Here is a 72089-nt window from a genome sequence, read left to right as displayed (position 1 = left end):
ATTATTTTTGTACCTCGCTTTTGTAGTTGTTAATTTCACAGACATAGAAGAGTTTTCATGGAAAATATTGTTTGGACTGTTAAAAGGATCTACTAATTTTGAAATTTTGTTGAGATTGCATACAATAATGCGTTTGCCCAAAGTAACACATTTAAATGAAAAGCAATCCTTATAAAAAAAAAATTAATGAATAAGTTTAGATGAGCAGAATGATTAATTTGGAGATAAAAACCAGGAATCAAATCCTTCATCAGTCACTTATAATTTGATGCTGTGCACGTTGTCGCTCTCTGAACTATGATCTTTAATTTCGATAATAGGAATTATGCTACCAATCTAATCTGCTGTTTTACAAGGAGTTCATTTGATAATATGTGGAATTGCTTCGTGTGTATGTTATAGTACACACTAAAATTATTATCAATTATATGAAAACTTCTCAGAGGTAGATTATGTAAATTTATTGTGTTTTCCTAGAAGGTATATTACCTCTTCTCTGGTAGAAGTTATTTGGTTTCAACCAGCTACTGGAATCATATTGAGGTGATATAATTTAAGAAAAAAAGGGTTATAAATCCCTCTCCTTTGAACCATTTTTTATTTCCTTTTTTTTTTTTTTTTTTTTTTTTTTTTTTTTTTTTTTTTTTTTTTTTTTTTTGAGGGAGAGAGATAGAAAGATTGAGTGCAGGTGCACAAGCCTGAGAGGAGCAGAGGGAGAGAGACGGAGAGGATCTCAAGCAGGCTCCACAACGAATGTGAACCTGATGTAGGACTTGCTCTCACAAATCACAGATCATGACCTGAGCCAAAATCAAGAGTCAGATGCTTAGCTGACTGACCTACCCATGCTGCCTGAGGCATTTGTATGTTTCATAAAATAATTTGGCTTTTAGGTAATAAGTGATTTATGAAAATCTCTTTCACTTTGTGTATAATTTTCATAATTACAATTCTTATCTATTTTCTCTGTAATGTTAGTTTTCTCCTGGCTTCTTTCAACAATTTTTAAATTTGGATAGTAGTACTTTGTATATAATATGCAGTCATGTGTGTTTGCATGCTTTCTATTGGTATTAGTCAACTTGGTGTTCTCTGACCTTTTTGAATTTGTGTCTTTAGCATTTTCTTTTATTTTTCTTTCTTTCTTTCCCCTCCCTTCCTCCTTTCCTCCTTTTCTTTCTTTCTTTCTTTCTTTCTTTCTTTCTTTCTTTCTTTCTTCTTTTTCTTTCTTTCTTTCTAAAAGTTTTGGCCATTGCTTTCCAATATTTTTTCTGCCCATTCTCTGTCTCTTTTTTCTAGAATTTCCTCTGTCCTTCTGGGATTCCAAAAACAAGTTTGCTAGATCATTAGAATTTGCCCCTCAGTGCTTTATTTTCTGTGTTTAACTTTTATTTCTCTTTTTTAGTTTGGGTAATGTTTTTATCTTTAAATTCAAAAATTCTTTCCTTAGCTGCTTCAGGTCTACTTATAAATACATCAAAGATTTTCTTTTCTGTTAATGCATTTTTTTTAACATTTCACTTTGATTATCATAAATTTTCCATTCCTCTGCTTGAAAATCACCATCAGTTCATGCAAAGCTTTTAGTACATTATGTGTTAATCGTATGTTTAAATTTTCTCTCATATTTACATGTGAATTTGGTTCTATGGATGTTTTGTCTTTTGAGCGTGTATGTGTTATTGTTTTCTAATTTCTGTTAGAAAGGCAGACATCATGTATAGGGCATTTGAGACAAAGGTAGTGTTTTTCCTGGAGAGTGTTATAACTTTTCTGCTAAGCTTTTTTTTTTTTTTTAATTTATTTATCTATTTTGGGAGAGATAAAGAGAGCACAAGCAGAGGAGGGGCAGAAAGAAAGGAAGAGAGAGACGCCCAAGCATGCTACATGCTTCTAACACAGAGCCAGATGTGGGACTTGAACTCACGAAACAGTGAGATCATGACCTGAGCCAAAACCAAGAGTTGGATGCTCAACCACCTGAGCCACCCAGGTGCCCCTTTGCTAAGCTCTTAGTATGCGAGAGTCCAACTGTGTTTCATGTTTATTGTGGCTGTTGTTATCTTCCATGCTTGCAACTGATCACGACATTCCTAGCATTCTCTTGTGTTCAGGGCAAGGCAATTATTTGCCAATAAGTGTTTCTCAATATCTTCTTCTCTATCAGCTTTACACTTTCCTATGCGTCTCTGCCTCAGAAATAATTTCCCTCCACACTCTCGTCCCTACCCCAATGTGACTTTTCGCTCTTTACCTGGTGCTTGCTAGCTTTGTGAAGGCTGGTGGGAGGGGATGCTCTATTGTTACTTTTGTAACCTCAGTCTGAAGCAAACATTAGGTCGCAAGGATGAGGGGCTATTCAGTCATCCTATCCCTTCCCCAGAAATGGGAAATCTCTGTGTGTCTGGACCCAGTATGGTTCCCTAATACCTCCTGAATTTAGAGAGTAGCTTTCCTTTTCTCTTCATGGTGGTATTCTCCTCGCTCTATGTGTGGCCTTTTGCTGCCCTCCCACAGCTCCTCAAGTCTTTAGTTTCATGGAGGAAAAGGCTCAGGTAGGACTTCGAGCTTTTCCTACAGCAGCTACTGCACCCTGCGGCAGGATGGCGTCACATTCCTTTGTGTATACTCCACAGATGACAGTGATTTTCTATTCCTCGTCCTGCCCTCAGTCTTTCCCTGGATGACCTTGAAAACAAGCCTACAGGTAGATGGATACTCCCCTTATGTCTGTGGCTACCTGGGCTTTTGTACTTTCATTCTAATGTACACTCAGCCCTTAGCAATTTGTCAAAAATCTTAGCAGCATTTCACTTAAATACTTATCTAGCAGCCTGTCTTCTTTTTATGATTTCTTTTATGGTCTTAATTCCTCTCTCTCATCTTAAGCATGTTTTTCATGTATTTCGCCTAACTGACCAGTGACCTCAGTGCATTGATGGATTCAAGAAAAGTTATAATTTATGGATTTTTTTCTTTCTTGTCAGGGTGGGGGGATGTTCATTCCAGCTATTTCCTTATTAAGTTGAAGCTGAAAGTCCCTGTGTGTATATAATAAAGTACCGGTATTGACTATTGGCATTATGTGTAAATGAACATACATTATCAATAAAGAGGTTTACAGCTAATTTTAGTCTGACCATTGTTTTTCATTTTATTCTAACACTGAAAAGAGAATAAAGGAGTTCAAGTATTATTTAACAAGTGCAAAATGAATTTTTTTTTAGAAAAAACACAACCTTAATTAAAACAAGAATAAAACAAAATGTGAGTAAATCTGCTGAAGGTGTTAGTAAAATAAAGTCATGGGTTATTCATTGTTCTCCTAACTCATAGGCATTCTTTATGCTATTAAGGAGAAAAATCAGCACATATTATGTAATTGTTGATGCTAATCAAATGTGTTTTTGTGCATAAACTGATAGAACTTCAGCAACACCATCTTGAATATAAAATAAAGAAATATAATTGTTGACATTGGTATTACAGTTGTTACTACTGTTAGAATTATTAACACTGGGATGCCTGGGTGGCTCAGTCAGTTAAGTGTCTGTCTGGCTCAGGTGATGATCTTACAGTTTGCAAGTTCCAGCTCCATGTTGGGGTCTCTGCTGTCAGCGTGGAGCCTGTTTCAGATCTTCTGTTCCCCCCTCTCTCTGTCCCTCCCCTGCTTATGCTCTCTCTCCATCCCAAAAATAAATAAAAATTAAAAAAAAAAATTGTAGTTCTTTTTTTTTTTTTTAATTTTTTTTTTTCAACATTTATTTATTTTTGGGACAGAGAGAGACAGAGCATGAACGGGGGAGGGGCAGAGAGAGAGGGAGACACAGAATCGGAAACAGGCTCCAGGCTCTGAGCCATCAGCCCAGAGCCTGACGCGGGGCTCGAACTCCCGGACCGCGAGATCGTGACCTGGCTGAAGTCGGACGCTTAACCGAGTGCGCCACCGAGGCGCCCCAAAAAATTGTAGTTCTTTAAGTTATTATGTTAATAATTTATTTCTATGAAACAAATGCTACAAACTTAGGGACTTTAAGCAAACCCCACTTATTTTCTCCCATTTCTATGGATCGTGAAATTGGATCTAAATGTATCAGCTGGGTTCTCTACTCAGGGTCTCACAAGGATGCAGGCAAGGTATTAGCCAGACTGCAGTCTCATCCGAGGCTAAGCATCCTCTTGCACATTCACATATTGTTGACAAAATTAAGTTCCTTGTGGTCATAGGACTGAGATCCCCACTTTCTTTCTGGCTATCAACCAACAGCTCTTATCAACTTCTATAGTCTACCCCCGTCCCTGGTTTGTGGCCCTCTGCATAGCAGAGCAGTTTGCTGCTTCAAGGCCAGCAGTATAATTTCTTTTCCTTCAAATCTCTCCAGTCTCTTTTAAGGGGTAATTTTATTAGATCAGGCCTATCCAAGATAATGTCTTTTGGATTAATTCAAATTCAACTAATTGGAGACCTTAAATACATCCAAAAAAAAATCACTTCTGCCATGTGAAATATCATCATCGCAGGAATGACATTTCATCATATTCAAAAAATTCAATCATATATCCAGAGTTGGGAATCATACAGGGCTTATACAGTAGAGAGAGGGGAGCAGGAAATCTTAGAGCTGTCTTAAAATGCTACCTACTACAACTATGTTATTTTTCCATGGGATAGCAATTATATACAAGTCAAAACATTCTTTACAATGTATTACATTTATTATATAAGGACTTTGTTGATGTGATATTGTGATTGTTCAAATATTTGTTGTCCTTCTGTGGGAGAGGATAATGAAATATGAGCCAAAGTGACCTGTGTGTCTTCTGAGCAGACTATTTAAGAGCCATTGTGGAGTTTACCATGATTTTTTTCGTAGGGCCAGCTTCATCAAAAACATTGCTGATTTCTTTAGACTGCTTTATAGTTACCGTTGCAACTTCAATTTCTTTTTATACATGTTTCAAATGCCCTGTGTGCATTCTCTGATAACATGATTATCCTGTATCTTAGCATATCGTTTTAATTAATCATTCATTGTTCTGTAGTCTGTGTTTGAATTATTTGTTCAAGAATGGGTACACAGGTGCCCTTTCTTCTGATGGTTTGAATACATGACAATAATTTTCTATGCATTCACCCATAAATCATATTTCTGGGTGTATTATTGGTATATTGCTTTGTGCAACGATTTGAGAATGAAGTACATGACATTTTTTCATCTTCTGATTTTGGCCATTACATTAAGAACCTTCTCATTTTTTTTTCCTCTTATGGACACAAGTTCATATTTGCTTTCTGGTTATATGTTTATTTCTATATTACAAAACAGAACAAAACAAAATCCTCAGACTACATATAATAGACATTGTGTTATATACCCTCACACCAATTTATAGGGTATTCCCAAATATAAAAGAAGGTCTACATTGGTCCAAGGTGATCTGATAACCGTGGGCTTAATTTCTTATTGCATGATAATCACCTAATTACATAAGGTGTTCAATAACGGCTGTGAGCTCTTTTGTGTTTTCTTGCTCCATTCTTAGGTCTTACTTGAGAGTTGACTGATAGCAGTTTAAATATCAGTTTCAGTTCCTAATTTTGACATAAAAAATATCTTGAATGCCCTAAATGACCAAATATCGAGATATTTTTAAACATTTTTTAATGTTTATTCATTTTTGAGAAACAGAGAGACATAGAGTGAGCAGGGGAGGGACAGAGAGAGAGGGAGACACAGAATCTGAAGCAGGCTTCAGGCTCTGAGCTGTCAACACAGAGCCCGGACCCACAGAGCTGCATATCATGACCTGAGCCGAATTTGGAAACTTAACCAACTGAGCCACCCAGGTGCCTTATCCAAATATCAAAATAATTTTAGATGGATATCTGAGCCTTCAAGAAATTAAAGTTACTCTCCAGCGACAAAATAAAACTAGAAAAAAAAAGTGTATACATGCTGGAGCACTATGTTAGTCTGATCTTGAAATTAGCCCTTAGAATTTCTAAGTATAAACCTAAAAATTGCAATTCACATTTAAACAACCCACATGGGTCAGAGACTTTCCAGTCAAAAAAGTAACACAGAATGTGGCCCTGGGCCGGTGAGGTGGCTGGAATGCAGGCAGTAGCTAAAGCAAATTGGCTCTGGAGGGACTGGTTTCCCACAGATAAGATTAGCTCAAAATGTGAAATTATAAAAAACAAAGACAAAACCAAGGTAATAAACCTATGGTAAGAGAAAATGAGTGAGCATAACAAACAGCAGTATTCGATCTTCTGAGCTTTCCATAATATAAATATTGAATAAAGATTAAAGAATAAATATATTTAACTTAGTTAACATATTATTGACCATACAGAGCATATTCGTATTTGGTAAGTGACCTACAGGGCTACCAGTTTATGGTCCTTGCATTGGCAAATGTTTTATTGTGTGAGAATAGTGGTATATAAAACTTTTTAAGTAACTATGAATTAACAGCTTCACACCTAAATCCTTGATTTAGATCCTTGATCCTTTCCTGCAGTATAATTACAGGCCTATCAGGTGAAACATAGTTGTTTTTGGATTCTTCAATTTTAAGAATTACTGAAAATGTTTTTACATAATTTACATCATAGCACATAACTCAAATTTGCTCCCTCAGTGTGGGCATACATCTCAGTTTGTCTGGAAAGCCAAATATAAGCCTTATGTCTCAACAAAATTAATAGTAGCAACACCTTTATTATCTCCTTTTAATTTAATTTATTTATTTGAGAGAGAGAGAAAGAGTGCACATGAGTGGCAGAGGGGCAGAGAAAGAGGAAGAGAGAGAATCCCAGGCAGGCTCTATGCTATCAGCAGAGACTGATGTGGGTCTCGATGTCATGAACCATGAGATCATTACCTGAGCTGAAATCAAGAGTTGGACACTTGACCGACTTAGCCACCCAGGCACCCCATACTTTCGTTCTTAAAACTTTTCTAGTTTTGAATGATATATCATCATACGGCCACCATTTTTAAATTATAATGGGAGTATTTTCTCCCATTCATTTGAAAATGTCTAGAAGCAAGGTGAGTTTCGGGCAATGATGTGCTGGAGCCAGGTCCTATCAGATAGTGAGAGCCATTTGTTAGTATCTCTTTCTAACTCTATATTCAGGAACATCAAGATGGTATCTCGAGATTAGCAATGAGGAGAGTATTTACACTTTGGATAATGGAAAAATCTACAAACTAGGGTGTTTTTCTTTTCCATCCTTCCAGACAAGTATACCACTGGCTTTTAAATGTTTTTTGTTTTGTTTTGTTTTGTTTTGTTTTTTGTTGTGTTTTTGTTTTATTTTGTTTTGTTTGTTTGTTTGTTTTCCTTTTTCAGGGCCTTTGCTTTAGGAATGTTTTCCTGACACTAGAAATGCCACTGACTTTAGGAATATTTTTTGTTTGTTTTACTTTGTTTTGTTTTGTTTGTTTTTCAGGGCCTCTCCTTCCTTTTCTATTATTCTCTTATACTTTTTTCATATTTTTAGCCTCATTCTCAGACTGCTTTTATTGATGGGGCAAAATGGCTGTAGCTCTTCCAGGCCTACGATACTCAGATATTTTCTCTTTGATCTACACTCATTTTATAACTACTCTTGCCTCTCCCTGAAGTTTCTTTTAGGTGCTTTATGTCCATATCTGGGGGCTTTGACAACCCAAAATCACAGTTCAAGTACTACGCACTGGTTTTCAAGAGATTCTTGACCCCTTCAAGAATGTGAACTTGTGATTTGCTTTTTTCAGGTCTGAATTATTCTCTTCAGGCACGGTTCTATTGGCATTCTGCTCCAATTGTTCCTAGTGCTTCCTTGGGTAACTAATTTATTTAGCAGTCTAAACTTTGAGGTATATAAACTCGAAGCAGTTTTATATCTCTCCAATGACTGCTTGCAAGCATGCTCTCCAGAATGTTAATTGCTGACCCCTAGAGCAATTTTTTGGCAGATGGCATACTTATTAATTACATTTTATGCCAAAATATCCATTCATTTTCAAATGCTAAATTTATGTCCTATTCAAAACTAATCCCTCTCTTCTCCTTTCAACCCCCAGCTATACACATAATCTTGGAATCTTGGAGTTATGAATGGGTATTGTCCTTACCTTTTCAATCCCTCTTATAGTTCCATTTCTTTGAGTGTTAGATGGAGGTGTATAAGGGCTGCTTCAGGAATACTTCTTTTTCCTCCTTTCTCAATATCTTAAGCATGTGAGCTAATTCTCTTTCACTTCCTGTTCGTGTTTTTGGTTTATCTTTGATTGCTATTGTTGCATCTCTAGCCAACACTGATTGGCAGTACTGTCTTCTGAGCAGTAAACATTTAAACTCTACCTCTCTCACGTGAAACCAGAGGGTGGTGTAACTACTATTTCCTGAAAAAAAAAAAATATGGTTCCAATTCTACCACCTATTCTTCCTTTGTACCCAGCAGACCATTCTCTTGAATTGGGTAACCATCAGGACGATTCAATTAGTAACTTTAGATCCGAGGGGAAATGATGCATCTTTGCTGTGGCAAAAAAGCAGAACACTCCAATGCTAGTAATTCTCTTTATCCTTCTATCTCTCTTCAATAATCTTTCCAACTTTTTAGATAGGTATAGAACAGCTAATCAATGCTATCGGGTAAGTAGACTTCCAACTGTTAAATGAAATGTCATGCTTTCATTCCTCAAGTGTCAACTTCCATCTCTTTAAATGATTCTTTTGGAGAGTAGTCAGCCTCCCTTGACTAGAAGTTGTATCCGAAACACAAGCTCTCTTTGTAGAAACCACAACTTCCCAACTAGGCCAATGACACATTCCAAATACACCCTTTCACTGCCCTGCATTGCAGTGTCTTGTATGTATTGAAGATGGTGGTGATGGCATGAGAAGTCAATGGAAGACTGTGATAGATCCTGACAGAGTTCTTTACACATGATTTATACATGGCTCATTGGCAGCTTTCTCATAGATAAAAGAAAAATAATGAGATTTTATCTTTGGCTTTGGATCCTCGTTTCCAATTTCACAATAATTAGGACAATTTTATGTAGCAATTTATAAACACTCACAAATTATGATTCATATTTCTAGTTTCTACCTTCAACATTTGTTGTTCTCTTCCATCCTTTCCACCTCTTTGCCTTTTTTCCTCCAAGATTTTTAAAACAGTACAAAAATGTGTCTTCTAGATCCTTGCTCTAATATTTTACATTATCAGTTCTGTTCTGTACTGCTTTTGTAAGATTTCAGTTCTTCTGTAATTATCTCTTTTCTTAACCTAGATGTGTTACATCATTATGTTCTTTTGTTTTTATTACAACTCATTATCTTCTCATCTGCATTTTTCTTGATAATTTTTGATAGAAATTAATGAAAATATTTATCATATTTCTGAATAAGGAAGATATTCACATGGTCAAAAATTGAGAAGTACAGAAAAAATACAGTAAATGTTTTCCTCTCACCCCTGCTTCTTTCACTGAGTTCTCTCTGGTGATAACAGTTTCCATTTTATATAAAAAAGGATAATGACTGAATAAATTCCAAATTCATAGAAAGCAAAGGGTATGTACATTTGTTATCTTATTAGATACTACTAAGTCATCTTTAATTGGAGTTGCAAATATACTATTCATAATTCTTGTGTTTTATAATGTTGATAATTAGCAATATTATATACCAAAATTCTATTTCGGTACATATTCACTTAATGATACATACGTATACACATGCAGACTGAATACAGCAACAAACAGAAACCTTAGTATTTTTAAAATATCCATAAAATTTATATGATAGAGAAAAAATTTAAGAAAGTGAGATATAAGAACTATATCATGAGTATATATATTTTCCCTCCCTATTACAAGTGATTTAAAAAGTCTTAAAGAGGGGCGCCTGGGTGGCTCAGTCGGTTAAGCATACAACTTTGGCTCAGGTCATGATCTCACCGTCCATGAGTTCGAGCCCCGCGTCGGGCTCTGTGCTGACTGCTCAGAGCTTGGAGCCTGCTTCGGATTCTGTGTCTCCCTCTCTCTCTGACCCTCCCCCATTCATGCTCTGTCTCTCTCTGTCTCAAAAATAAATAAACATTAAAAAAAAATTTTTTTAAGTCTTAAAGAAATATAACTAAATAGGTATTTCTAGGAAAACTAACATCATCATTATATTAGTGTTTCTCAAACATATCTGCAGATCAATACAATTTCAAACAAAATCACGGAATTTGGGGGAGAGATAAGATTACTCTAATTTATTCTAAAAAAAGCAAAGACTAAGATACCCCAAGAAATTAAGGTGATGAAGATGATATAGTGGGGGCATCTCTGGGGTAATATTATATTGCTTGGCCTGGATTCTAAATAAATATATGTTAAATGTATTATTCTGCTTTAAATCTTCCAGATATTGGTCATGCTTACTTTATATTTCAGTTCTGTTTAAAGTTCTTTTCTCATTTACAACTGAAAAAAACATTGCAGTGAATAATTTCCAATACCTGACAAAATTTCTGTAGAGTCATGCTCCAGTTTTTTCCTTCACCTTCTCAATTGGTCAAGGGTTTGTAAATCCCTAACATTAGAATGCATTCCTCTGTGGGTTCAGGACTGTTTGTCTCAAAACATTATTCATACAATTTCATCTCCAAAGATGATATCTCCACATTTTAAATCATTGCTTTCTGTGAATTTTGAATAGATATAATAATAGTAATATTGATTAGGCATGGGAAGAGGGCGATGTAAAATTTACAATAAGTCGGTCTAACCCAAAAGAGTGTCCACGTGGAGATTTGAAATATTACATTTTTGATACAATGCAGCCAACAGTGAGAGAATTAGCATCTCATTGTACTCCTTCTGGAAAAAAAGTCACAAACTGTAAGCAAAGTATCTATTGAGTCATTTTATACTATGAATTATTTTAACACTATTGAGTTATTTATTTTAGACTATGAAGATTATATCTGCATAGTCTAAAACATTCCTCTTAGGTCTTGGGTGTATTTATATTATGACTTTTAATTTTCAAGATTTTTATGGATAGACATCTTGGCCTACTTTTATTAATATTTTACTGAAAAGTTATAATAACAATATTGAAGGCAATTAAAAGATATTTTAATCCAGACCCTTCATGAAAATTCTAAAGTTACTTTTTCATGTTTCTGCACCATATTTTGTAAACCATATCATCTAAACTAAAATGTTTTAAGTTGAATTTGAATCTCATGGGTAAATCTTTTAATATCATGGATTTATTATGTATATAATATCTTTTTTTTCCATTGCAACTACTCATTTCTATAATTCTCCACATTTGAACCTCTTTTCTTTAAAAAAAAAATCTTGTTTTTCTTATATATTATCTTTGGTCATTTTCTATTGTGGATATATATTTAAAACCCGCCAGTTTTAATATTTTACATTTTTATTATCATAAATGGAATACAACTGATAAGAGTTCTTACATGTATGTATGTATGTATGTATGTATGTATAACCATGAATTTCCTCTCCCCCAACTATCTTTTGATTCTTATTTGGTGATACAGAATAAATTCAGTATGAAGTAATGCAGGCAGTTCTCATGTAACATAGTCACACCCCAAATGTCATACAATAGAAAAAATGGTGATACGTTTTTGTATTTAAAGGGCAAAGTTTGAAAGCAGAGCATTTGCCTAGATTTTTGTTAATTGTTAAAACCAGTGGTTAAATCCCTTTCACATTCCACATTACTTTAAAATAGAGACAATATACAAAACGAGTGTGTGTATACACTAGTTAATTTTATATAAAAGAAAATAGATTTTATCACTCTAATATTTTTAAAGTAAAACAGATATTAAAAACTATGTGTATTTTAATCTTATTTGAAGAAAAATTATCCAAAGAAAGAACATATGGCTGCTTCATAATGTAGACTACTTGGAATAACTTGAAAGGAATTCTCAAAATGCAAAATGAATTCAAGCAATAATTTAAGTTTAGTAGCTATGAATACTCTTGGTAATTCTATAATGTCAGATGCCAAGATAAAATTAACTCATTAGTCCTTTAAAACATTCACTTAGTACTAATTTTAGTGGAAATTTACATCTGAGTAACTAACTTCCAGACACAATGAAAACATTAGAAAGGAAAGAGTAAGACATAAGTGAGGTGAGTATATAAAACTGAAAACACCATTAATAACTTTATTTTGAAGTATTTCTTCTTTATAATTTATATTTAAGTTTACTTATAAGAAATTTAAAGCGAAGATATAGTTTTTGGTGTACTTCACCATATTTTCCAATACTCATCTAATAACATGTATTCACCAATATAATATTTTTTATTTAATTAGGGCTCAAGCTAATGCATGTAACCTGTTTTCCTAATGAAGGTACATTTTTACAAGTATATTAAAGGCCTCGATGTCATTTTTAAATAACTTTATAACCTGAACCATGTGAGCAACATTGAGATTGCCTTACAGTTTAATGCATTAATATTCATCCTTGAATTTTATTTTTGAATAGCTGCCATTTTTTTAAATTTCATACACATAATAGTATTATATTTTTATAGTCTTCTATACAAGTCTCATGTTTCAGATATGTTTTATAAAATTCTATATATTCTGTTTTCATTCAGTGATCGTTTCTTTAAGTAAAGACTCAGTTTTGGTGCCCACAATTTTAGAGTTAGTATGGCACTTTTCTTTGAACTAATTTCCAAATCATTCATTAAAATTATTGGTATTGCAGGGGTGCCTGGGTGGCTCAGTCAGTTAAGCGTCAGACTCCTGATTTCAACTCTCCTCATGATCCCAGGGTCATGGGAAGGAGCTCAGTATCAGGCTCCACACTGAGCATGAAGTCTGTTTGGGATTCTGTCTCTCTCTCCCTCTGCCCCTCCCCAGCTCTCTGACTCTGTCCTTCTTTAAAAAAAAAAGTATTCCCCAAATAATTAATTGATTAAAATAAAAACTATCAGTATTTCGCATCTAGAATTGAAGTTCTTCCAATTAACTATTAAAATCTGCCTATAATGAGGCTTGCATTTTTTTATGCTTCTTTCTCAGAAGATGTTTAAATTGTACCTTGAATTTTGTTGACCACCACCACTAAGTCTCAGGGCTTTATTAATATTACAGATATTTTGTTTGCATATTCTTTGAGGGGAGGGGAGGTGTCATTTTCTTTTTAAAGTTCCTTCAGTTGAATATGACTTTGGTAACCCACTGGTGTTATACACAGTCTGTCTTGTTTCTGTTATATTTGTAGATATTCCTCAACTCTAAAAAATACAGAAAAATATAAATAAATAAATACATACATACATACATACATACATACATACAATAATAGAAAGCACCATTAACGTTAGTTTCTTGGCTGACATTTTGGACTATCCATAAATAAATGCACAGTCAACAATGAAAAGAAAAAAAAAAAACACACTATGTACTACCAGAGAATTAAAACTAAATTTTAAAAAATTCATTATACAGATGGAATTGATGAGGATCCAAACAAAAATGGTGAAGCGATCCAGAGATTAGAACAGCCACTATCATCCTTAAAGACAGTGGAGTCACCCCAAGAAATTGTCTCCCAGGGTGTATGTGGACTGTGTACTTTTCGTATATGATGTGTTTCAGGGACCTGGGTCCATGTCACCACAATTTTTGGTATCAAAAGACCTTTGTATTATTGGTCCATTTATTCTCAAAAACATACTGGATCTCAAAAGTTTTTCCTCACTTCAACCCACGTTCCCCCCAGCATTCCCAACTTAATCCTTTTATACTTAGGTTTAACAATAGATGGAACTTCACCTGTTTTGGCTTTTTCTCCTTCACAAACATTGGAGAAAATAAATTAGAAGCCTTGGCTATTGGCATGTAATGAGACCCAGGGCAATATGGGAAGACAAATTACTTAATAGTATCATGCATTATTTTCCCATATGCTCCTCACAAAAAAAGTGGCATCGTCAAAGAAAGAATTTATTTTCCAGTCCAGGCAGGACAGCAAGTCTCCCACACAGGGCAGGCTAAGTGTGTTTTATTTCCTTAGTATCTTCGAGACTAAGGAGATAAGAAGTTTAGTGAATTTCCTACTTCCCAATCCCATCCTAACCCATACCACTCTGGAAACTCAACCTCATGTACAACACCCCCTACTCTGAATAAGCCCCTGAGCATTCTACCAGCTTCAGTTTGTCACAAGGTTAACTTCATCATCCCCTTCTAGGCTTTGCTTATATGTGATTTTCACAGTAAAGCTTATCTTTTAAGAACTTAAACCTTCTCTAAAGTGTTTTTTTTTTTTTCTTTAGACTTTATTCATTTCTAACCCTTGGTACCTGCGTCTATTTTTAATTTTCTGTACCCACCCACTAGAATGTAAATTCCACAAGTATGGGAATCTTGGTCTCTTTTCTTCCATAGATTATCTCAAGCACCTAAAATAATACTAAGTACATGGAAGTACCCTGGTAAATATTTATTGAATAAACAAATAAAAGAAAGTGAAAGGGGCGCCTGGGTGGCTCAGTTGGTTGGGCGGCCGACTTCGGCTCAGGTCATGATCTCGCGGTCCGTGAGTTCCAGCCCCGCGTCGTGCTCTGTGCTGACAGCTCAGAGCCTGGAGCCTGTTTCGGATTCTGTGTCTCCCTCTCTCTGACCCTCCCCTGTTCATGCTCTGTCTCTCTCTGTCTCAAAAATAAATAAACGTTAATTTAAAAAAAAAATAAAAGAAAGTGAAAAAAGGAAGAAAAGGAAGGAAGGAAGGAAAGAAAGAAGGAAGGGGGAAGGAAAGGAAAGGAAAGGAAAGGAAAGGAAAGGAAAGGAAAGGAAAGGAAAGGAAAGGAAGATAGATGGGGAGGGAAAGAAGGGAGGGACAAGTCTGATTCTACTGTAGTATTCCTATCACCAAAAAAGAAACTCACTTTGGGTACATTACTATTTCAACATGAGCAATATATATGTCTGACAGTCTGTTTGAGTATGATCACCCAGCCGCCAGAAGTATGGTCAGATTTAGGCTGTTGAATAATTGATCAATTTTTTTGTTGTTAGAAAATTGGAGGAAAGCATAAGAATGTTAAATGTCCATTCAGTAAAAGTAAATGACCTTTCAGGAATTTCAGAAAAATGACTCTTGCAAGCAAATTCAAACAATGCTGTACCTCTAACTTCTTCCTGCTGATTACCTTCAAGGCAATCTGCGATTACATTTAAATTAAGTATTTTCATAGTCCACTGAGATATTTCACATCAGCAGTGACTTCTGAGGTGTCACAATCATATGATGTTGTTTTCTTCCCCTCTCTAGAGCTTCCTTGGTGCAGTCTGAAACCAACTCCCTTATGAAGAAAGAAGGAAGCTACTTCAGATTGGTAGGTAACAGATTTAATAAACAAAGGGAATTTACATACGAGATTTGTCTTGGGTGGCAGCAAGACAAATGGATGACTGCACCTGCCTGCCGAATCATAAAAGCTTATATAAAGACCTTACCTGGGTTTAGTCACATATACTGTCAATACCACATTACTATCTCAAGGCTATGTCCTTGGAGCAGCTTCTGGGAGTAGGAAAGGCAAGCAGAACCCACAGACTCAGGATAGCGGAGGAGTTGAAGAATCTTGCAGTGTCTGGGTCCAGCTCATAGTCAACTGGCAGTCATTTTTTTTTTTTTTTTTATGGCATTCCCCAACATATGGTTTCTGCAGGTGTCCTTCTGATGACTTTAGGAATTACATTATCCAATACCACATAAACATCCCATAGTAGAGAATTTCTAGCATGCGTAGATAAGTTACCCATTCTCTAGCTATGTGTTGATATCAGCACATTAGAGCAAGCTCTAATCCTTTGGGAGGATCCCTGCTGTCATGACTTAGACGTCTACATTGGCCATTCTTCCAACATGGTGTGGTTAGATTGCTTGGCTATTCCCTGAATCTCTCCTTTATTCAAAGGTACTTGACATATTACAGTACTAATTGCACCAGGGTCTTTGTCAAGTTGCTTAGCTGTTCTTTTCCATATTTCCTCATCTATGAAGTAGGATATAATAATAATATTTATCCATAAGATTCTTATGAGTATTAAGGGATATATTGTGTATATGACTTCTTAAAAATGCACTGAAGGCTGATAGTGTTCTATAAATTTGCATTATTGTTATTACCAAACTCAGACTATGTAAATCTTTGTTGAAAGTCTTCTTGGTAATCCAGGATCTAAACATGAAACAGGATTATACTGCAAGACAAAATACAAGACACGCAGGTGTATTTGAATTTTACTAAACAGTAAATAATGCGTTAGTAAAGGATGTGCCAGTATGGTCTGGGACATCCTTACACTAACAGATTATCTGTTGTTTATTTGGGATCCAAACCTAATGGGGTGTCCTGAATTTTATTTGCTAAATATGGCAATCCTAACATAATGCCATTCCTTTTGGATCTCTTGCTACCTCTAAGTCCCTGATCTTCTTGGGATTCTTAGATCTCTTTCCCTCCCAAGTTCCTGAATTGTTCTGTGTATGTCCAAGTCACTGGGAAGTCTAAGAGAAACCATCTTTCCATTTGGTCTGTAACTATTACTTACATTTGAAGAAATTCTCGCTTCAGGAAGTTTAGGATTTCTGTTTTCACTAAATCCCAAAGGATGAAATTACAAAGACTGGATAGAGCATGAAATCACAAGGGGAAAATAATCAGAGAAAAAATATTTTAATGTATTTTTATTTTTCTCTGCATCGATGCCTCTTAGTTATCACATTTCTATTATTTTCTTTCACTGGAAATAGTTAAAAATTTCATATGTGTTTTGCAAATAATCTGGATAAAATATGCAAACTCCTCATTTTTTTATTATTCAGAATTAAGAGAACAAAAACTGTACCTTTAGTAAATAACTGGTCATTAAAAAGACACAGTACAGAAGAATGCATCTGTTTTTGATATTTTTTAAATGTTCATAACATACCAAATAAATCTACAGTGGATGCATCTCAAGTTTGTTTGTAACCTCTTAATGGACTACAGTTTATGACACAGACTGATTATTTAACATTAATTAGCTAAATAAATACATATTTTACACTATTCAGTTATCTACAGTGAAAAACATCATGATTCTTATTCAAATTGATCATTAAATATTAATAATATCTTATTGATATTAGAAATCAAATATGCAAATAATTAAATATTTACAAACACTTCTTGAAATATAATGCAAAAACAAATTATAATGAACCCTCTTGTCACTCCTACTTAATGTAGATTAAGTGTAAAACCTACCACACAGTTTAGCACATGGATAATTAAATCCTTTTCCTCTTTTTCTTGCCATTTGTAGCAAGGATAAGTAGTTGGGCTTGTTATATTTTTATTTTGCATATAACAAGTTAGAAGAATGTTTTCACTTAGGTTTATTTAGATAAAATAACTCACAGTGTCTTTAAAATATGGAAGAGCCTCTGCTCCTAAGGTTTTAATGAATAGGTACATTGGAACAATATGTGGGCATGAACATCTTACTCATATAAAGAAAAAATTATCCATCATGTCATTATTCCAGGCAATTTGCTGGTCATTGGTGATACAGCGCGTGTGCATGAGTCCTGAGATACACTGGATGAGCTACAGTCTTTGCCTTCCTTGACAATGGGCTTTCATGGGGGGACAATCTATTGAGGCTGGAGCAGAGAGAGACAAGGGAGCTGGAGGGTTAGAAATCAGCATTTCAAGGATTTTTTATGTCATTATCAGACCTTCTGAAATTCATCCTAAATACACTGGGGAGCTGTTGAGTCATTTAAAAAAGAAAAGTACTAGATATATATTTCTGAAGGTCCTTGCCTGGCTGTAATTTGGGCACTGGGTTCGTTTAGAGCAGTTCTGTACGCATGAGGATCAGTTATGGCTATTCTAGAAATCTGGGTCAGAAGTCAGTTTGCTAGCAGTGAAAATGGAAGTAAGTTGATGTATTTAAAATAAATATTGGAAGTAGAAAATTCTTTTCCCTGAATACCTTAGCCTCAAGACACTCTGGATTTTGTTCAGCTGTTAGGATTTATAGTTCTTTTGCTGTCATCTACACAAGAATTTATAAGTTTTCTTGCGTGTGTGTGTGTGTATTATACACACACACATATATATGTAGATATATATGTGTGTGTGTATATGTATATATGTGTGTGTGTGTGTATATATATATATATATATATATATATATATATCTTGTTGCCTAGAGAATTTTTAGTTATCCTCCAGGACTGAGCTTATAATAATTTCCTTTGTGAAGCATTCTCTGGTGTCTGAAACTAAGTTAGGTCTCCCTGATGTGCAATTCATATGTTTCCTGTAATTCTCACAAATCTTTTCGTGGGCACTAACTTAGTTCACAAACTGAAGGATGGATGAAATAGATCTTATTTTTATATTGAACTAAATTATTTCAATTCCCCATTCCATGAAAATTGCAGAAATTTTACCTAGTTTGATGTGGGACTTACCTCCTCTTTCACTTGGGGTTATATCTTTATTTCCAAGAGTAGGGATGGGCACTAGACATCTTCTACCAAAAGTTATCTGTCTGTGAATTATCTTCTGAGCTATTTATTTTTACTATATTACCTATTGTCAGATCACAAAGTTCACTGTTAGATAATAATTGCTCATACTTACAGAATATTTAATAAGTGATAAATTCTAAGTTCTAAGCTGTTTTTATTTTTAATCTCAAATACTAAATCACTGAAATCCTCACAATGTCCCCGTAAGGTAGGTACCATTTAGTGGTCTCATTGTAAAGTGAAAATACTGGGGTGCCTGGGTGGTTCAGTCAGTTAAGCATCTGACTTTGGTTTTGGTTTCGAGGTGGGTTTATACATATCCCTGCTTTCTTTCATTGTCACCTTTCAGACTCAGTCCAAATGCTCTCGTTTTCAAAATGGTTCTTTATTTTAACAATGGAATTTTATCTCTCATAGCACTTTATCAGTATTTACTTTTGTAACAAAGGATGTCAAAAGAACCAAACTATTTCCATAATATTAGACTTAGCCATTGCAATTTATTATAAGAATACACATACATTCTGTATTTAAAATGACATCAGGGCACTTGGGTGGCTCCATCTGTTGAGTGCCTGAATGTTGATTTTGGCTCTGGTCATGACCCTGGGGTCGTGGTATCAAGCCCCATGTTAGGTCACATGCTGACTGTGGAGCCTACTTAAGATACTATCTTTCTGCTCCTCCCCCTTACTCACATGCTTTCTGTCTCTAAAATTAAAAAAATAAATAAATAAATAAAATGAAGTAAAATTACATGTTATATAAAATATAATTTCTGGGGCTCCTGGGTGGCTCAGTCAGTTAAGCATCCGACTTCGCTCCAGTCACAAACTAGCAGTTCCTGCAGTTCGTGAGTTCGAGCCCTGCATAGGGCTCTGTGCTGACAGCTTGGAGCCTGGAGCCTGCTTCAGATTCTGTGTCTCCCTCTCTGTTCCTCTCTTTCTCGCTCTCTCAAAAATAAACATTAAAAAAATTAAAAAAAAATATATATATATATAATCTCTTTCCTCACAATGACGAAGATGAATAAAATGATGAAGATGATAGTGTGAAAGAGACAGCGTAACTTTCTGATTGAATCTCTGTTTTAAAATTTTATTTAAATCCAGGTTAATTAACATATATGTAATAATGGTTTCAGGAGTATAATTTAGTGATTCATCATTTACATATAAGTGCTCACCCCAACAAGTGCCCTCCATAATGCCCTTCACCCATTTAGCCGATCTCAAAAACCCTCCTGCAACCCTGTTTGTTTTCTGTATTTAAGAGGCTCTTATGGTTTGCCTCCCTCTCTTTTTATCTTATTTTTTCTTCCCGTCCCCTATGTTTATCTGTTTTGCTTCTTAAATTCTACGTATGAGTGAAATTATACTTATCTTTCTCCAACTGACTTATTTTTTTAGCATAATACATTCTAGTTCCATCCACACTATTACAAATGGTGACATTTCGTTCTTTTTGATTACTGACTAACTTTCCATTGTATATATATTCCATATCTTCTTCATCTATTTGTTAGTCGATATACATTGGGCTCTTTCCATAATTTGGCTATTGTTGACAGTGCTGCTATAAACATTGGGGTGCATGTTCCCCTTCAAATCAGCATTTAGAAAGTAGAGCGACCCTATGGCCAGCAATTGCACTACTAGGTATTTGCCCAAAGGATACAAAAATGCTGAGTGAATCTCACAAGATTTCTAATTCTGAGTTTTCTCAATTTTGAATAGGGAAGGTAAATCATATTGGACTGTGGTGGAAATTAAATAAAATTATCATGTAGAACATTTAATATACAATCTAGAATTTTAAATCATTATTAAATGTTTTTACTATTTAATACAAAGCTTATATTTGCCTATAAAACAAAGTGATAGTATACTAATTCAAGACCACAAAGACCTGCATGCTCGTTTTGGAAAAGGGAAATGAAATTGAGTTTCCATCCTTTTGTGGAAAGGTCGTAAGACCAAAATGACTAAAAAGCAATTAATGCATGCAATTTTTACCATGTAACAGACTTCATATGGAATTCCTTTCCTTCTTCCGAATTCTGAGTTTTAATCCAATTGTGTTAACTATACAATCTGAAGAAAGGGGGAAATATTGCAAACTCAATAAATAAACCTAACTCCTGTTGTTTAGGGAGTGATGAATGCAGACTAATGGAAATTTAATAATTTGGTCTGACCACTCATTTGGTTTGAACACTCATCCATAAATAATATATATTTTATTATTCCAATGAATAATATCTCATGAGCAGATATTCATAATGTATTCTCATTTTATTTTTTTTAAATTTTTTTAAAAGTTTATTTATTTTGAGAGACAGAGAGAGAACACGAGCAGGAGAGGGGCCGAGACAGAGAGAATCCCAAGCAGTCTCTGTGCTGTCAGTGCAGAGCCCAACACAGGGCTCAATCTTACAAACTGTGAGATCATGACCTGAGCTCAAATCAAAAGTGGAACACTTAACCTATAGAGCCACCCAGCCACCCCTAGAATATACTTGCGTTTTAAGTAATTCTGAAATTCACAAAATTTTATTCTTATGTATTTCCTCATGAAAAATAAATGGCTTTGCTTTATACATACATGTGTGAGTGTGTGTGTGTGTGTGTGTGTGTGTGTGTATACACACACACACACACACACACAGACACATACCTGCTATATATATATTTTACATTGTTAGGGTCTTCTATCTGCCTGCATATGTCTCATCTTCATTATATGTACAATATTACTTAGCACAGTTTAATATAGATAGTAGGTTCAGAGTGAATATTTTTGAAAACATAAATAATAACTTAGATACTTCTCCATGACACTTATATAGATATGACCAGAACCACTATACCTATTTCTGTGACAACTAAGGATAAACAGTAAAATAAAAGTTAGAGTTTTAGTCTCTTTTTGAGTTTGTGTATGATATCTCTCTATACCTCCAGCACTTTGAAGTTTATTACTAAATCCAGTGATAAACTTTTATAACTTTGAGAAAACCTATACTAAAACCAAATTTATGTACTCTTTCTTTTATTATTATTTGATCAATAAAATGCATAGTAGAAATGGGAAAATATACTGGCTTAGTTTACAACTTACATTCAAAAATTTAAGAAACACATTTCTTGCAAAAGTCTGGATAGACAATTTATGTTTAAAATTAGGGATTCTAACTAATATTCAATTAATCATATGTGATAGTTTGATCAATTACATACATCTTGTGCCACTATGTTATAGAGTTAAAATACATTTTGGGTTTGCATGTATTTATTTTACTGATAAAATGCTCAAGATAATTTTACCTAAGAAAAAAGAATGTACCTATTATGTGCATTAAGATATGTAATTTTATTAAAAATTATATTTTGATGTTGAATTCTAGCATTCAAATTATAGTACAATATATTGACAGAAAATAATAAAAATTATTTGTATTCAAATATTCACCAACATATGAAATTTTAAAGTTTACATATAAGGAAATTGTACTACTGTATTCACTTCTATACATTTATATATGAAATTAAAATGTATGCTATAACGTGTTTAAGATTTTTACTAATATATTCAAGATGTTATAAAGACCAGGGCATTTTTGGAGCAACATAAATTTAATGTTCATAAATTTAAATATATATATATATATGTTCTATATTCTTATTTATATAAAAAAGCATGAGCAAGTGTATTATTTTAGATTCATAAGACTTAACCTGTATATTATTAACCATTCTATTTTTGAAAACTTGAGTTAGTATTTGATGCTTATTTTGTCTTCCTTATTTTAAATAGAAAAAATATTTTTTGATTCTTCACTTTATCATTTGGTACTTATTAGGTTTTGAATCTTTACAATTGAATGTATCTAATTTTAGTGTGACATAAAATTTTTCATTTCCCAAAAAATACTCCAGAGTACAGATGAAACATACTTTTAATATGCTGGACACAAAGGCTTTGCAAATTTGATGGTTTAATATTATTTCTTAACTTTATACCAGTGGGGTGCACTTTTTCTCACTATAATATATTTGATATAGTTATAACAATCAAACTGTTTCACTAAACTAATGGGTACAATCAAACTATATTTGTATCTAGAGATTTGAAACTGGAAAAGATGCTTTGACTTAATCCTCAGATCTCTAGCAGACGGAGAAACTAAAGCTATTTCTACACAGGCAAATTGAAGAGATGAAACAATTACATGAATGAGTCAAGTTAAAGAAATCACCCTGTCATTTTACAAGAAGAGTTTGAAGTCTAAATTTGTATATTCTAATTATTTATTTTTAACAAATACATTAATATCTGGCTAAACGAAAATCACTTTTTAAAATTAAACATTCTTAATTAAAAATACATATCATCAAGCAAAATTTATTTACAATTCAGAATATGTTTGCTATATACCCACACTGTATTTTTAGGGTAACTTGGTAAAGTTATCTTAATAAATTGTGAGATATAAGCCTATCAGTAGTGGCATACAATAAAAATGTGTTTAAATTCATGCTTAAATTTCAACAGTGTCTTATTTTCACAATTAATTTTCAAACATATTTTACAGGAAAATTAAATACAAATATTGGTGCTATATGAATTATATTCTAAATCCTATTCTCTCATTCTTTATGGAACCCTTGCAGAAATATACCTACATCCATTACTTAATTACCTTTTTTTTTAATATGAAATTTATTGTCAAATTGGTTTACCATTTGTTTGTTGATAAGTCCCACATTTTTTCCCCACTTCAATTTTCTACCAGGAAGAAATACCTGAGCACCTATAATCAACTCAATATGTATTATCACAAAATCCTTCATCTTAGTACATACAAAAACTTAAGTTAACATGTTCCTTAAATGATCTTCCTTCTAATTTATCCATCTCAATAAATGGCACCAATCTGAAGCACCCAATGGCTCTAACAGGATTCCCATGCATTATTCATGACCTTCCCTTGTTTTTTTCCCCTACATTCTCTGTGTGACTCTGGCTTATCTCCGGCAGGGACCACCCATTCTTTCTGCTTCATCCGGGCAAATTTTGAGTTCCTTTATTATCCTTGCCTTTGTTGTAAACTTTTGCTCTGACTATTCTGCTAGGAATAGTCTCCTCATCTCCTCCTAACCTATGAGCTAACCCTACTCATCTTAGATTGATCTTATTTTAGACGCTACTTCCTCCCAGATGCCATTATTAACCACCAAATGGGCTTCTCGGGAAATATGAGCCACTGTAGTGTCCCGTATTGTAATTGCCTTTTTACTTCAGAGTTAGAAGCAATTCCCCCAGTAGTTGCTAAGTTCTTTTATGGCAGGCAACACATCTAGTGTGTTCAACATAGAAATTCCCAGTAGTAGGCCCAGAACTCAACAAAATAAGTCTTTGTTGAGTAAATGAATTTCAAATCTACAAAAAGTTCAGACTACAGAGCAACACTTAAAAATTATATGTGAAACATGCATTGTATATAAGAACTATTGGCTCATGAAATGCTCTGGTGATAATATCTTTATAAGAAAAATGTCACTTAGATTTTACAATTAAGAATGGCTAGATATAAAGTAAGCATAGTAGATACTCCGTTCCTTTTTCTAGATATGTGTCTAGAGGCCCTATTGAATTACAGCTATGAATTCAAGTAGTATGAGGTTCTTAAAAAACAACAACAAAAAAAAAACCTTAAAATATATTGTCAAAGGAGTGAGATGATTTTTCATAAAGTTATAGTAATCCCTTGTAAGTCATCTTTAATTGGCTACAATGTAACCAAAGAATCAGCAAAATGGTCCCTCAAATCTGCAATCAAATTTATAATATATTTTTTACTAAAAACTTTTAAGGCTTCTCTTTTTTTCAGCTAATTTGTCTTACTTTTGTTGAATCCTTAATGCTATTTGTTTCTTCCTTAAAACAAATGTTGTGATTAGTAGAGATCAACCCTGTGATTTAGGCCTCCCCTGAGCCCATCATCTTACACCTACAGCTCTCATGTAGAAACTGTCCACTCTCAGGCTGATGGAGGCTTCCTTCATGTCGGCTGTTTCAGAAGTACGTGGGTGAGTTCTCCATTTTTTTCTTTTTTCACTTTCCTTGCTGTTTCCTTGGATTTATTACAATAATATGTTCCTGTCCAGCCTTGTGATTTTGTCTCTTTCCCCTACCTTTCAGGTCTTTCTTTTCCTTTTTTAACTTAAATTCCAGTTAGTTAACATAGAGTGTAATATTAGTTTCAGGTGTACAATTTAGTGATTCAGCACTATGTTCAACACCCTGTGCTCATCACAAAAAGTGCACTCCTTAATCCCCATCAAATATTTAACCTACCCTCCACCACCTCCCCTCTGGTAACCATCAGTTTGTTCTCTATAGTTAAGTGTCTGTTTCTTGGTTTTCCTCTCTTTTCCCCCCATTATGTTCACTTGTTTTACTTCTTAAGTTGCACATACGAATGAAATCATATATTTGTCTTTCTCTGACTGACTTATTTCACTTAGCATTATACCCGCTGGATCTATCCAAACTATCACAAATAGCAAGATTTCAGTCTTTTTATGGCTGTAGCTCTTTCTTTTTCTAATAACACTTCTGAGGAGTGATTTGCAAACTCTAGGCAGAATTTAGATATTGCAGCCGAAATTCTCAATGTTGTGAGGTTGGTCTATATAGGTAAAAATTGCCATTAAAAAATATTACAAAGATAAAATCATAGTTGTGAAGGCAAAATTTTCCACATAAAATTATCATGTGGCTCATTTCATTTGTAACAATAGATTCAGCATGATTTCTTCTCTTAAGGAAAATACATAATAATAATAATAATAATGTAATATATTTTTACTGTATCCCTGACACATATAAACTTTCATTAGGTATTTACTTAAAAAAATGGAAGTTATTCTTTTTAAAAATTTTTTTAATGTTTTATTTTTATTTTTGAGGAGAGACAGAGTGTGATTGGGGGAGGGGCAAAGAGAGAGAGGGAGACACAGAATCCGAAGCAGGTTCCAGACTCCAAGAGGTCAGCACAGAGCCCAATACAGGGCTCAAACCCATGAGTGGTGAGATCACAACCTGAGCTAAAGTCTGACGCTTAACTAACTGAGCCACCCAGGCGCCCCTGGATGTCATTCTTAGCCAGAATATGTTGACAGAATGGAATTTGTTCTTGCCATGGATGTTTAGTACATACAGAAAAATGAAATGATTTGATTAAGGAAGATCTGAGGAGATACAACCACTACACAGAAAAGCAATAGAGAAAGAGTTTGCAATGGTAAGAGGGGCCCGTATTTTGGGCAATCATGTTTCAGGAACAGTCCTCAGGGTGACTTGAGAGAAGAGTTCTTCAGGCAGGTATATTGACAGTTGCAAATCCAGGCTTAATATGTATTATACTATCTGCTTTATATTAAACTAAACACCATTAGATGCAAAGGTGATTTTAAAGATTATTTTTTTAAATTTTTTTTTAACGTTTATTTATTTTAGAGACAGAGAGAGACAGAGCATGAACAGGGAAGGGGCAGAAAGAGAGGGAGACACAGATTCTGAAACAGGCTCCAATGTCTGAGCTGTCAGAACAGAGCCCGATGCGGGGCTCGAACTCACAGACCAGTGAGATCATGACCTGAGCCGAAGTCGGACACTTAACCGACCAAGCCACCCAGGTGCCCCTAAGGATTCTTGTAAATATACTTTGGGGTGGAGATGACAATAATGTAAGGCCAGGAAAAGACAATGATAGAGCTCACACTTTTACACATAACTATGTGTTCACAATCAGTCTCTCTGCAAGGTGAAAGCACTGCTCTACTGGGATCTGAAACTCAAAGAATTAAGATGATTTAATATAAGGATTTGCATCCATTATTGTTAATGAACCTCATTTCAAATGTGTTTTGCACTGAGAAAAATTAGTTTATGATAACATCAAAATTCACAATCTCTATGATTGTGAAAATTTAAATATTTTTAAAAGAATTCCAGCTCTGTCTTTGAAAATGATGATTTGTGTTTGCAGCACTCCTGTGTGTATTTAATTTATAACAAACGTATACATGCTAGGTGGTTGTATTCAAATTTTATTGTGCTGATAGGAAAACAGGTTCAAAGAAATTTGAAGACCTGTACATTGAAGGCATATGTACTTTGGCACAAATAATTAGGGACCTTTGGGACAAAAGGGAAATGCAATCTTAAAAGGGAGCCTGAGACACTGCCCAAAAGGCAGCCATGTAAGAATTGGTGAAAAGTGTCTTGTTGGGGGGACAATGAGGATTTGCCCTTGTGGGACAATGACGATTTGCCCTGTTTCCCTCTCTACTATTCCCTGGCTTTCTAAAGGAGCAAGTCACTGAACTTACTTTACTTCAGACTGTGTAGAATGAGGGTGATAGTAGCATACAAATCACAGCCGTGTTATGGTGATGCTTGAATTACTATAAGCAAAGCACTTACCAAAATGCCTGCTATTTTCTAATTGCTGGCTAAAGCTATTTTATCATAGACTCTACGCTTTTCAGTAAGAGCTTGTCTATTTTTACTCAGTATTGGATTTCCAGCACCCAGCATCTTGTTTGAATATGGCAGCAATTGCTGAAAGAATAAACAACTAAATAAATAAAATAATCAAGAACCTGCACTATTTGCAGGAGATGGCTGGAGTGGCAGGTCTAGGAAATTAGTCATAACCTGGCTTGCCTATTTCTTAAAGGTAATCTAGTCGTCCCATGAAGACAGTCAGGGAACAGGATGCGTGTGTGCACATATATAAATATTTATTTATCTTATGTTTATATATCTATCATATCATATAAAATATATAATATATAAATATGTATATTGCCTGCTGAGACATTTAACTTTATGTGAAGCTAAATATTTGTACAAATCGTCTAACATGGAGGCATACAGAGCTGCATTAGCAAACATATCATACAAGCATAAAATTCAGGATCCAATATTTTGTCCTCTGGCTGGAACATATAAATATTTACATAATTAATATTATTTCTTCAGATATAGTGGTTACGTTTGTTTATTTTTAAGCATTCTGTTTTTGTAATTTGACAAACAATTTATTGGAAAATTATGCATCAATTCATCCATCAATATTTTAAATTTTTTTTAATTAATTAATTTTTTGAGAGACAGCATGATCAGGAGAGGAGCAGAGAGAGAGAGGGAGAGAGAGAATCCAAAGCAGTATCTGCATTGTCAGCACACAGCCCAACTCGGGGGTTCCATCTCAGGAACTGCGAGATCATGACCTGAGCGGAGATCAAGAGTTGGGCCCTTAACCGACCCAGCCACCCAGGTGCCCCCATCCATCAAGATTTTATAGTGTTGACCATTTTCAAATATCTGTATGTGATGCTTAATAACAACTTTATGTGATGATGTTAAGGGTATTCTACAAGTAGTTTATAATCTGATATTTTATGTTTTCTTTCCTGACACATGTTTTAAGGCATAATAAATCTCAATTAATGTTAAATACCTTTACTTTGAACTCTCACACTCAATATTTTGAATTTCCTAGACATAATTTTGCTTCAGGTTAACATGCATTAATTAAGCTTTCCTGAAGGCTTTTCTTTAAATATATCAGTAGTTAAAAGCATATTTATTTAATTTTCAAAATATATTTTTTTCAAAAAGAGATTTATAAAGAAAAAATGAATTAAATAGCCCTTTCCTTTTAATATTTCCATAAAATATATATCAAAAAGTAAATCTATTTCCTTACTAAAACCAAACACATTATTATGAAGCTAAAATTCCAACTACTTTACTCTGGAAGATCAATTTTTAATTCCACTTTATTAAAATATGTTACCGAACATAGGAAACTAAGATGTATTTAGTTTAAATAATAATATGGCAGAATGTACAGACTGAATAATGGAGTAAATGAGGAGACACCATGTAAGATAAAAATCATATCATTTTCATAAAACCTACAAATTACTGAAAATCACATCCTCTTTGTTTAATACATGGAGTGTATTTTTGGTTTTTCACTGAATATTCTTACAAGATAAACGCTGCAATAATATGAATGAATGCTAGCAAAAATAACAAAACCAGCCTGATTGATTCCATTACATATTCATGCTATTCAATCCACAGCTTTTATTCTCAACAAATGACAATAATCTCTAATTGGCTCCCACAGATATTTTTTTCAAATTTTAGGTATGAACCTTCTCCTCAACCTTGTCACCCTCACTCTCTGCAGACAAATTCACTGTCCATTTTGTGGAGAAGATAGCAGCCATCTCCTGTGAATATCTTTAGTTTTTCTTCTCAGAGTTCATGACTGCATAAATCTCTTACCCCCTTTTCTTCTCTCAAGATTCATTCCTTCTCTTCCACAAAGCTAATTGCCCCACTTAGACTTGTGGTCCCATCTCCTAATCTATACCCCAGATCTTACTTCAATGTTCTCCTGGACCTTCTGTTTTTGTTTTTGTTTTTTTTTTTCGTTTTTGTTTTTGTTTTTGTTTTTGTTTTTGTTTTCAATAATTTCTCTAATCTACTATGACCAAAAATAAATACCCCCTCAGAAAAACAAATAAAGACAAAATTCATTTCAATCTGTTAGTAGAATTTAAAATGCCTCCGATGCAATTCATGACTCAGTCTCTCCTTATCTCAGTTGGAATTTGAATTTTTCAATATAACTTAGTGATAAAAACAATGACTTTGTAGTTGGCTTCCAGCACCAGCACTAACTAGCTCTGAAACCGAGGGAGGTACCTTCATCTAACTCTACCTTTGTTTCTTCATATCTAAAATAACAGTACCAACCTCCTATAGTTATTGTGAGCATTAAATATATATGAACCAAAGGCTACACAGAAAATTATGTATGGACAGTTCAAGTAACCTTACCTATTAAAACAACCAGAGTGCTTTTACTGACTCTGCTATCTCACTTCTCACCTGCTATTTATAATACTAGTCATCTGGGGTGTCTGGATGTCTCAGTCGGTTGAGCATCTGACTCTTGATGTCAGCTCAGGACATGATCCCAGACTCATGGGATCAAGCCCTGAGCTGGGCTCCACTGAACTTGGAGCTTGCTTGAGATTCTCTCTCTCTCTCTCTCTCTCTCTCTCTTTTTTCCTCTCTCTCTTTCTCTGCCCCTCTGCCCCCTCGCACTCTTTCTCTGTCTCTCTCAAATAAAAATAAATAAGTAAAAATAAAATAAAATGCCAATAATCTGACTTGCCATCGCTATTCCAACTGTTTGCCTTGGTTTCCTAGATCTTCTATTCTCAAAGACTTCATTCTTTAAAACATATGTCACTGTTGACCACACGTTGAACCTTACAGCTTTCATCCTTAGACATTGGATTGACATTGCTCTGCTATATCTCAGATACTTCTGTTTCCCACTCTATGTTCTCTTCCAGCTTTCTCTTTATACACTCCGACTTTCCCTAGGATTCTATAACTCACCTTCTCTTCCTGTGTACAGGTTCTTCTTGTGTTCCACTTATAATCCTTAAGTTAATATTACATATTAAAAACAATAAAATTACTAATTTAATTAACTGGTTAATTGTTTCTTTTAATTTTTAAAAATATTTTACTTAATATTGAGAGAGACAGAGAAAAAGTGAGAGTGGGGGGAAGGGCGGAGAGAGGGAAACACAGAATCTGAAGCAGGCTCCAGGCTCTGAGCTGTCAGCACAGAGCTCGATGCAGGGCTCGAACTCACAAACCGTGAGATCATGACTTGAGCAGCCGAAGTTGCACACTTAACCAACTGAGCCACCCAGCCACCCCTAGTTGGTTACTTTTTAATGGATACTAATGCAACTAATACATTTTTGCTCTTCCAAAAATACTGTATAACCAATGACCTACCTACACAGGTTATATAGTACTCTTATTGCTTTGAATGAAAATTGTATCATATTGTACATCTTCTGCACCTGACTTTAAATTCAAAATCATTTTGAGGATTATCTATATTAGTTGAATACATCTAGTACATTCAGTTTTAGTCATGAGCAATATCCTACCTATATCCAATATCCTACCTATCTATATCACATTTTACTTTTGTCCTATAAGTAGGTACTCTGATTTACTTCATCTCCTCGCATTAGTCGAGTGTCTGTAAATTTATTTCTCTACTATAAGAAAAACTAAAATATATATTCGTATGCTTTTCTTCTAGAATTTTTATGACATAGTCTCAACTGGCCGCCCATGTAGTTTTCAGCCTACAACTGTGTTTTATTAGTCCACAGGGTATTACACTATCACTGTTTCAACTTAGAACTGAGCTTTCTTTTTTCTAGATTATGGTTTTGGAAATGGCTAGGTGAGACCTCTTCTTGTAGTGGACATCTGTGGCTTGCCTGGCATATATATTAATTACATATATATGTATATATATTTATGTATATATATATATGTACATGTATATACATATATATGTGCATACATGTATATACACATGTATATGTATACATGCATATATATGTAATTTATATGTAGTTTAGAATATTTTTGAACAAACGTCTTTTTCTTCATTGGCATGGTTTTTAATCCTATGAATCTCAAGGAGCACTGGGGGTGGGCATGTGACTTAGCCCTCATAAGTAAGAGTATTTTATTCATTGGCTATAATTATTTGTTCAGAGATGAGCATATGACCTAATCCACATTAATGAAACTCAATTTGGAGAATTTTAATCAATTGGATGAAAAGAAAATGCACAGTTTTTTAACTCCCAGGAAAGTATAAGCCTGAGTCAGAAAACAGCTATGAAGTTGACAGCCTGCCTAAGGGTGATGAAAACCTAGAGGGAAGCCAAACCTAGAAGAGAGAGGGAGAGAGACTCCTAATCTCCCAATGCTGTGGTATTGTGTGAACACAGGCACCATTATGTTTTACATAAGGCTACACATATGCTTTTTTCATCTAAGCCAGTTTGAATTGGGGTTCTTATCACTTGCTGCAGTGGAAGCAGTTTCAATGCAATGCCTATTTCAATACAGAGCAGCTGTTTTCTAGGCCATAAATAAAACACAGTAAAAAGATTACAAGTTAAATCCAAAGTTCTGTCCTGTTTCTTGTTAACTCTTTCCTACATAAGCCTACCTTCTGGCTCCCTCTTATTTTTTTTTGCCGTTGCTTTAAGTATTAGAATAATTGGTATAATAAAATATATGATATAATGAATAATTTAAAAGAAGGTATTGATTCTTTTTTTTTAATTTTTTTTTCAACGTTTTTTATTTATTTTGGGACAGAGAGAGACAGAGCATGAACGGGGGAGGGGCAGAGAGAGAGGGAGACACGGAATCGGAAACAGGCTCCAGGCTCTGAGCCATCAGCCCAGAGCCTGACGCGGGGCTTGAACTCACGGAGCGCGAGATCGTGACCTGGCTGAAGTCGGACTCTTAACCGACTGCGCCACCCAGGCGCCCCTAGGTATTGATTCTTTAAAAATGAAGTAGTGACTGCACCTGGGTGGCTCAGTTGATTAAGCATCCGACTTCAGCTCAGGTCATGATATCCTCCGTGGGTTCGAGCCTCGCATGAGGCTCGGTGCTGACAGCTCAGAGCTGGGAGCCTGCTTTGGATTCTGTGTCTCTGTCTCTCTCTGCCCCTCCCCCATTCGCGCTCTGTCTCTCTCTCTCTTTCTCTCTCTCAAAACTAAATAAACATAAAGAATTTTTTTAAACTGACATAAATATGATTATTTTGTAGAATAGACTTTATTTTAAAACAACTTTTAAATGTAAATTCATAAATATTGTTACTGATTCATAAATATTCAGAAAATTATGTTACTATTGTGTTATTTCACATATAAATAATAAACGTTCATTTGACTAAACTTCATACTTGCCTTGTAATTGCAAAGAATTTTGAGACATTAACATTTAAGTAGTAGTCTATGGCAAATCAATTTCATAGCAATTAATTCTTAAACTGCTAATTGACATTTGATAAGTGTGTTAATTAATATAAATAGCATGGTAGCTTATATGTTAAATGTCAAATATGTGCTTCTTACAATTAAATTTTATTAATAATAAATTAATTACATATATAGGCTCTGTTATGTGTATTAATTATATTAAACTCTTTTTTAAGAAACTTATTCAGTAAATTTTAAATAAATTATTAAATTTGAGTAATTTTGCAGGTTATTTGTTTGATTATAAATATTTAGGTATACATATACAATAGAAAAATTGTACAGTATTTCTTCTTTTTCAGAAGATTATAGACTTTTTAAAACTTCTATTTTCCATAATGCCTGTATTGACTGTATGTATTTTTTTTTTTTTTTTTGAAGTAAAAATAAGTAACAAGAATGAAAGTGCAGAAGGGCACCTGGGTGGCTCAGTAGGTTGAGCGTCCAACTCTTGATTTCAGCTCAGGTCATGATCTCACAGTCCATGAGGTCAAGGCCATAGTTAGGCTTTAGGCTGAAAGTATAGAGCCTGCTTGGGATTCTGTCTCTCTCTCTCTCTCTCTCTCTCTGCCCTCCTCTGCACTCTCTAACTCTCTTTTTTCTCTCTCAAAATAAAATCAAAAAGAGTGAAAGTACAGAGGATAGACCTAGAAACCCTCAAGCATCAATTATTCTTTATGTATGAATATAGAGTTGAGTAGATTATTAATTAATTGTAAATAAGAAGATAGTGCATATTGATGTATATTGGTATACTTCATGGTATCCCATCTGTGTCTTGCATTCTGTTTTTCTTCAGTTTTTCTTCTTTCTGCTTTTCAGAGTGGGTGATTTCAACTGCCCTATCATTAGTTTTGCTATTTTGTGTGTGTGTGTGTGTGTGCTTGCTCAACTCCGTTGTCAGTCCTATCTACTGATAATTTTCCTGTCTGCTGTTGAGTTTTCAATTCAATAGTATTCATTTGGTTTACTCTTTATAATTTCTTTCTCTTTTTTGATATTCCCTGTAATTATCCTGGTTTCCTTTAGCTCTTTGTCTATGATTAACTATGCTCTTTAAGCATGTTTAAACGAGTATGTTAAATGTTAAATTCTTTTACTAGTAAGTCTAATGCCTTGGTTTTTTCTTTTGTTTAAATTTTCTTTTTGTATTTTTTAAAACTTACATCCAAATTAGTTAGAATATAGTGAAACAATGATTTCAGAAGTAGATTCCTTAAGGCCCCTTACCCATTTAGCCCATCCCCCCTCCCACAACCCTTCCAGCAACCCTCAATTTGTTCTCCATATTTATGAGTCTCTTCTGTTTTGTCCCCCTCCCTGTTTTTATATTATTTTTGTTTCCCTTCCCTTATGTTCATCTGTTTTGTCTCTTAAAGTCCTCATGTGAGTGAAGTCATATTTTTGTCTTTCTCTGATTGACTAATTTCACTTAGCATAATACCCTCCAGTTCCATCCACACAGTTGCAAATGGCAAGATTTCATTCTTTTTGATTGCTGAGTAATATTCCATTGTATATATATACCACATCTTCTTTATCTATTCATCCATCGAGGGACATTTGGGCTCTTTCCATACTTTGGCTATTGTTGATAGCACTGCTACAAATATAGGGGTGCATGTGCCCCTTTGAAACAGCATCCCTATATCCCTTGGATAAATTCCTAGTAGTGCAATTGCTGGGTCATAGGGTAGTTCTATTTTTTTAGTTTTTTGAGGAACCTCCATACTGTTTTCCAGAGTGGCTGCACCAGCTTGCATTGCCACCAACAATGCAAAAGAGATCCTCTTTCTCCGCATCCTCACCAACATCTCTTGTTGCCTGAGTTGTTCATGTTAGCCGTTCTGACAAGTATAAGGTGGTATCTCATTGTGGTTTTGATTTGTATTTCCCTGATGATGAGTGATGTTGAGCATTTTTTCATGTGTCAGTGGCCATTTGAATATCTTCCTTGGAGAAGTTTCTATTCATGTCTTTGCCCATTTCTTCACTGGATTATTTGTTTTTTGGGTGTTGAGTTTGAGAAGTTCTTTATAGATTTTGTATACTAACCCTTTATCTGATATGTCCTTTGCAAATATCCTCTCCCATTCTGTCGGTTGCCTTTACTTTTGCTGATTGTTTCTTTGCTGTGCAGAAGCTTTTTATTTTGATGAGGTCCCAGTAGTTTATTTTTGGTTTTGTATCCCTTGCCTCTGGAGACGTGTTGAGTAAGTTGCTCTGGCCAAGATCAAAGAGGTTTTTGTCTGCTTTCTCCTCAAGGATTTTGATGGCTTCCTGTCTTACATTGAGGTTTTTCATCCATGTAGAGTTTATTTTTGTGTATGGTGTAAGAAAGTGGTCTAATTTCATTCTTCTCCCTGTAGCTGTCCAGTTTTCCCAGCACCACTTGCTGAAGAGAGTGTCTTATTCCATTGGATAGTCTTTCCTGCTTTGTCAAAGATTCTTTGGCCATATGCTTGTGGGTCCATTTCTGGGTTCTCTATTCTGGTCCATTGATCTGAGTGTTCTTGTGCCAGTACCATACTGTCTTGATGATTACAGCTTTGAAGTATAGTTTGAAATCTGGGATTGTGATGCCTCCTGCTTTGGTTTTCTTTTACAAGATTGCTTTGGCTATTTGAGGTCTTTTCTTGTTCCATACAGATTTTGAGATTATTTGTTCTAGCTTTGTGAAGATGCTGGTGTTAGTTTGATAGGGATTTCATTGAACATGTAGATTGCTTTGGGTAGTATCGACATTTTAACAATATTTGTTCTTCCTATCCAGGAGCATGCAATCTTTTTCCATTTTTTTTTTTTTTTTTTTTTTTTGGTGTGTCTTCTTCAATTTCTTTCATAAGCTTTCTATAGTTTTCAGTGTATAGATTTTTCACCTCATTGGTTAGATTTATTCCTAGGTATTTTGTGCTTTTTTGTGCATCTGTAAATGGGATCAATTCCTTGATTTGTCTTTGTGTTGCTTCATTTCTGGTGTATAGGAATGCAACCGATTTCTGTGCATTGATTTTATATCCTTCAACTTTGCTAAATTCATGAATCAGTTCTAGCAGTTTTTTGTCTTGGCCTTTTCAAGGATAGTCTCTGACAGTTAAAATCAATGGGGGAAAAAGAGTGAAGAAGTGAATAACTAAAATCAGAAATAAGATACAAAAATATTGGCATTATGGAAAAAATGGAATAACAAGAGAATATTAAAAAACTTGTATGCCAACAAATTTGATAATCCAGAAGAAAGGAACGATTTGTAGAAACACAAAAATTATCAAACTGAACCAAGAAGAAATATGTAGTCTCAACAGACATATAATAAGAAGCATAATCAGTAATCAAACTTCCCAACCAGCTGGCTTCACTGGCGAATTCTGACAAACATGTAAGAAGAATTAAACCAACTCCACTTAAGTTCTTTAACAGTTTTTTTTTTTTCAACGTTTTTATTTATTTTTGGGACAGAGAGAGACAGAGCATGAATGGGGGAGGGGCAGAGAGAGAGGGAGACACAGAATCGGAAACAGGCTCCAGGCTCTGAGCCATCAGCCCAGAGCCTGACGCGGGGCTCGAACTCATGGACCGCGAGATCGTGACCTGGCTGAAGTCGGACGCTTAACCGACTGCGCCACCCAGGCGCCCCTCCACTTAAGTTCTTTAAATAATAATAATAAAAGATGAAGGAACATTTCCAAACACATTTTATGAAGCCAACATTACCTTGATAACACAGGAAAAGAAAACTAGGGACTAATATGCTTTATGAATATAGATGCAATTACAAATAACACCATCAAATCCACCAAGTCCAATATAATAATACATTATACATCTTAATCAAGTGAGATTTATTTCAGAAGAATGGTGATTTTCAATTAAAAAAATGTTAATAAACCACATTAATAAGATGGAGGAATAAAAACACATAATTATCCTAATAGATACAGAAAAAAAAATTATTCTAATAGATACAGAAAAAAAATATTTTTTATTTAAAAAAATAGCACTTACAAAACTAACAATAAAGGGAACTTCTTTAATATGATATATAACATTTTTGCAAAACCCAATCCACCATCATGCTCAATGGTGAAAGAGGAAAAACTTTTCTCCTACAATCAAGAACAAGTCAATAATGTCTGTTTTTACCACTACTTTTCAATATTGCGTTGGAGGTTCTGGAAAGAGCAGTTAGGCAAGTAAAATAAATAAAACTCACCCCAATTGCAAAACACACACACACACACACACACACACACACATATACATATATATACATATATACATATATACACACACACACACACATATATATATATAACTATTTCTACTTACAAAGGACATAATTTTATATATAGAAAATCTGATGCAATCCACAAAAAAGCTACTAGAGCTAATAAATGAATTCAGCAAAGTTGTAGGGTACAAAATCAACTCACACAAATCAGTTGTGCTTTTATACAAAAGCATTGAACTATCTGTAAAAGAAGTTAAGAAAAAATTTTGAATTACAATAGTATTTCAAATAATAAAATACCTAGTAATAAATTTAACCAAGAAGATGAAAGACATGTATATTAGAAACTACAAAATTAAAGAATACTGAAACGAAAAGCCATGCCATGTTTATGGATTGAAAGACTTAATATAGTTAAGATTGTAATACTCCCTAAAGTGATCTGCCCATTCAGTGCAATTATACCAAATTTCCAATAGCTTTTTTTTAATTTTTTTAAATTTTTTTTTTCAACGTTTATTTATTTTTTTTGGGACAGAGAGAGACAGAGCATGAACGGGGGAGGGGCAGAGAGAGAGGGAGACACAGAATCGGAAACAGGCTCCAGGCTCTGAGCCATCAGCCCAGAGCCTGACGCGGGGCTCGAACTCACGGACCACGAGATCGTGACCTGGCTGAAGTCGGACGCTTAACCGACTGCGCCACCCAGGCGCCCCAATAGCTTTTTTTTTTAAATGAAATAGAAAAAATGAACCTCACATTTATATGGAATTAGAAGATATCCTGGATAGTCAAACAATATTGAAAAAGAAAAGCTAAGTTGAACGACTCACACTCTTGATGTCAAAACTTACCACAAAGCTACAGTAATCAAAACAGTATGGTGTGAGCATAAGAATAGACATACAGAGCAATAAAACAGAATTGAGAGTTTAGAAATAAACCCAAATATTTATGGTCAAATTACCTAGGAAAATGTGTCAAGATCATTCACTGGAGGAAAAGAATAATCTCTGCAACAAATGGTGCTGTGACAATAGGATAGGACCATGCAAACAAAATCAAGTCGGAATCACTACCTCACTCCATATGCAAAAATTCACTGAAAATGGACGAACAACTGTAATATAACTGCTAAAATTATAAAAAGCATTAGAAGAAAAAGTAGGTGTAAATCTTCATGATCCCATATTTTGACAGTGGATTCTTCTTTTGGACACCAAAAGCACAAGCAACAACAACAAATAGATACATTAGATGTTATAAAATTAAAGACTTGTGCCTCAAAGGATATTGTCTTAAACCATTTGGCTGCTATAAAAAAATACAATAGATGAAATGATTTCTAGAAAGCAGAAATTTATTTTTCACAGTTCTAGAGGGTGAGAGTCAAAGATCAAGGTGCCAGCAGATTAAGTGTTTGATGAGGGTCTTGGTTTATATATGGCTAACTTCTTGCTGTGTCATCATAGGGCAGAAGGGGTAAGGAAAACGGTGATGTCTCCTTTGTAAAAATCTAATCTCATCATGAGGGCTCTACTCTCATTACCTAATCCCCTCCCAAAGTTCCCACCCCAAATACCATTACATTGGAGATTCAATTTCAACACACAAATTTATTTCAGGGTGGATGGGTGGCATACAGCATTCAGTCTATAATAGATATTATCAAAAAAGTAAAACTATAACCTATAGAATGGAATATATATATGTATATATATTTGCAATAATGAATCTGATAAAGACTCAGTACCTAGAATATATAAAGAACTCTTACAACTCACCAACAGAAAAGAAAAATAAAACAATTTTAAAAATTAACAAAGGACTTTGAGATTACTCCAAAGAAAATGTGCAAATAACCAAATTGCACAAAAAAAAAGATGACTATTACAGAAATGCAAATCAAACCCACAATAAGATAAGACTTCAGACTAACAAGGAAAACTTTAATAATAATAATAAAAATATAACAATATTGCTAAGGGTGTCGAAAAATAGGAATCCTCTGGGGCGCCTGGGTGGCTTAGTCGGTTAAGCGTCCGACTTCAGCTCAGGTCACGATCTCGTGGTCCGTGAGTTCGAGCCCCGCGTCGGGCTCTGGGCTGATGGCTCAGAGCCTGGAGCCTGCTTCCGGTTCTGTGTCTCCCTCTCTCTCTGCCCCTCCCCCGTTCATGTTCTGTCTCTCTCCGTCTCAAAAATAAATAAATGTTAAAAAAAAATTAAAAAAAAATAGGAATCCTCAAACACTGATGATGACCCCCACAAACACTATACTAAGTGAAAGAAGTCAGACACAAAAAGTGCAAAAATTGTATGGTTACTTTGTATGAAATACCCAGAATAGGCAAATCCATAGAGACACAAAGCAGATGAGTGATTTCAGGATATAGGGAAAAGGATGAAGAATGATAGTGGTTTTTGTGCAGTGGTGAAAAGTTTTGAGAACAGACATAGTAGTTGCACAACATCACAAAAGCATGAAATGTCACTAAATTATGCATTGTACACTAAATTGTAAATTAAAACAGTTATTTTAAGTTATATGAATTTTAAGTTATATGAACATCTGCTAAATAAGAAAAGCAAATAAAATAAGAAAATTTGGATTAAAACTCTTAAGGTGTGAAGTCATGTAAAATGTACATTCTGGATCCAGGTAGATACATATACTCACTATGGTAAATTCATATTGTGACTTTAAAAGAGATTGAAAAATATGAAGAAAATATGTTTGTGTTTTTGTTTTTGAGAGAGAGAGAGAGAGACAAAGAGAGAGAGAGAGAGACAGACAGAGAGACTGCATGGGGGAGGGTCAGAGGGAAAGGGAGAACGAGAATCTTAAGAATCTTAAGCAGGCTCCACACCCAGCACAAAGCCCTGTTGGGGGCTCACTTTCAGGACCATGAGATCATGACCTGAGCAAAAACCTATAGTCAGACTCGAACCCTTCGCTGACTGAGCTACCCAGGTGCCCCAGAAGTCTCCAATAAAGGCAATGTAGATATCCACAATACACAGATTTTACTATTGAATTTAGAAAAGAGCTGTTAAGAGGAATATGCAAACGATTAGAAAACTGGCAAAAATAAATTCCTTTTTCAAAAAATTCTAACTTTATCAGGAGCTCAAACGGCAATACGGTAAGATTTATTGAGTTTTTTATAAATCAATATATGAGGGTCTCATCTGCTTGATCTACTTTGCTCCAGGAAGTAAAAATGCAATATAATCCACTGGAGTTTTCACATTAGAATTTTTGAGGGTTATTGTTTCTGTAATTATTTGACCTATAATTTTAATTCAGTAATAAGGTACTTCCGTGTTAATTCTAGAGAAATGCTTTATGCATATAATTACAATCTGGATTTAATACAGTTAAACATTTTCACTATTAGAACCACTAAACAAAATTTAATAATTCAGAATGTAGGAAAGTACTTTGTTTTTCCATGACAGTGTTGATTTTGAAAATGTCATACACTCTATGCAAATAATTTGAGGAAGTACGACTTGATACGTCTTTTTTGCTTCCTTTTCAAATAGCATTAGATTATCTTTAAGAGGCATTTGTAAATAGCTCACTATATATTCAGTTTATTTCCACAATAACTTATTGTCTCACTTCCATGTATCAGGTGCAGAAATAAAAGACATAAAACAGACTGCAAAAAGTACTTTATTTTCACTAGGTTACCTTTCAGAATGTTGATGTATATCAAGTTAATAACAGACAAACAAACAAAGAGACCTTTATATCAAATCCTGCTTTTCTCTAGTTTCATGTCTCTAAATGATGCTAATTACATAAAATAAAATTCACTTAAATACGAAATGCTATTATGTTTTCTACTGAGTGTATTTGGGCTCAACATAGAGTAGCGAAACTAAAATATAAAAATCCCAGTAACTGCAAATAACAAGTTATACCTCTTAAAGTAGAGAGAATTTTAGAATAATACATCATGTCTTAAAAAAAAAAAAAAAACAAAAAAACCTGTACGTTTCATCAAGATGGGTCCTATACATGAATGCAAACTGTTTTATAAAACAAAATGAACCCATTTACAGGTTTTCCCACTTGAGCTTCTTTGTATCTTTATATATTGCTCATACTAAACATTGGCTTTTTGGGATGCCATCCAAAACAATCTCGACATTGAAACATAATTTGGACTTTTTGTGCTAAATAAATAATTGTAACCTAAACTCAAGTGACATACCAAATCTATAACTATACCATAATAAATAGATAATGGATAAAAGAAAAGCCAGCAGCAGTATACTATTCCTACCTTTTTTTGTTTAGAAAAAAGGCAGTGTCATAGACATCACTCACTGACTGTTACTGTTTGTGTCATTTTCCCTTTTACTTTACCTGTCATTTATTTGCATTTAAAAACACATTAGTACTTCTACTCTTGGCAAAATGTCAGATTAAATATTCTGAAACTCTCCTATTGCAAATACTTAGAAATGCTGAATATGATATAACAAACACAGTTTTATATTTCTGACTGTATTCATAATTAAGCAAGAATAATATTAACCAAGGAGAAATGTAGAAAGAGCTACGAAGAATTAAACAATCAAACAAAAATAAATAGCCAAACACAAAGGTAATCCTGCAAATTGCTAGTGATGTCAGTAACTTGGAACCTTGGAGTTTATGATGGCTTATTAGATAAAATTTTTAGTGATCACTTTTTGGGGTGTTGCAATAGTGAATGTTACAAAAAACAACAACAACAACATGACAAACAAACAAAAAGAACACTAGTAGACTCCAACCTAAATGGAAAAAAAGATGAGTAAAAGAAAAATCTATTGACAAAAGAAGTCTGCAAAGTAACTTGTATATCTTAGGCCTAAAAACCTGTGAAGGTCAATAATTTTCCTTGAGGATTTGCAGGTACAAGTCTGACCTCACATGGGTTTGGTACTTCAATTTTCTTGGTATGTTTGGTCTAGGAAGCCGAAGACCAAACAAACAAAAGAAGTTTTGCCATGGGGCACATGGAAAAAACAAACACAAATTTTCTGTGGTAGAACACATCTGAAAGACATATTCTCTAAGATTCTCATAAGATTGGGCAAATGTGAACCCTCAATCAAAAAGGAAACTAGTTATACAACTACAGGCCAATAAAATATCAAGCAACAGAATAAAATATCAAAACATATGACTACTACAACATCAGATAATAGAGGAAACAGATACACTTAAAAATATATGTATATAAAGACAGAATGAAAAACATAAATACAAACTACAAGATTATGAAAATGTGGCAGTGTATTTGTAAAAAGGGCCAAGTTCAATCTTTAAATTAAAAATGAAATAAATAATAATAGTATATAGGTAATTCATCAGATTATTTTTGGAAATAAATTTATTTAACAGAAAGACATTTCTAAATGTATTATTCAGAACTCAGCATAGGGGCGCCTGGGTGGCTCAGTTGGTTGGGTGTCCAAATTTGGCTCAGGTCATGATCTCATGTGTTGTGGGTTCGAGCCCCGTGTTGGGCTGTGCGCTGACAGCTCAGAGCCTGGAATGTGCTTCAGACTCTGTGTCTCCCTCTCTGTCTGCCCCACTCCGGCTTGTGCTCTCCCTGTCTCTAAAATAAATAAACATTAAAAAAAAATGCAGCATAGAGGAAGATTCACAGAAGGGAGGAACATGGAAAACATGGCTGAGAGCATGAGAAGTTCTGATATACACTAACTGAAGTTCCAGGATGGGACAGAAATAAAAATGCAGAGAAATATCAAGGATTTTCCAAAATTGATGGAATTCATGAAGTCTCAGAGTCAGTAAATAAATGGCCACACTACAGGATGAACTAAAGAAAAGCAATGGTGTGCTGGAGCCAGTTCACATTGTGCCATGAGAGTCATTTGTTAAATATTCAGGAATTTATCAGCCAATCTTTGAAAATATTGGTAGCTTGAATTCACCATGGTGGAAATATTTACACAATGGAAAGCAACAAACAGTATAGGTCAAGGGATTTTCTCTGCTGAGTTATTTTACCAGTATGGCACTGAGAGAGGCATACCTTCATACAACCTAGAAAAATTTCTCAGCACAGAAGGGAAAGAATATTTTAAAAGAAGCCGGATAGAAAGGACAGATGATTGCAAAGAAGTGTCAGTTTAACTGACACCAGCCAGCTGAGCAGCAGCATTGAAACACACAAGACAGTGAAGTGTCTTCAAATGCTGTGTGAAATGGAATTTATTTCTGGTAAATTATCATTCAAAAATAGGTCAAAATGCAGAGAATGCTCCAATAACAGAACCTCACTACGTTAACTTCTAGGATATACTTCAGAAACATAGAAGATGATCTAACAAGGATGTTCTGAGATGTACGAGGAAATGGTGAGAAAATAAATCAGCATACACTGGGGAGTTTTTTTTAAATCACTGCATCAAAAAATAACAATAACGTGCAACTGTGGTACATTTAGAAAACACAAGTAAGAACTAAAGTAATGCACAATAATGATACACTATTTGGGAACATATGATTGGTTTAAATATTTAATAAATTTCTTTAGAAAAGACATACTAAGCTTATGGAAAGGAAGACTCAATATTGTAAATGTATCATATGTTCTCAAGGAATTGATATCGATAAAGATAAGGTAGATAAAGATATACAGCATATAACAAAATGACAGTAGAAATTTTCCTTGAGATTAACAATGGATATTTAAATTTGTGGGGACGAGCGGTTACAAGAAAAGGTAAAATTCTCTTGAAGTACTAACAGTAAGAGCTTGTTGTACCAGATACAATGTAAAGTATAAAGCTACTGTAATTTTAAAAAGTATATTGTTGTTGCAGTGATAGACAAATAGAGTAATTAATATTAATAGCACACATAGTCTACAATGCCAACACTAACAGGGAAAAAGTTGAAAATTGCATATGTGTTACTGAGATCACCATTTATCCATATTCAAAAGCAATGGAAATTGATCTTTGCTTCACCAAAAAAGTTCATATTCAGATATAAAAATGTACTGGCTGTAAAACAAATTTTAAATCTTTTATAAAAATACATTGAAGAGTGTATGACTTTAGGATAGAGATAATCTTTCTGCAGTAAAGCACGTGATCATTACAAGGGAAGATATAAATACATTTTATTATGTTAAAATAAATATTAGTTTTCTTGTTTATTAAATATCTTATAAAGAGAGCAAAAGACAAACCACAAACTAGGAGAAAATAGCAATAACTAGAAAAAAATTTATAACCCAGAATATTTAGGAGCACATTCAAATCATTAAGACTTTTTTTTTAAAGGAGGGAGGGTAGAAATTGTTTATACAGGTATTTCCCAGTAATATTCTTAGCCTTATTAGTAATCAAGACAATTAAATTAAAATCGTAACAGGGTATCGTTACATAAACATCAGCATCACAACATAACTGAAGTTAGATACTGTCAGTTGTCATAGAAGATGTGAAGCAATCTACTGGTGTAAAGGTAAGAGTGCAAACTTTCACATCACTTAAAAAAACTACTAGGAATTATGAAGTTTAATAGAGGTGAGATCTATAATCTAACATTTCCTCCCTTCTCTGTATCCTAGAGGAACACTTCATATATGTGATAAATGTGCAAATATTTATATATGCATTATTCCTCATACCAAATAAATGGAAGGTGTGTCCATGCCCATTAATGGGTGGATGGATAGATGATGTAGAATTGTCAAAAAATTGGAATATTATTCCGTAAAATTAATTACACACAGAAACAGGAATTACTGTTAATCAATCTGCATTAATTTTCTATTATACCATAAAAATCGTCACCACTTTGTGGCTTAAAATGACATTCATTTATTATCTCATAATTTCTCCAGGTCAGAAGTCTAGGAGGTTCAATTGGTACATGTGGTTTTACTGGGTTTAAATTAAGATGAAGCTAGGGCTGTAATTCTCATCTGAAGCTCAGAATCCTTTTCCAAGCTGACTGGTTATTGATAGAATTTTTTTCCTTTTTATGCTTCCCACATAGTCCCCTGTTACATCATCAAAGCAGCGACAGCACAGAGGTTCCTTCTTTGGCTTGTGGTCCCTGAATTCTTGAGCCACATCTTTCGGACTCCAATCGGAGGAAGTTCTCAGCTTTCAAGGGCTCATATAATTCGACTGGGCTCACCCAAATAATTCTGGCAGTCTCTCAATTTTAAGGTCCATAAATTTAGTTACGGATGCAGAGTCCCTTTTGCCATGTAGCATATTTACAGGTTTCAGAGATTAGACTGTGGACATCTTTGGGGTGTCATTCTTCTCATCATACAGTCAAAACTAATTTTGTGCAATATCATCAACTTCACACAATCTGTAATTCAATTTATATAAAAGGAAAACCTAGACAATTGTTACTTTATATGATTAGCTACATATGTACTAATAGCATAACATAAAATGAGGTGTGATATATATCTCTATGTTTATGTAACTTTACTTTTGTGGGGACAGGAACATGAGAAAAAGGTAGGGCAGAATAGCAGCTTCAAGGATTTCGGCAATGCTCTTTTATTTTAGCTGGGTGATGGGAATCATTTATTATTCATCTTTAAATGGTGATGATTTGTAATTTCTTCTCATATATATATATATATAAACAATTTTACAGTAAAATATAGTCCTTTGGAATATTTTAATTAATTAATTTTGAGTAACTTTAAATATTACATACAACATGTATAATTTCCTTTAAAACGTCTTACAGATATTGAAACAAGATATAAAAAGCCTAACACCTGGGCACCTGGGTGGCTCAGTCGGTTGAGCATCTGACTTCTGCTCAAATCATGATGTCACGGTTCATGGGTTCGAGCCCCGCATCGAGCTCTGTGCTGACAGCTCAGAGCCTGGATCCTGTCTCGGATTCTGTCTCCCTCTCTCTCTGCCCCTCCTCCACTCGTGCTCTGTCTCCCTCTGTCTCAAAAATAAATAAACATTAAAAAAATTTTTAAAAAAAGCCTAACAAAATGATCATTAAAAATAGATAAAAAACCACAAATAAAACATTGTGCAAAGAAGGGATTCTGTCAATTTACACTACATATATATGAATATATGAATAATTTCAATATTATATAAGCATTTGCAGAAAATGCAAAAAGGGAGAACTGCTCCCATCTTTTTACATGAGGCTTATGTGAGCTCGCTACCAAACCAGACAAGGGCAATTTCACTCAGAAGCATGGTTGCACAAATCCTAAACAAAAGTTTTACATATTAAATCCATCCTAGGTTAAATTTTAAAAAGAAACAATGAGGGGCGCCTGGGTGGCGCAGTCGGTTAAGCGTCCGACTTCAGCCAGGTCACGATCTCACGGTCCGTGAGTTCGAGCCCCGCGTCGGGCTCTGGGCTGATGGCTCGGAGCCTGGAGCCTGTTTCCGATTCTGTCTCCCTCTCTCTCTGCCCCTCCCCCGTTCATGCTCTGTCTCTCTCTGTCCCAAAAATAAATAAACGTTGAAAAAAAAATTAAAAAAAAAATAAAAAGAAACAATGAATTGGTTAAGTTGGATTTACTCAAGGAATGGGATGATACAATGGAAATTTAGTACAATGAGTATTTTTATTAAAGTGATCATGTGGATGTATTTTTACAACACAAAGATCCTGATATTTGGAATAAAGTTTCTAAAGTTAGTAGGTGGGGATCTTTCAATTACTCCAGGGTTCAAGCTCAGTATATTCTAAAGTTAATTGTTCATGCTAAACCCTCTTTCCTCACATGCAATTAATTTATTGATGAAGAAATACATTTAAATTAGCAGTCAGTGTTTTGTTTCACCCAACAAAAATTTAAATCATGTTATAAAGTGATGTTTGCTTGAAATAATATCAACCAAGAGAAATTCTGGGACCCATAGGTGAAAATATTGAAGAACGAAGGATCAAACCTTAGGAGCAAGTGGAATCTAACTCTTTGGAAAATAACCCATCTTGAAAAGCATAAGAAAGAGTTTTAGGAATCTACTCCACTGATGTTAAACCCATCCTCAAAATACTGCCAGTGGCCAAAAACAGTTTTGGACTTAGTACATGATAGGAAGAACAAAACAAAACAAAACAGTTATTTTTGCTGTTCCAGACTTAATCCCAATTTTTCTTGCATTTATTTGTGAAAAAAAATCAAAATCTTCGTCCCTGAAACTTGAGCCATCTGTATCCCAAGGAGACAGAGAATAGAAATGTATCAGATAATAAGGAGTGGGGTTTGAAAGCAAGTTGAAATTGAGTAAATATAGACCACCATTTTATTTATTTCATGTGGGCTAAGTTTTAAGCACATTCCTTAGAAGCAAACGGCAATAACTGGCTCATTAGAGCAAGAACTGGTAAAATATGCATGATTTTGATAAAAAATAAAGTAAGATTACAGGGCAACGTTAGTGGAATCTTGGAGTTTGGGTCGTGGTTCTTATAGATGTACTGCTATGAGTAATTTAAACTATGGTAACAGATTTCGAAGATTTCCATCAGTATTTTTTTCTCTTCTTAAACATGTACCCCATTTCTCCAAAAAGATGTACAGTCTATTCCCTCCTTCCTCTTGAATCAAGCCTTGAGTAAGGACTTGCTTGACTAACTGGATGTGGTAGGTAAGATGTTCTGGAGCTTTTGAGCCTAGGTTCCTAGAATCTTGCAATTTTGCCCTCGGCCTCATGGAGTACTCACTCTTACCCCTGAGAGGCTTTTGTGGACCCTGAAGAGAATTCCTGGAGAGGCCTCCCGATCATACTGAGAAAGAAAATGTTCCAGCTAAGCCTAACCATCCAGCTATACCTATCAAGATGTCAGGCCTCTAGGTTAATTTGTCTTTGACCCTCCAGACCAGACCAGGAACTAGCTGAACACCACTAAGTGAACCCAGCTTTTGCTCCCTGGAACAAAATTGTCCATCTGCGTGCTGTTCAATTTTCTGAGCCACAAAAGTATGAAACATAGTAAAGTAATTGCAATTTTGTTTTTATTTTTTTATTTTAGTGTTTATTTTTAAGAGAGAGAGAGAGTGTGAGGAGAGGAGGGGCAGAGAGAGAGGGAGACACAGAATCCAAAGCAGGCTTCAGGATCCAAGCTGTCAGCACAGAGTCCAACGCGGGGCTTGAACCCACGAACTCACGAAGACCTGTTGGACACCTAACCGACTTCGCACCCCAGGCACCCCAAGTGATTGTAATTTTAATTCAAAATCTTTTTGGATAGTTTGTTTGGCGGTATTTAATAACCCAAACATTAAGAAAGCAAAAACTCATTTGTTTTTATAGATAAGTATTATAATACCACATTTAAATTGCAAAATTAATGAAACAATGAAATGAATTTCCTTAGCCTCTCAGACTTGCAACAAAGCTGAACTGCTGCAATATCCAAATGATCTCTTTGTTCAACTGTTAATTTTAATATTTATTTATAGTATAATATAAAAGTTTCCAGGTGGCTAGTATTTATTATGTAAATATTCGAAATGATGGAGGATAAAAACACTAATGTATCATAATTTGTTATAAGTTAAGTTAGTTTCTATTTAATGTATACAATTTTGCCTTTCTATATGATTCATTTATTCATAATGAGCTCATTTATTCCCTGTTGGGATCCTGACTATTAGTTTGGGATTTCATGAAACTGGACATATTTAATGCATAAAACTGCCAATTGTTTCAAATAGTGTTACAAATGAGAATGTGCATTATTAAAGAAACTATATTTGACCTTGGCTTGCTGGCTGAAGTGATGAAGTCCTGGAAATTTACTGAAGGTTGGAAAGACCAATGTGATAATCGCTGGCAAGAATATATCGTTTTGCAGATTAAGAACAAAATCACATCAGAAGCCAAGGAGACAAAATAAAGTAAAGTAGACCATGAATATGACAAAAGGAATATGTCAGAAGACAGGTGCTTCATATTCACCATATGATGGGTAGATCCCTTCAACTCATTGCTTCTGATTCTTTCACCTAGATAGCTTTTCTCTCATGAGTTAACATTGCTAGGTGATTAAAATATAAGAAACACATTAACTCTAAGGAGCCCCATTTTACAGTAGTGCCTGTTCTATTGCTAGAGAAAAAAAAAATTGAGAAGACTGGAAACCATTTAGTAAATATATTAAATCTCTATAATATGTAAGAGCAAAAATAAATAAATAAACCATAACATGTTCCTGTGCCGTATTATAGATGAATCAGAAAAGTATGTAAATGATAGAAGTCCACTGCTATAAGAGCATAGATATAGTGATAGCAAAAGAAAAACTTGATAAACTATGCTCTTCTTCTCAAAGATGAAGTCACAGACTGGGAAGTAATGAAGCAGTATTCAGAAAATAGAATAGTTCAAGAAGCAGAAAGGAAGGAGAAAAATGCATGATATTTCAGAAGCAACAACAAATATAAACATACGGAGACAGGAAAAATGTTAAATACTCGGGGTAATATTTGGGGTTGAAATGCCTGAGATGAAAGTCTCAAGAGAGAATATTATCAGATTATATAGGAGAGAGAGGTTGCTGTTTAATTATGGAAGATCTTTACACTAAGCAAATTAGGTTTTTAAAATCATAGATAATTTCGGGGCGCCTGGGTGGCTCAGTAGGTTAAGCACCTGACTCTTGATTTTGGCTCAGATCCATCTCTGCACTGGAAACACGGAACCTGCTTGGGATGCTCTCTCTCCCTTGCTCTCTGTCCCTCCCCCATGCTCTTGGTCTCTCTGTCTCTCTGTTTCTCTGTCTCCCTTGAGTCCTCAAAATGAATAAATAAATAAACACATAAAAAAATTTAAAAACCTGATAGTTAATCTAGAGGAGGGTTCAAGAGTTCCGGACTAGAATTCCAGAGTCTTCCTTTCCCGTCTCAGCTCTGCCATTTGTTCTGTGAGTGACCATGGGTGGTACACCTCATCACTTCAGGTCCCAGTTTCCTCATCTGTGAAAAAGATAATAAAAAAACAAACTCATGAGCAGTTCTGTGAATAAATTGAGATGATTCGTGTAAAGCCATTAGAACACTGCCTGGGCCACAGGATACATTAAGTAGCTTTTTACCCAGTACACCAGGTGTTTTTATCCTGTAGTTCTATCCGTTTGTTTTCGTATTGTTAACAGCAGAAGTAAGTCATGATCAGAAATAAGCAGCGGTCCTTGTGATGAAAAGGGCAGGGGTAAAAGTTGTTAAGAAAGTAGAAACAAGACAAGTAAGTGACTGAATGCAGGTATTGAAGAAGTGATTTTAAAATAAATTTTTGTAGCAGGTGTCTGTGGTAAATGTTCCAGTGGTGTTGTCATTAATCAAGCATATAATATAAAATGAAGAAACTTATATTCAGGAGAATTATACTGAGTTAGTTTGGGGATATTATATACATGTTCCATGTGTACTCTAAGAAACTGTTCATTATCAGGCAAGGTTCTGCCTGTATTCATTTGAGTTGTGGGATGATCTCAGGCTCGGTAGAAACTTTAAAGGGATCTCATGTAGAATGAGTAAACAAAATTACAAAAACTGGGAGATTAGAATATTTTTTTAAAACCTTTATTTTTGAGAGAGAGAGAGAGAGTGTGTGAGCAGGGGAGGAGCAGAGAGAGAGGGAAACAGAATCTGAAGCAGGCTCCAGGCCCACAAGCTGTCAGCACAGAGCCCGACTTGAGGCTCAGTCTCACAGACCATGAGATCATGACTTGAGCAGAAGTCGGAAGCTCAACCGACTGAGCCACCCAGGCGCCCCTGGGATATTAGAATGTTAAAAGATACCATTTAAGATCTAAGTAAGGGACATAAAACACTGAAATTGAGGAATTAATAATGAAGATGAAGTAGGAAATAGAATTATTATAGAAATCAAAGTAATTAAGAATTTCAAGGTGGAGAAAATAGTCAATAGTGCCAAATGCTAGAGATCAATCAAGATGGGACTCAGAATGTTACTTGATATTTCCTTTTGAAAGAAAATAATGCCAATAATAAAATAACTTGGGATGTTATTTAGTTTCAGTAGTCTCAGAATGTTAAAATTTGAAGCAAACCAATTTTGATCTGTCAGCTCACTTTAATTTTATTCTTTCTAACTTACTAGGAAGCAGAAACCTCGTAATAGTTTTTTTGTATATTTAAATAATTTAAAATTGACATTTGTCTAATTTTTCAAAGTGCAAATCCATTTCATGAAAGAAAACACATTTAGACAAAGGTATTTTCTAAATTCTATATTATGACATGTATTACAGTTATAACTTATTTATATGTTGCATATTCATAAAAATAGATGTAGTGATTTTTTTATTAAATATGTATTTTATGCGGTTGTTATTTTTTAAGTTTATACAAAATAATACTCTAAGTCTGGAAATAATACTTACAAAGATTTATTCTAATGCAAAGTTAATATTCTTCATTTTGCATAATTTAAAAAGAAAATTATCACGTTCCAAGCATTGATATTGAGTAACTAGATGTTATTTGGGGAGCTGTGAAATATCAAAACACAAAACATAGTATTGAAATCAATAGTTAAAGCCTAACTTGAGAGAACATCCACTTTTTAATGGGAAAAAAGTCGTTTATCAAGGCATTTATACCCTCTAAATCTAAAGAAAGAAGGAATTTATTTCTCAACATAAATGTAGCTATGTTTCAAAATGGTTTTATATAGTTCCATTCCTTTTAAAAATCACCTTAAGGAATATCTTTAGTTTTATTTATTCCCATTAGTATACTGAATTATATTTTATTTTAACCATAAAATGGAATTAAATTAAGTTAAATTTTAATAATACAATTGTAGATATTATGCAGAAATTATGCACAGTAACTTTGGTACTCCATTAATCAGGAAATAAAATGTGCATATAAACTATAATTTATTGAGGGAAAATGCTATTTTACATCTGGTGCGTGGTATAAGGTCTAATCCTGTATGCAGCACATTAAAGAAACTCACACTAACCGTAGATTAAAATTAAAATTAAACTGCATAATGAGGCATGTAGTTAAAATGATCTTATTTTATTTGTGATGTCACTTGGAAAATATCACTATTTAAACTGTTGCATATATATCTTTTAAAAATATAACTCATTCTCAAATCTTATTTAAAAAAAACCTTAACTTTTTATGAGTCAAATAATCTAGTAACTAATATTTCATTTTAAATATTATTCATATATTATAAGAGCTGCTCTAATATAAAAAATCACAGTAGTTCTACATGCAAGGTAGTGAAACAAAATATTTTAGGAGTATCTCAAATTTTGATTTTGTTTTTAATTTGGCTTTCTTTGAAAAAACTTCAAACAATATTTGCAATTAGGTTCTTTGGGCTTGGAACATATTGATAGAATTTGGAGAGTTAGTGTTGTTTTAGAAATCATGGTGTTTATGTTTGTTTTATATTTTCAATAGATATTAATGGAAGCAGGATTATGAAACATCCTGATAAAATATAATCATCCATTACATGGTAAAATACTACTTTTTTGCCACCAATTTATTTCAAAAGGCAGAATGTTTTCTAAACACATTATCTTTCCTATTGTCTTTTCCGTTATAGCACAAGTTGTGTGTTTGAAAGGTAAATTTTGAATACCTCTAGTATTAATGCCAAACAATTAGTTAATCAAAATGATCCCTACTGAGAATGAAGACCAGTATAAACCTTTTTGAAACTGCAAAGGAAATTTAAATGAATATAAAGCATCTTTATTTATACATTCGATGTAAATGTACATGGGCCCCTTTAATAATTTGAAAAGTACTACCATGTTCCATTCAAATTAATAGCAACATTTTGAAAACAAAAACAAGAGCACTGGAAATGGGCTACCTATTACTCTTGAAATTTTTTCCTTTGAAATACATAAGAATATGCCTTACATTTAAACATTTTGAGTCTCAGAAACCTTGGATTATAAATTAGAAATATATCCTCATACTATTTGTTGTATGTATTTTATAAAAAACTAATTATTAGTTGTTTAGAACTATGACTATTTTCTTTTCTTTTTGAATTTTTTTCATGTTTATTTATGTTTGAAAGAGAGAGAGAGAGAGAGAGAGAGAGAGAGCGAGCGAGCGCGGGGGAGGGGCAGAGAGGAAGACAGAATCCGAAACAGCCTTAGGCTTTGAGTTGTTAGTACCGGTCATCTGAGTGGAATTCGGATGCTCAACCAACTGAACCACCCAGGCACCCCTAATATAAGATTCCCTAATAACTAATTTTAGTATTTTACATGTCTCATAAATAAACAAAGTTTGCTTATATGTACTAAATCCTGAATAAGACAAAGGGTAGGAAGAAGTGAATTATGAGTTATTAAAACATAAATGTAAGGAAATTAAAGAAGGAAAAGAGATGTGTTATTATGCAGTATATAGTTGATGCTAAGCTCAATGAATATGTTGAATAGTATATTTTAAAAGAGAACATCAAATAATTTTGCTTTGATAAGCTGAAACTTTTTGCATGTATATTACATAAAATTCATATTTTGAAAGTGCCTTTTTATATTCTGCTCTTATATGAGAAACACAAATGTATGCTTTCCAAAAACAGTCTTTTGGCTTGAATAAGTATTCTCAGATGATTTTTATCTTCTTAAACACTGAGTCATACCGTGAATAAGAGTCAGATAAAGAAAGTTTCCTAAATAGATACTCCGTTTACTTCATTTATTTATAATATAAATTATCTAAAAGATTTATATTAAATAATGAACGCTAGATTTTTGTATAGTCCTTAATTAAAGCAGTGTGATTCAGTTAGTTTAGGTATTGCTCTTGTAAAAAATGTACTTATTCAAGAAACAAGCCAACTACAAAATTTGTGATTAATGCCAACTAGTGATAAAATAACACCTTTCTGCATTGCCCATCTTTTTCATTCTCTGAATTTTAATTGTACAAAAAAACTAAAATTTTCTTTTTTTTTTTTTTTAAATTTTTTTTTTCAACGTTTATTTATTTTTGGGACAGAGAGAGACAGAGCATGAACGGGCGAGGGGCAGAGAGAGAGGGAGACACAGAATCGGAAACAGGCTCCAGGCTCTGAGCCATCAGCCCAGAGCCCGACGCGGGGCTCGAACTCCCGGACCGCGAAGATCGTGACCTGGTTGAAGTCGGACGCTTAACCGACTGCGCCACCCAGGCGCCCCAAAAAACTAAAATTTTCTATCACTGATTAAATTGAAATATATTTTAAGAGATTAAATGATTTAAAAATAATATTCTAGGGAAAATTGAAATGACTTTAAAATATAGGTTAATAAAGTATACTAATATGTAGCTATAGTTATATATGTTAACAAAATATTTGCTTTATTTTATTTACTTACAGTTCAGTTGACTATATGCATTTGTTTTAATTACTTTTTCTTTAAATTCGACAAAAATGGTGAATTCAAAGTACTCTGGAACTACAGGTAACATTTCAAATATAATTAACTGATAACCAATAAATTAAGATAAAAGCACATAAGCAAAACCAAGATTGTTTATTTGGTTTTATATCATCATAAATAACTTTGATTTCTTAATGAAAGACATGTTCTAATGACATCATTCTTTATCCATATGAGATAAACTTTCGGTAGCACTTTGCATTTAAGGCACTTAGAACACCTGTGGTTTGAAATCTGAACTAATATATCAGACTTCAATTGCTATTTTAATTTATTGTTTCTTTTGTTCAAAGCATGAAAAACAAAGCATCAATCCAGCATTCATACTGAGCTAAGATGCAATCATTTCAGGCTCAAGTGAGGGTCTCATCATGTTATCACAAGATTGCAAACAGCTTATTATGCACTAGAGCAGTATGGACACCTTAAAAAAAAAGGTTTTAAATGGTAACCATGCTGAGCTAAAATGAGACAATTATGGATTTAAATGGATCTTAGTAGTAATAAGAGAATTATGAATATGTTGAACAGTGAAACCAGAAAGTCTTTCCAAGTACTGAAAATGCGCATTGTGCATTTATTACTATTTCATATTTATATAACTTAATTTTTCTTTTATCAGTTTTTAAAAATATGTGACACATCATTTCTCAAATGTGGATGTGTGAATGCATCATGAGACTCTAAAGATAGTGTAAAAAATCATGTATTATTGATTAACTGCATATTCTTTTTAGAATTTTTGGATTTTGTGCTCAATGCTAAGGTTTATGTCTGTGATTTTATAGATAAGAACATTTTATTATTATTATTATTATTATTGTTTATTTATTTCCTTAGCAAGGTGAAGAGATTAAAGCCTCCCACACCGGAGAAGGTTTTAGAGTTTGGATTTCTCAACAGAGGAAAATGGGTTTCCTTTGATGTCCATGGATTTTCCATTTTTCCATTGTCCTGGTTATTTAGTGTTGCATGGTATTTTTGTTGCTGTTTTCTACAACATAAACTTGAGAATGCCATGCAGGGACATTGCATAAAATTCTTTAAACTTTCTTTTAAACATGCTTGCCTCTGTGGTGAATGCATTTAGATGAAAATTCATATAAAAATGTTTTCCAAAAGTTTATTAGCCTCAGGATCTACAAAGTCTACAGGATCTTAGAATTTCCTGAGAGACATGGAAGAATATTGGGCCTGCAGTCAAAAAGATGTAATTTCTCCACTGTCTCTTACTTCTCTGAGGAATTTGACCTCTTAGGTCTTTATTTCTTCTCAATTTAAAATGATTCTTGGGGCGCCTGGGTGGCGCAGTCGGTTAAGCGTCCGACTTCAGCCAGGTCACGATCTCGCGGTCCGTGAGTTCGAGCCCCGCGTCGGGCTCTGGGCTGATGGCTCAGAGCCTGGAGCCTGTTTCAGATTCTGTGTCTCCCTTTCTCTCTGCCCCTCCCCCGTTCATGCTCTGTCTCTCTCTGTCCCAAAAATAAATAAACGTTGAAAAAAAAAATTAAAAAAAAAAAAAAGATTCTACTAGACTGGATTTTTTTAGTGCTTTTGCTAGGCTAACATACGAAATGTATTTGAGTCGATTTATTCTCTCCAAGGAAAAATAATTCAACTTTGAGGTTTGCTTCCTAACTTTCTTTTTTTTTCTTTTTGTATTAAGCACATGTGAAATGTTAGAGCTTCATGAAAAGGCTTTGGAGAAAAGTTCTCCAGCCTTATGAGACTATGAAAGGCATTGAGGAAGAAATAAAAAGGAAAAATATATGATGCTTGGCTGTTTCTCAGCAGAAAAGAAGAAGAAATTTTGGAAAAGATAAACAGTGCCTGGGCCACCCCTAACTTGGGTCTCTGGTATGGGACTCTTGAGAAGGTTAGTTCCAGGCAGCTATAGTATAGTTAACGTGACCAGGAAGAAAGAGAGACTAATTTGTTCTTTTCAGTGCTCAGTTCCCATGTAGAACACATAATGTGTGGGGAGCCAATAGGCCTATTTTGCTAGGGAAGCAAAAAAGTAGAGGAAGAACTTAAGCTGCTAAAATAGGAGGATATGACATCTACGAAAGGTTGGAAGCACCAATGGTACCGTGAGAGTCCGATTAGATGCTGACAGATATAGGGGTTGTAGTGTGTATAAAACTTCAATGATAATATATATATATATATATATATATATATATATATATATATATATATGATTATATACACATATATATATATATCTTTTTCAAGGTTGAACCATAATAATTTAATCAAAGCACTCATGGGAAATGGCTCTTCACGTCCCAATTTACTATACAGTCATTGCGTTACTTAGTCAAATAAGAAAAAAAAAAAAAACAACATTAATTATGCCGGGAGCAGAATGAGCTAAGAATGACTCTGGATGGGCTGGACAACACCACATTTTTTCCAGCTGTCAGTCCTTAAAGCACAGGTGTTAAGGTGGACGGGGCTGGGACACTCCACAGGCACCACAGAATCTAGTTCCTCAGATGTGCCATAGCCGGAGTTCCCAGGCAACTCCTGGAAGTAGCAGGCACTCCAGACTAAATGGCACTAAGCAGCCAGGTGGACCAGTTTGGGTTTCTTTGTTTTTTTTGTTTTTTTGTTTTTTTCACATTTTAAGGAAATCCAAAGAGCAATGTGGGGTTTCTCTACGGGAATCAAAGTTGCAGCTGCCCCGGGGAACCTGGCCCTGGCACGCCACCCGGTTGAATGATGGGGAGAGGAGCAATTGTGCAACTCTGTCTTGCTGATTCTGGACTTGTGATTTTTCTCCTGTCTCAGTAAATCCCACTCCCTAAACCATGTGTATTGACGTTGAAGTCTTTCTGACTCCTGGTCTTAGTAGTGGTTGTGAAGGGACCGACCCCGTCCAGTACATTTTAAACCCTAACTAATTAAAAAAAAATTCCTATAAGTAGATAAATTACTGTTTCAGTTGCTCAATCTTCCACAAATCTATTTGAAGAACATTTCTTTGCAACTTTGCATCTGTTAGAGCTTATTCAAAAAATAGAAAGGATTTAGGAAGGAGAGAATTTTTTAAACTCAGTTAACTCTAAGTTTTCACTCTAGTCATTGCGTAACAGTGGTTTCTAAAGAAAGCGTCCCTAAAGGTAATTATTGCCTACTGGAAGGCATATGTCAAAATAAATTTCGTTTTAGAAAATGTAAGGAGAACATACACAGAGGTCATGTGTATGATCACAAACATGTAATAAACAATGCTCACTGTCTTTCTCTATTTTTGAGTATAATTTTTCTCTGTATGCTTTTCTTTGAACTTGTAGGGTCTGGTCCTGAGAAATATTATATTTAAGGCATCATTGTTACCTAAGAATGGCACTTATTATTCAGCTCATGAAAAATCACACTACATCTCTACTTTCACCCTATGCCTTCCCAGTTATGAACTATACAATTCTAATTGTTATTATACCAATTATGAAAGTGTAGGTCCATAAATTCCAAACAGAAATGGAAAACACCTAGGAGTTGACGTTTTATTCCAGATATTTCAAGTGTTTTGGAATTACAGGGATATTGCTCTATTCCAGAAATGACCTGAGCTTTCAGTGAAAGAAAGATTTGGTTTACTTGCATTTTTTTGATGTAGGTCAGGATATAGTGCTAACATGACTTATGGTGTTCTCATAATAACTATCTATCAATATCTCATTTGAATCCTGGTGATATCTAACTACATTTTCCAGGATCGCATAAAGCACCTATGGAGCTCATATCAAAAACTTTAATCAAGGTTACTTTAAAGATATTATCTATCCTGGTAACCATTACTGAAATTTAAAGTCCAGCTAGCTGATTAAGAAAGAAATGGATAATGAGACTGCATGATGGGAACTCTTTCTTACAGTTCATTTCATATTTAAAAACATTTAAAATGAAACAAGGTAAAGTAAGTTTCTTCAAATAATATTGAATCACTATTTCACATCAGTCACCCAATTTGAACTGCATTTCAAGACTAATTTTTAATTTTTTTAATCTTTTTATTTATTTTTGAGACAGAAAGCATGAGCTGGGGAGGGGCAGAGAGAGAGGGAGACAGAAACAGGAACAGGTTCCTCTCTGATAACCAGCCGAGCGCCTGATGCAGGGTTCAAACTCACCAGCCTGGAGATCTTGACCTGAGCCCAAGTCAGACGCTTAGCCCACTGAGCCACCCAGGTGCCCCTCAATATTAAATTTAAAATTTGTATTATTTTCACGTTATACTATTAGATGTCCCATTTTATTTTATTTTATTATTTTTTTTAACGTTTATTTATTTTTGAGACAGAGAGAGACAGAGCATGAACGGGGGAAGGGCAGGGAAAGAGGGAGACACAGAATCAGAAGCAGGCTCCAGGCTCTGAGCCATCAGCCCAGAGCCTGATGCGGGGCTGGAACTCAGAGACCGTGAAATCATGACCCGGGTGAAGTCGGACGCTTAACCGACTGAGCCACCCAGGCGCCCCTGATGTCCCATTTTAATATGCAAGGTTATAAGATTAGAAAACAAGATTATAAATAGGAAAATAGCTTTGTTATTATATTTTGCAGATAAGTTGCATCACACAAAGATCTAGAAAAAGCATTTTGTCAGTAAACAATTAAAACATATTAAAAATCACAAAATAAAGTATACAATTTAAAAATTGTAGTATTTTGTTTGCTTCATGTTTATTCTAGAATTAAGTAAAACAGTAGTTAAAGCAAATTCTTATTGAATTATAATTGTTTATTTGTATCATCTGCTTAGTACATAAAAAATAGTATACCAATCAATACAGACAAAACATGTTTTGAGACAGCTCTAGTATAATCACTCAAATAAAAATAAAATAAATTTCAGAAAGAAAATTAAACATTTTTGTTGTTATTCAATGCATGCATTATTCAAAAAACTTGACATAAGTAATGTAGATATTTCAGTGGAACATCCAAGTCAGATAATAAAATAAACTGTATGGATTTTATACAAAATTTTAATATTTATTTTCTGATGCACTCTTACAAATAAGTTTTGGTGATGCCAAAATTATCTACTGATATTCTGCTGTGCAAAGTCTTCATTGCTTAAATTGAGCTTCATTCATTTGGAAAATGCCTATCAGCACTGTGTTTTGTGACACGCAGTAATTACAAAGTTAATTTTGCAAATCTCATAAGCTTAGCACTTTCAAGATTCATTTGAATTCTTTAAGTGATATGCCTAATAATATTTTGAACATTTGAAGCAACTTTATTAAGTTCGAGTAAATTATTATTTTAGCTAAAAATGACATTGGGGTTCTTGCAAATTAATTTTTACTTTTGTCATCATGAATTTTAAAGGAGGATTTAAGCTTAAGAGATCAGTAAAAAGAAAAAAATGATAAAATTATAATACTCTAACCTAAAAAATCTACTCTTAACTAAAATATTTTAGTTAGTCATCTTTTTTTTTTTTTAAGACATTGGAATAATTTCAGGAGTGCAATAGTCTTCTGGTAGATTACCTCTTTTTTAGTTCATCAGTATCAATTGTAATCTTTTTAAATCTAGTTTATCTCATAGTACTTCTATACTCTCTAATATTATATTATAATGTCATTTTTTAAGGAAATACACTTATTAAAGTAACTTTCAAGTAAACAATTCAATTGGTCATTGGTGTCATGATATTACTGCAAAACAATCACATTAATGAACAACTTATAAATTAGAAAGTGTGTCTTAACATGAATTTGTTGAAAAAGCGATAACATTGGCTTTGGAAATAAAAATACATAATATCCACAGATGTTATGTGTAATATATAAGTATATATTATATCATATATTGGTAATTTTGAAAGGCTATTGTATTACCAGATAAAATTAATAAAGGTAAAATAATAATTTTTTTCTTCCTAGAATTTCTATTTAATATTGAATTTAAAATCTAGCAAAAATAAAACTTTGTTCTGATATCCTAAATACACTATGCAACAAGAATTTTTTAAAAAGTTGAATTTAAATAAATCTTGGTGTTTTTAGTTAATGTTTATTTAGTTTTGAGAGAGAGAGAGAGAGAGAGAGAGAGAGACGGAGTGTGAACAGGGGAAAGGCAGAGAAGGAGACACAGAATCCAAAGCAGGCTCCAGGCTCCAAGCTTTAGCACAGAATCCAATATGGGGCTCAAACTGAGGAACCATGAGATCATGACGTGAGCAGAAGCCGGATGCTTAATTGACTGAGCCACCCAGGGTCCCCTAAATGTAGGTGATTTAATTAGATATGCATAAGAATATATTTTATTAATTTTCACACTTTATATTGCTAGTTTCTCCCAAATTGAAAAGGGCATTATCTATTATTATCATTAGTGCTTATCAAAGAAACTAGATCAGGCATTGGATATCTGAAATATTAATAACATAAGTAACAGCAGCATTTTGAATTATTAGAGTGTGAACTAAATTTGAGTGTGAACTAAAATTTGCAGTGAAACTGCAAATTTCAGCACGATATAACAAAGAAAGTCATTTTCCTCAGCAATATGTACTTTACAGTAGTTGGTTTTGTTTAACTATAGACTTTTATTTTGAGAAGGTTTAAGTTTAGAATAAAATTGAGTGGGAGATACAGTTTCCCCACAATTTTTTTGCCCCCACACATTTACAGCCTCCCCTATTATAACATCACTCACGAGAATGGTACACTTTTTTAACTTTTTAAAAATTTTATTTATTTATTTTTGAGAAGGAGAGAGAGAGAGAGAGACAGCAGGGGAGGGGCAGAGAGAGATAGAATCCTAATCAGGCTCCACACTGCCAGTGCAGAGCCTGACGCAGGGCTCAAATTCACAAACCATGAGATCATGACCTGAGATGAAATCAAAAGTTGGATGCTTAACCAACTGAGCCACCCAGGCACCCTCAGAATGGTACCTTTTTTTGGAAAGATATACCGCACTGACACATTAAAATGAGTCAAAGCCCATAGTTAACCTTAGGCTTCAATCTTGATGTTATACATTCTGCGGTTTGGACAAGAATAAAATGACATATATTTATCGTTATCATATTGAGTATTTTCACTTCCCTAAAAACTCTCTGTGCTCTGTTCATTCATCTTTCCCATCCCCAACTTCTGGAACCACTGATCTTTTTATTCTTTCCAGTATTGTCTTTTCATAATCTCATATAGTTGGCATCTCATATATTGGAATCATACAGTGTGAATCCTTCTCAGACTGGATTTTTTTCACTTAATATGCTTTCAATACTTCTTCATGTCTTTTCATGGCTTGATAGCTCATTTCTTCTTTGTGCTGAATAGTATTCCATTGTCTGATTGTAATGAGGGGAATTTATCCACTCACTAAGTGAAGGACATCTTAGTTTATCTTCCCAACCACCAATAATAATGAACATCTTTCTGTGTATTTATTTGCCATCTTCAGGTGGTCATTTTGTAAAATGCCTGTGCAAAAGTTTCGCCCATTTTTTATATAGTTGCTTATGTTTGAGTTCAGAGAGTTCTTTATATATTATGCACACAATTGCTTTATCAGATATGTGTTTTGCAAATAATTTCAGTCTGTGTCTTGTATTTATATTTTCTTAATACTGCCTTTCAAAGAATAGAAATTTTAAATATTGATTAAGTCCAATGTATATATATATATATATATTTTTTTTTCTTTAGGTATCAAGCCTTTGGTGTCCTATCTAAGAAATTATAATCTAACACCACAAAATTTTTTGCAGATGTTTTCTTTTGGAATATGTAAGTTTTATATTTTACATTTATATCTATAGTCAATTTGGAGGTATGGATCAGGGTACTTTTGCATATTAATATGCAATAATTACAAGATTATTTGCTGAAAAGACTATCTTTTCTGCATTGAATTGCCTTGCGACTTTATCAAGAATCACTTTACCTTGTATGTGTGGGTTCTATTTTTGAACCCTGGAGTCAATGCCATTACCAGTAGGTTTATCTTTTCCTCTATACCACGTTGTTTTGGTCACAGAAATTTTATAGTAAATCTGGAAATCATACAGTTAGAATCATCTGTTATTTTCCAAAATTGTTGATGCAGTTAGTTCTTTTGAATCTCCATCTAATTTTATAACTAGTGTTTCTATTTTTACAACAACAACAACAACAACAACTAAAACAATTCCCAAGGAATTTATTGAAATTGCCTTCAATCTATAGATCAATTTGGGAAGAATTAGCATCTTAACAAATGTGTCTTCTACTTATATTTGTCAATTATTTAGATCATGTTGGATTTGTTTTATCACAATTTGCAGGTTTGTTTTTCTTTTCATATATATTTCACTTATTTTATTAGATTTATACCTCAGTAGTTAATGATTCTGGCTGACATTTTCTATGTGTGATATTGGGATATAATAAGAAATATATATTTTTGTTTTCATCTCGGGCTCCTGGCCAGAATTCCTAAAATCTTTGTAATTTCCTAAGCAATAAAAATGTTAGGAACACCTTTTATTCTAATATTTGATTTTCGACCTTGGTTCATGACACAGAATTCCTAAATGCTTTAGAATTTCCTAATTGATAGGGGCATCATTTGTTCTAATGGGGCAATTTATGTTGGCCTCGTAGATAGCTTCGGGATGAGGACTGGCCACCAGACCACCAGACCAAGGAGGATTTAAAGTTTGCAGCTTTCAGGGGTGCCTAGGTGGCTCAGTCAGTTAAGCTGCTGACTCTAGATTTCAGCTCAGGTCATGATGTCAAGGTTCATAGATCAAGCCCTTTGCTGACAGTCCAGAGCTTACTTGGGATTGTCTCTCTCCATCTCTCTCTGTCCCTCCCCTCTTCTCTCTCTCTGTCAAAATAAATAAACATAAAAAAAAAGAAGTTTGAAACTTTCAGAGAAAAGAAGGCCTGAAGCTTGAGTTAACCATGCCTACATGAGGAAGCTTCTATAAAATCCCTAAACTTCTGGTTTGGTGAATACATTGACACCCCAATTCACAGGGACAGAAGCTCCTCTACTCAGGACCCTTCTGGACCTTGCCCTGTATATAACTTCATCTGTCTAAACTTCTGTATCCTAAATCATATATTTTATTATATAATAAGCAGGTAAACATAAGTAAATGCTCCTCTGAGTTCTCTGTGTCATTCTAGCAAATTATTGAACTCAAAAAGGGAGTTGTGGGAACTTGAATTTAGTTGCCTGGTCAGAAGTTCAGAAGTACATGCGACGACCTGAGATTTATGACTAGCATCTAAAGTGGGGCAGTCTTTTCAGACTGAATCCCTAACTCCTGGGATCTGATGCTACCTGCAGTTAGAGAGTGTCAGAATCAAATTGAATTATAGGACACTCAGCTGGTGTCAGAGAATTAGTGTGGAAAAAAAAATACCATACCTCTGGTCACAGAAGTGAAATGATTTAACTAGTAGAAAAGAAACAAGAGAGTTTTTCTCTTACACAACATGGTACTATTTTTGCTTTAATTTCCATTTTAAATAAATGAACTGGATTTCAAAATACTTACCTTGAATCCTGTGATATTGCTAAACTCACATATGAGTACTGATAACTTTTTTTTGTAGATTCTTTGGAATTACCAACATAAACAAATCATGTCATCTGAGAATACATACATCCATTTCTTCTTTTGAATCTGTCTGCATTTTAATTTTTTTTTGTCTTATCACATTGGCTAGAACTTCCATTGCAATGTAGAATAGCAATGAGGAGAGCAGGTACACTTGCCTATTCCTAATCACAGGTAAAATGCTCATCAGTTTTCCATCAATAAAAATATAAGTTGTAATTTTTTTGTAGATGGTCCTTATCATATTATGAAATGTTCAGTTCATAATTTTCTGACAATTTTTTTTATCAACAATGATAGTTCAACTTTGGATTTTATAATTTTATTTTTCTCCAGGGTGCCTGGGTTGTTCTGTCGGTTAAGTGTCCAACTTCAGCTCAGGTCATAATCTTATAATTTGAAAGTTTGAGTCCCACATCAGGCTTCTCACACATATGGCAGCACCTGCTTAGGATTCTCTCTCCATCTCTCTCTGCCCCCTGCCCCTGTCAAATGAATAAACTTGAAAAAAAAGTTCTTGATTTTATGTTTCTCTATCAATTCAATTGATTATATAGATTTTGTTGTTTAGTCTGTATATTAGTGACTTACAATTACTATTTTCTGAATGCTTAAACAACTTTAAATTTCCAAGAAAATCCACCTTGATCATAAAGTAGTATCAACTTCATGTTTCTTGAAGTGCTGCTATTTCTTAAAAATAATTTTTTACATCTAAGTTCAAGAGGAATTTTGGTCTCCAGTTTTCTTTTTCCATAATATTATCCTTGATTATCTGGGTAGATAGTGTTTTTCAGATTTTCCACTGTAAAGTCCTTAGTTCTGTTCTTTTTTCTATACTGACTCTTTGGAAGGAAGTCACTATACAAAACCTACGTAAACCATCTCCTTGAAGACAGATATCTGTATAAATTATTTGGAATTCTTCTGACTAGAGTTTTGTCTCTACTCTCTCACTTTTTTATTCAAAAACTTCTTTATATCATTGTGCACTAGTGATTATTCTACACTGATGGGATTATGCTAAAGGGCCATAAAGCAGAAAACTGAAAAGAGGTCCTAGCAGCAACAGCCAGAACAATTTGGGCAAACAAGTAATAAATTAGTTTTTGTTCATAACCCAAAGATAAAATGAATATACATGAGTTCATATAGATATATAAAAATTATTGAATGAATAAATACATTAGAGAGAAAAGACAAAGCTCCCATGCAGAAGTATCCTAAATAATTAATTTACATACACCGCCTTCAAGGAGGTAGAGCATAACTTCCCAATCTGTAAGTGTGGGCTACACATAGTAACTTCCTTCTAAAAAGTACACTGGAGAAAGAGAAAAATTAACTTTTTAGTGGAACACACAGACTAAATTTACTCCATAGTAACTTCACAGTAGAGCAATCTGTCAAATGCTACCTTAGGCCGGTAATCAAAGTCAACATCAATAGTGAAAATCACATTGTTGGTGTTTACCCTTTATATAATGTGTCCCACATGGGATTTTATTGGGCGTCCTTTCTCTTAAAGACCCATAACCCAAGTCCAAATATAAGAAAATATCAACAAAATTTTAATATAGTCCTTCTAAGAAATATCTGACCAGTGTTCTTCAATAGTGTAAATATCAAACACAAGGGAAATCTGAGAAACTGACACAGCCAAGAATCATTAGCATAAGGAAACATGATGACTAAATGTAATGTGAGATCGTGGATAGGATCTTGGAACAGAACAAGGATTTTAGGCAAAAATTAAGGAAATCTGAATAAAGCATGGGCTCTAGCTCATAGTATTGTGTCAATATTGGTTCGGAAATTATAACAAAGGTACTGCATTATAAGAATGTTAATAGAAGGGAAAATTGGTAGGTGGAAACTCTGTGCTATCTTTTCCATTGTTTTCTACAAATCTAAAACTCTATTAAGCAATAAAGATTATTTCAAACAAAATGACTTTAAAAGTGCACAGCATAAATATTTGTTTAATTGTAATATGGCCCATATATGCCAATTTATCTATTCACATCTACCTCAGAGAACACAGCAGCATTTAATAAATTAAAACTGTTGAAGGAGAGAAGAGTGTGGGATAGAAGACATGCATACATCTCAAATGTAGAATGATGTATATGCTGTCTGACTGCAGACCAAAGTCACAAATTCTCCAAGTCTCTATGCATAGGCTCAGTCTAGAACAAATAGATGTCCCAGGGTTAGGTGTCCTGCAGCCCATCTGATTACAGCTTTAGAATTTCAAGGGGCTGGTAGCTGAAATAAGTGCTTCCTCATCACCTATTTTATTGTCTCCTTGGAAAATGTGCTCAATGATATTTGTCCTTAACAGTGGAACCTGCATTTCCATAATGTTACATACATATACATCCTTTGTCAAAGGAAATGATTATGGTGCCAGACCTATGACAAAGGCTCTTTATGTCACTCACTGTATGGAGAATGAATTTGTCTTCATAAATTTCTTTTTCTATATGTATATTGGCTAGAGATTTGCTACAATTTCCACTGGTTAAGTAGCAATAGTTACACTTGTTTTGTGTGAAATGAGAAATAAATATATTATGTATTAAAATTACATTATTGTTATTCATATCCTACAAAACCACTGAGGTTAAATAATTAGAAAATAATCCCATTTTCTCGGTAGTTCTGGGAAAGAGACAGTACCTATTTCTTTAAAAAAATATCTTTTGTTTAAGAATACTTCGTCATTGCTTCTGTGGCTATCCGAGTTTTGGTGAAGTTGAAGAAATCAGGAGTAATGGTAATCCCTGAAATAGATTCCATGTGTTTGGGACCCTCTACAAACACAGTGTTTAAAATCAGTGTATTGGGAAATGTTTCTCTTCACATAAAAGACACAATTTGGGGGGGCTCCCAGGTGGCTCATTAGGATGAGCACCCGACTTTGGCTCAGGTCATGATCTCACAGTTTGTGGGTTCCAGCCCCGTGTCAGCCTCTGTGCTGACAGCTCAGAGCCTGAATCCTGCTTTGGATTCTGTGTGTGTATCTCTCTCTGCCCTTCTCCCACTCACCTCTGCCTCTCTCTCTCAAAAATAAATAAACATAAAAAAAGATTTTAAAAAGACACAATTTTTGGACAAAAATAGTTCTAGTGGCTGTAGGAAAAGATGAGAATAAATGTTGTAATTAATATATTTCTTTTTCCCAGAGAGGCTGGAAAATTTTAAATTGTGTTTACAAGCTCTGAGAATTCTATTACTCTAAAATGCACTAAGAAAATTATTTGGGATTCATGAATCTTACCGAAAAATGAGAGAAAACTATAATAAGCACAATTTTATTTTAAAACATCAGCTGTTTCAGAGAAGACAATGGTAAAAATATATTATGGTTTTAATTTTCATTGGGGAAACTAACTTTTGATCAAAAAGGTGTATGTGCAACTTTGTTCTAAAATTGCACGTCATTTTTACCTGTCATAGACTTATAATAATCTTTACATAGATTCTAGTATCTATATACATATTTTTAAAAAGCTATTTTAGAATTTAGTAAGGAAAACTTTTTTTAATTTTTTTATATTTTATATATTTTTTACATTGGTAAAGTTAAAATATTATTTCTGTTAAAAATAGCCAGTTTAAGTAACTTTTCTATCTAGTTGAAAGCATATTAAAAAGATATTAAGAGGGCATATTTGAACCAATACACAAAGATATTTGAAGATATCAAAGAAGGTGTTTAAAAAACTAATTTATATATCAATTAACTATCAATATAATTCCCTTTAAAAATATAATATTATGGGATACAAATCTCTGTAATATTTCTGAAAATAATATTATGTTAACAGTTCTTGTGAAACTTGCCTTAAACAGACCATGGATTATTATGAGTGGATGTATCGTATCTTCATGCAGAGGTAGAGTATTGATAGGTTATCACAAATATGTCAGCAAAATTAGTGAGTAACTTTGGATCCAACTACAGTACAGGCAGAATTGGTGTCTAATTCTGTGATATTCTGTGATGGTGTTAACTTTAATTAATGATTTTTTTAACTTGAACTATCTTTCACATATTTTCCAATGTTACCAGTACATTCTCAGCCAAAATGGAAAATATAATCAAATCAGTTATTTGAAAATATGCAAATGTAAAAATATCCTATAGTTATTCAGTAACTTGAAATGTTTTACTTAATTCAATTTAATATTTTTGCCTACTTAAAAATACACAAAAGCAGGGGCCCTTTGGTGACTCAGTTGGTTAAATGTCTAACTCTTGATTTCATCTCATGGTTCAGCCTTGCTGCTGTGCTGACAGTGTGAAGGCTGCTTGGGGTTCTCTGTCTCCTACTCCTTGTACCCCTTCCCTACTCTCTCTCTCTCTCTCTTTCTCAATATAAAAAAAAAAGTAGAAAGCTTAAAAATACACAAAAGAAAATTTTAAACTAGATTATTTGCCATGTAAACATGTATTAATATAAAAATCATGAGTTGATCTTTGAAAGTAAACCTGGGTAATTTAAGGTGAACTCTTTCTTTTTGTCTTAGAATTTCTTATTTAATTTCTAAAATAGAAAATATTTTCATGTAGATGTATTATCTTCTATAGTAATTAGTAAGTCTGAATCACCAGTTTCCAAATGATTCTAGGAGCCTATTTTATCTGTACAGGAAGAAATATTTGGATGAAACATTTTGTAAAATTGAACCAGTTTGTATGTTATGAAACTAACACCCACTTCCATATGTTCATGTTAATTAATTTCAAAGTGTTAGTTTGCTGTCATGTAGACAAATCCACAAAAGAGCATAGATCACTCCACCCCCCAAGATAGTGAATGACAAGGCTCTGGCAGCAGATGGTGACTAGGTCATTTCTTTTTCCATCTGGAATCATACCTGACTAGATTAGAAAACACAGAAATATCATGAGAAATGTCATCTATTCTTTAAGCTTGGGCTGCCCAACTCAGAGCAATGGAGAAATGTCTACACAAAGGTAAATGCATAGCTGAAGATGCTAGTAGAAAGCAGTGTATTTGCTATTGAACATTTTTAATTATCTTTATTGATGCTTCCATGAACTTTGTACCATATTTTAGGTGGACCAACTGATGAAAGTCAGACTTATTTCCTAATATTAAAGATAAGCATCACCTGAAGCCTTATAAAAAGTTAGGTTAAAAATCAACAATTTTCCCAGTTCTCTGAAAAGAACTAACAAGGTTTGGGTAGAAAGGGCAGAGAATTCCAGAAACTATTAACAGGTAACTGGCAACCTTGACTTTCCATATTTGCCTCGATCATCTAAATCAGTATCAAAATTATTTATGTAAATGCATAAGGTCAGCAGAGAGAAATGTTTGTTTATACTTATTTTCCATTAAAATAAAGGGGCAAGTGGAAGGAAACAAATGCATAGCATTCATACCGAGTATAATAATTAACTACAAAACAATTTTATGAACCAATATCATTGAAATATCATTGACTATAATGCAGCATGCAAAGAATATTTGCTGACTTGATTGAGTTAGTTTCTATATGTGCTTAGTTGTTAATTCTTACTCAGAACATTCATGCAACAGCATTCTTTTTTCTCTTTTTCCTGGTTTAAATGTTTTTTTTTTATTACAGTGAAAATAAAAATTTAAGTTAATACTTTTTTAAAAAATGTTTATTTATTTTGAGAGAGAGAGAGCAAGAGCAAAGGAAGGTCAGAGAGAGAGAGAGAGAGAGAGAGAGAGAGAGAGAGAGAATCCCAAGCAGGCTCCACACCATCAGCACAGAGCCTCATGTGGGATTCTATCTCACAGTTCCTGAGCTGAAATCAAGATCCAGACACTCAATCAATTGAGACACTGAGGCTCCTCTTAGTTAGTATTTTTGTTGATAAAATGTTTTCGTTGAACTGCTAAATACATCCATATTTTCCTGTCTTTGTCCTTCCATTCTTGCTATATCATTTCTTGTTTTCCCTGTTATACTGTGTTTAGTCTGGTTGGATTTGGATGTTGATGGTCTAAGCCACTAGTTTCCCCAAGTATAATGTCCATTAACTTGATTTAGATTACTTAGCAAGAAAACTAAAGATCACAATATGTAAAATAAATGGAGAAGATAATACTGGCACATAGAATGGAACCCATTTTTCAAGAATCAAAATTCCCTTAACCTTACAACATGCATATCATTTATTGATCATTGTTAAATCGTCAAGGATTACATCTCTTTTTAGAATCGTCATAATTAAAATATAGAACTAGAAAAGTGCCCTGGTGGGTGACATGTGAAAATCTGAATATATGGACCTGTAAGGAAACGACATGCTAAATCCTAAGGGAGACAACATTTATTTTATATCACACTACATAGTACTAAGGTAATATTTTGAGACAATCATATATCTTAATTTTATTAAGCAACAAGTCTATTTTGTGTTTTAACATTTAAAAGTGTAACATAAGGACAAATATTTTTGCAACTAAAATTAAAATTCAGGACAAGTAGCAATTACATCGTCATCAATACGAATGATCACATACAACTTCCCTGATTATGTTTTCATTTTGTTTAAAATTGGTATCAAAAATTACATTGTTCTTATATAAAAATATAGGGGAAATGAAAATAAATAGACTTCAGTAGAGGAAGCAGATAATCAGATTTACACATCTTTTCTTTATTCTTTTATCTGCTCATTAATTGCTAAAAATAATAGCATGATTTCAAATGATTTTCATACTTTGCAATACTGTTTTAGATTATGTTCAAAACATAGTAACATATTGTAATTATTATTTTATGGTTTAATTCTTATTCCTGATCTTCCAAACATACTCTACATACATTATGTTATAATGGGTATTGCTTTTAGTGATGTTATATTTAGGTGTATTATGAAGTTAACAATATATTTTGGGGAAAAACTAACTTCATAATGCAAATAAGGAGTGTGTCATGAATTTATTTATATAAATCTTGGTTAGATTAGCTCTTGAAAATCACCTAATGGTAAAGGAAAAATAGCAACAAAATTTTTGAGTTTGTGCTCTAACCTCAGAGGAAGAGCTTAAGGGACTATTACATACACCATAAAAAGCTAAGTTAAGTAAAATTTAAAATAAGAGAAATTTGATGATAAAGCCACATGCTAACTTTTGGAATTACTTCAGTATTTGCATACTTCTTTACACATGCATAATATTAATATATATTTATTTTAAAAATATCTCATACAGTTGTTCCTAAGAGAAATAATTGCAATAACTTTATAGGTTATCATCACTTCACTTGATAAATTAACACACTCCAAGAATTCTAATGCTTTCCATTCATTTGATTGACATCTTGTCCTTCAACACATTCCAAAAAAGCAACCAAAAATAATCTACATGAAAAATCTTTGGTTAATTCTGAAATCCTCTCATGCTATTTGTACTTAATTATTTATTTATTGGAATTTGCTATAACAAGTTAGTCTTCTACTAGAAAATCATGTTGCCTTTATTCACATCTAATCAAGTATGTCAAATAGCAGAGTAGAGTGATCCACCCTGAATCTATCTGGCATCTATTGTGTTATATCATATATGAATTCTTCTATATTATTTATAAATGCCTCTCTAATTAAAGTTTTGATTTGCATATGTACTTATTTGTTTAAGAAAGGGTATGATGGCCTCTAGTGGTAGAGAAAGAAACATCAATGCTTACATTTTTCCAAGCAAGAGCAATACAAATATTTTTTACAAAAATAAAATTTTTGAAGTTCATGCACATGTTGTTCATGGTGCATTGTAATTTCTGAATTACTCCCAATACATTTATGCACATAAACAGTAAAATACACTCAATCATTACATACATAAAGTACATAGTTAAATATGTAAGAATATCAAATGTGTTTCATTGTAAGGGGTATGAGTTATTATTGGCATAATGAGAATTTAAGAATTTAAGAGATTTATTCATATTTTAGAGTATGTATTGAATACAGCTATCTTTGTCAACAATCATAATAACTACAACAATAGTAGTTCATAGTAACTGAAAATTTATTATGTGCCAAGAACTGTGCTACTTTGCATAGAGCAGCATTTTTAACTTTACAATCACTGGATCAATTCATGTTATGGTTACTCATATCTTATAACAAAAGAAACTAAGTTTCAAGAATTTACATTTTTGGGGCTCCTGGGTGGCTCAGTCCATTGAGCTTCCGACTTCCGCTCAGGTCATGATCTCACGGT

Source organism: Puma concolor, chromosome B1 (assembly GCF_028749965.1).
Source record: "Puma concolor isolate L17-30 chromosome B1, mPumCon1.1.hap2, whole genome shotgun sequence".
Taxonomy (NCBI): Eukaryota; Metazoa; Chordata; class Mammalia; order Carnivora; family Felidae; genus Puma; species Puma concolor.
This window is presented reverse-complemented; position numbering follows the sequence as displayed.